The 72089-nt window shown below is 38.9% G+C and overlaps 1 pseudogene; it reads right to left on the bottom strand.

The window, feature by feature from the left end:
* Positions 1-14317: 14317 nt before the first annotated feature.
* LOC121972399 lies at positions 14318-42827 on the bottom strand (annotated as a pseudogene).
* Positions 42828-72089: the final 29262 nt, after the last annotated feature.

The raw sequence follows: 72089 nt of genomic DNA, 5'->3' as shown, positions 1-72089 counted from the left end.
CTAGTGAATACCTAGAGCATCCAAGGAGCACCAATAGGTTTTGGGTTCCTAGGAGCATCTTCTCTACCCCATAGTTGGGTTAGAGAGTGTCAACTCTAAGAAGAAGGGTAGTTAACCCAACTTAGAAGAAATTGACACTCAAGGAGCATTTTCAAAGTTATTATAAACTTTTGAAAATGAAATGGATTTATGATTTACTCCTTGAAAGATTAAAATGTGTCAAATTTGAGAAGTTTTGGTTTTATTTTAAAATGACACATATTGGAAAATCATAAGACCTACCAAGTTGGGATTTTGGTATGTTCTTAGGAAATTAAAGGTAATTTGAGCCTTATTTTAAAGTGCTACTCTTGTGGAAAAATGAAATATGCCAACATTTGTGGAATAAGCTTAATTTCAATTGGCATAAATTAATCAAGAGAATTAGAAATGCCCATTTAGGTTTTGGCACTCTCTTGAAGCACTTTAGGTAATCTAGGGTTTAAGTTTTAGGATTAGCTAAGATTAACGATACTTAGATAGGTAATCTAGGTATTTTATTTATGCTAGACTTTGCCATGATTGTTTGCTCATTATATGCCATGACATCATGTTTTATTTTTGCACTCATGCCTTATCATGAAAATACAAAAATACCATGTCATGCTATACATATATCATGTAGTTATAAGAAAATTTTCTTTTGAAAATTATTTCTTTTTGATGTATGTCATAAAATTATCATGCATTATGCTTATTTCCTTAAAATTAAGGACAAATGGCATTTATCAACAAGTCAACAAGTGACATCCTAGGTGGATGTTCAATATCCACAAAATGCCTAGATAGATATGCATGATCCCTATATTAGGGCAAAACCAAATTTTACATCTCACAAAGACCTATAAGATGACTTGTATGTGTTTTTTCCACAATAGATACAAGTGAGATGTTAGGATGATGAACAAAACTCAACATGTTGATTTAGTGCATTTCTTTGAGTTTTAAGTTCATCAAAACACATAGTTATGTGTTTTCCCATCATTGGGAAAGCTAATGTACAAGTCATGTGCATTAAGCCCAAGGAACATGGTGGGATATTGGTTTTGAAAATATTTTTAAAATAATTTTGGAAAACCTTGGTGAAGGCTATCTTTTGATAGTAATCACCATTGAATAGTTAGACACAAACTTGAAGAAAACACTAAAGTTTTTGCAAGTTCTCAAGTTTGTGTCAATCTTTGAAAATATGATGTATTTTCATAGAAAACTATTTTTACATGATAAATTTTACCCTAAATAATGTCTACACAAATTTTTACGATTTTTGGAATTTTGTAGAATTTTCTAGGGGTTTCTGAAATTGGCTGAAATTGAATTTCAACAATTTCAGGCCTTCAATCGATAAGTGGATCGATTGGAGTGCCTCAATCGATCAGCCGATCGATTGAGAAGGTATTTCTTGCGAGCAGAAGCTCGCTGGATCGATCAGCCGATCGATCCAAGAAGACTGAATTGATCAGTGGATCGATTCAGCAGGGTTCAATCGATTGGAACCCAACTCCAATCGATTGAAGATGCTGATTTTGGCCGGGAAAGCTTATTTTTAGCATTTTGAACCTATTTTAGTCTAGTTAACCATTCCTAACCCCTCAAAATACATGTGTATATATAAAAAGGGTGTTTTTCATATTGAAAACAAGGATGGATTGGTTAAGAAAGACTAAATTGAAGTTTAGGTTGAAGTTGGTTTCAATATTGAATTTTTGAACCTCAAAACTTCTAAATTTGGATTTCCTAAAGGTTTAGGGATTCCAAGTCATTGTTGGTGCAATGACAGAAGTTACCACCATGTCTTTAGGGGGAGGGACTCTTTAAAGACATGAACACTATTTTTTCATACACCTTGGAAGGTGGTTAACCTTCTTTTAGAGGAAATGCTCAAGGTTGGGCGTTGGGATTTAATGGGGAGTGGATATCCTCATTGTTTAAGTGGTTATTGCTCACGGATGAGCAAATTGATGATAATGAAGGGTATGGGACCTTCATTATTGTGTTATGAGCAACGAGTGAAGTTGTAAACAACGATGGGTAACTCTTCAGGGGGAGAGTTTGTTCTTGATGTGTGCCCAAAGATGAGGGCATGTTGTTGATGTGTGTCAATAAGGGGAGAATGCATGGTTAAGTTAGGCCTTCAGTACCTAAAGGGGGAGTTTGCCCTCTAGGAAAGGAGAAGAATGAAGGGAATCATCATTCATATATTGGCATAAAGGGAGTTGAGGCTATGGGAGTAGCCTAATTTCCTAACTTAACAAGAGGTATTGTCAAACATCAAAAAGGGGGAGATTATTGGTGCAATATTCCCTAGGTCAAGGTTGACCTGGTTAACCAAGCCTGAGTCTTGGTTTGGGTTTCGATGTTTGACAATATATTGGGTTTAGATGATATGGACAATGCAGGTGCAGTTGTTCATTTGGGGAGATTGTTGATACAATTCCCATTTGGTCAAAGTTGACCAGTTAAGATTGTGAAGGAAAGTCAAGTAGGTCAAGATTGACTGGATACTTGACTGAAAGTCCTGGTGAGTGAAGCCAGGCAGAAGGAAGTCCTGGTGAGTGAAGCCAGGCAGAAGGAAGTCCTAGTGAGTGAAGCTAGGCAGGAGGAAAATCCTAGTGAGTGAAGTCAGGTGAAAGACCTAGTGAGTGAAGCTAGGTAATTGGGAAGTCCTAGTGAGTGAAGCTAGGCAGGAGGAAAATCCTGGTGAGTGAAGCCAGGTGAAAGACCTAGTGAGTGAAGCTAGGCAATTGGGAAAGTCCTGGTGAGTGAAGCCAGGCAGGAGAAATCCAGATAGGTCAAGGTTGACCAGACATCTGGTGAGAGTCCAAGTAGGTCAAAGGGATTGACCGGATACTTGGCACGAGGAAGAAAAGTCCAAGTAGGTCAGAGGGATTGACCGGATACTTGGCAAGAAGAGAAAAGTCCAAGTGGGTCAAAGGGATTGACCAGACACTTAGTGAGAGAGTCCTAGCTGGTCAAGGGTGACCGGATGCTAGGTCTTATGTACCAACAAGTCATGGTTGACTAGATGTTGGTTTAGGGGGCTTTGGACTTGGTTTTGGGCAAAAACCAAGATCTGAATTGATCAACCGATTGATCCAGCAGATTTGGATTGATCAGCCGATTGATCCAGCAGATCTGGATCGATTAGTGGATCGATCCAGCAGATCTGGATCGATCAGTGGATCGATCCAGCAGATCTGGATCGATCAGCCGATCGATTGGATCATGTCCAATCGATCGGCCGATCGATTCGGTGAGTCCCCGCGAACAGAACCCCTCTGGATCGATCGGTGGATCGATCCAGAGGTCCCAATCGATCAGTGGATCGATTGGGAGCTGCTGTTTATGCGCGATAAGCCCTGGATCGATCCTCCGATCGATCCAGGCTATTCCAGAGAGCACAGAGGCGCTCTGGATCGATCGGTTGATTGATCCAAATCCTCCCCGATCGATTGGGAGCAATCCAATCGATCGGGATCCGACCGTTAGCGTCGATTTAAGCCGCAGGCGTTTGTTTCCTTCGGTATTGCTTCCATGACAGAGCTCAGATATTCACCAGCGACTCCATAGAGCTCTCCACGCCAGTTCTTGAAGTTCTTGGAGGTTCTTCCAAGTCAAGAGGCGGATCTATTGTAAGAGGAAGAAAGTTAGGATTGGGGTTTTCTTGTACTCATTGTAAGGTTTATGCTTGTATTTTGTATCCCTTCCCCTTCTTCTTGTAGTGTGAACTTGTAGGGCTTCTCTGATGGATCGAAAGCGCTAGAGGGGGGGTGAATAGCGCTCGTGGCTATTTCATTTTTCGAAATCCGTAAATCGTACGTGAAACTAATAGAGTAATAAGCAGCGGAATAAAGACAGTCAAACACAGAGACACAGGGAATTACTTCGTTCGGAGCATAAGGCGACTCCTACTCGAAGGCCCGCGATCCTTGATCGCTTCCGGTGGGCAACAACTATAATATCGTGAATAAGTACAAGGAAATAAGTACAACTGGAATTGAAATAATACCGACAACAAAATAATAACTGAAGCTTTAGGTCGTCGGCGACTGTAACAGCACTTTAGAGTCGTTTCTTGAGCAGCACACAGCAGAAGGAAAGCTTGTCGAATCGTTGTTGTTGGCTGCACCCTCGACCCTCTTTTTATATGAGGTTCCGGGCGCCTGGGACCTTTCCGGGCGCCTGGAGTGTGACGTGGCCAGCCAACTAGGTTGCTCCACGTGGTGAAGTCGCGCAGGGGATAAAGTTTGGTCCCGGGCGCCCGGACCACCTTTTTCCAGCAGGTTCTTCACCTGCAAAACAAGGTTAGTCCGAGCAAATACCCTGCAAGACAGCGTTAGAATCTGATAAAACATTGTAAGGAATAACTGACAGTCTTCGGACTGTCCGAGTCTGACTTCGGATTTCCTACCGGAAACCCTAGGTCGACCCGACGCCTACTGTTCCCTCTACGGGGAACGCGTCCTCACCTACTCCACTCAGGAGAATTACCTGATGCCAGTCCGGTCCTCCAGACCGACTGGACTTTCCGCCTAGGGTTACCACCCCCTAGGACCTAGGGTTACCTCCCCCTAGGATTTTTCTCCACCTAGGGTTACCACCCCCTAGGACCTAAGGTTACCGCCCCTTAGGATTTTCCTTCACCTAGGGTTACCGCCCCCTAGGACCTAAGGTTACCACCCCTTAGGTTTTTTACCTGCCTAACCGCAGCTAGGACTTTCCTGAAACACTCATTCAAACATGTTAGATCACAGACTAACTTAACTTTGAATCCTTTGCCATTATCAAAACTAAGGTTCGATCTTCGGATGCTTCCCGCACCAACAATCTCCCCCTTTTTGATAATGGCAACCGAAATTCAATGTTAAGTAAAAAATATGCAATTATGTATAAGCACAAGAAACAGGATAAGCGTGATAGCAAGATAAACATAGCTCCCCCTTAATACAAGCTCCCTTTAAACTATTTTCTTTGAATTTCTCTACTCTTTCTTTGAATTTCTCTACTCTTTCTTTGAATTTGAATTTCTATTTGAATTTCTATTTCTTTCTTTGAATCTTTCTTTGAATTTCTCTACTCTCCCCCTTTGCCATATATCAAAAATGAGCTAGTTTTGAAAAACTTAATTTTTCAAGATAAAATTTAGCAGAAACCATTTTAACTTAGGCAAGGAGCAAGTGAAAGGCAACACCTTAAAGTAGCAATATTTTTCAAAATTTTATCAATTGATTTTGTTTGAAGAGATTAGCAACAAGGAGCTCTTTTTAACTTAGTGTATTTTGAGGAGCTTTCAAAATTTGCACAGAAAAGTTTTCAAACAAAATTTTCAATTTCAAAAATTTTCAAACAAAATTTTCAACTTCAGAGATTTTCTTGAAAAATATTCAGGTTTTTAAAGAAAATTTCCAAGGAAAATTTTAAAAATTTCCAAAGCTGTAAGTAATTTTCTAAAAAACTTTTTAACTTAACGAATTTTAAAAAAAGTTTCAGCTTAAATGACTTTCTAACAAGAAAAAACAATTTTCAAAGTAGAGGACACTTGACAGTTTTAAATTTGGAGAAAGTTTTTGAGAAAGCTGCTTAAGGCATGTTTTTGAGATGAATTTCAAGAATACTTAAGGCAAAGGAGAAGCGATAACCTTATTATTATTTTTTTTTAATAGCTTGCCATTTTGTTTTAGTAAAGTATCAGAGCCCTAAGGTCCAAGCATGAGTAAAGATTTGTTTTGATCAGGTATCAGATCCCTTAAGTACTGTCATGCTTAAACCTATTATTTCCTTCATCAACTGTCTAACCGTTTAGCTACTTGCTGACTGCCTAGAGGGCAACAGTGTTCACTTGGTTAGTCAAGTCAAGTCAATTGATCCAGTTAGATTTGACTAAGGCTGGAAGACTTGATTTGATTACTTTTAATTACGTATTTAACTCCCAGACTCATATTGATGCACAGAAATAAGCATTCTCGAGTCCAGGCTGTACCCTATACATCTCACACCGTTCTATGTTTTACATACACAATCAAGGTATACCTAGGTGTTTGTGAGATGCTCTGACTGAGTCCTGGGGGAACATGATTTCTAGGGGGAAATCCTAGGCTAAATCTAACTTTTGAACGTCTAGTAAAGTATGGATTTTGAAAAATTAGTTTTGCCTAGAATTTAAAAAAAAACAAAAAGCATTAAATGGACTGAATTGAAAGTATCTATTCTACCCAACACATTCCTATTTGTCTTCTAAGTGTAGTGAACTCAAGTTCAGGTAAGGGTTTAGTAAAGATGTCAGTTAGGTTTGATTTTGACTCAACATAGTTGAGTACAATATCACCCTTAGCTACATGATCCCTTACAAAGTGGTGTTTTACTTCTATATGTTTAGTCCTTGAGTGATGAATTGAGTTTTTTGTTAGGTTTATTGAACTTATGTTATCAATTGAGATTTTTGTTTTTTGATATTCAAGTTGATAGTCTTTAAGGGTATGCATCATCCATAGTAGCTGAGATGTACATTCACCTAGTGCTATATATTCAGCTTCAGTGGTAGATAAGGTAACACAGTGTTGTTTTCTACTTGACCAACTTACTAGGCAGTGGCCTAAAAATTGACAACTACCACTTGTGCTTTTTCTATCTAGCTTGCACCCGGCATAGTCAGAGTCAGAGTAGCCGGTTAGATCAAGGGTGCACGATCTAGGGTACCAAAGTCCTACGTTTAGGGTTCCCTTAACATACCTAAGGATTCTTTTTACTAATGTTAAGTGAGACTCTCTTGTACAAGATTGGTATCTTGCACACATACCTACTACAAAGATGATGTCTGGTCGACTTGCAGTCAGGTACAGTAGACTTCCTATCGCACTTCGATAGTATTTCAAGTCTACTGGTTTTCCTTCTAAGTCTGAGTCAATTTTAACATTAGTAGCCATTGGTGTATTAATGATTTTTGAATTTTCCATTCCAAATTTACTAATTAATTCCTTAGCATATTTAGTTTGATAAATATAAATTCCATCCTTGGTTTGCTTAATTTGTAAACCTAAAAAGAAATTGAGTTCACCTACTAGACTCATTTCAAATTCATTTTCCATTAGTTTTGTAAACTCTTTTAAAAATTTTGAGTTGGTTGATCCAAAAATAATATCGTCGATGTAAATTTGTGCTATAAAGATGTCGTTTTCAAGGGTTTTTACAAAAAGGGTTGGATCTATTTGACCTTGGTTGAATTCTTTTGATATTAGATAGTTGGACAGTCGTTCATACCAAGCCCTAGGTGCTTGTTTTAGTCCGTACAGGGCCTTTTTTAATTTGAAGACATAATTTGGATGTTCTATGTCCTCAAATCCTGGGGGTTGACCTACGTATACTTCTTCTTTAATAAATCCATTTAAGAATGTGGATTTTACATCCATTTGAAATAGCTTGAATCCTTTGTGTGCTGCATAGGCCAACAACATCCTAATGGATTCAAGTCTTGCTACCGGAGCATAGGTCTCATTATAGTCTAGTCCTTCTATTTGATTGAACCCTTTGGCTACTAACCTGGCTTTATTTCTGACTATTTCACCTTGATCATTTAATTTGTTTCTAAAAACCCATTTAGTGTCAATTATGGTTTTGTTAATGGGTTTCGGCACTAATTCCCATACCTGATTTCTTTCAAATTGGGTCAATTCTTCTTGCATTGCTATAGTCCAATCTGGGTCTGGTAGGGCTTCTTCTATGGTTTGGGTTCAATTTTTGAAATTAGGGCTATTTGACTCTGGTTTCTATATGATGACCTAGTTCTTACTCCTACCGTTGGATCACCCAAGATTTGATCCGATGGGTGATTTGTGCTTGTTCTGGTTGGTCGTATGTCATTTGAATTAGTGACTTGTTCTTCAGATTCAATAGGTTCAGATTGAATTTCGTCATCTTCTCTGTTTATTGGATTAGCATTTCCTGTATTTTCAGTTTCATCTATAGTGTCTTCATCAAACTTTATATTTGTTGTTTCTTCTACTTTTAGGGTATTCTTGTTATATACTCTATATGCTCTACTAGTGGTTGAGTACCCTAAGAATATTCCTGGGGTTGTTTTTGATGTAAATTTTCCTAAGTAGTCTCTAGTGTTTAAAATAAAAGCTTTACACCCAAATACTTTTAAGTAGTTTAAGTTAGGAATTTTATTATAATAGATTTCATAGGGGGTTTTATTTTGAAATTTGTTAATTAAGATCCTATTTTGAATGTAGCATGCTGTACTAATTGCTTCAGCCCAGAATTGATTAGATAGATTATATTCGTTTAACATGGTTCTAGCAGCTTCTTGTAAGGTTCTGCTTTTACGTTCTACTAAACCATTTTGTTGGGGGGGTTCTGGGGCAGGAGTATTCATGTTTGTATCCATTTATTTTACAAAATTCAGTAAAGTTGTGATTTTCAAATTCTCCTTCATGATCACTCCTTATCCTTTTAATTTTAGTATCTTTTTCATTTTCTGTTAGTTTGCAAAAATTACTAAATATTTCAAAGGTTTCATCTTTTGTTTTTAGAAATTTTACCCAGGTGAACCTGGAGTAGTCATCAATTATAACTAAGCAATACTGGTTCTTGCTTAGTGATTTGGCTCCATGTGAATCAAATAGATCTAAGTGAAGGAGCTCAAGTAGATGGGTAGTTCTAACCGTATTGGTTGACCTGTGGGTGGACTTGGTTTGTTTTCCTTGTTGACATGCATTACAGATTGAGTTTTCAATAACTTTTAATTTGGGCAACCCTCTAACCAGTCCATTTTGACTCATTTTTGAAATGAGTCTTGTGTGCGTGTGACCGAGTCTTCTGTGCCATAACTCAGTTTCCTCTTGTTGTGTTAGAAAGCACTTTATTGAGGATGATGGTAGATAAATAGTGTAGACATTATCTTTCCTAGTGCCCTTAAGTATGAATTTTGGATTATCGACATGTTTGACTATACATTCAGACTTGGTGAAATTGACTGAATAACCAGTATCGCATAGTTGACTTATACTTAACAAATTAAAATTAAAATTTTCAACTAACAGTACTTTTCGAATAATAAAATCAGAATTAAGTTTGATATTACCTTTTCCGATTACTTTCAATTTTCCATCGTTGTCGAATGCAACTGATCCTAGGTTCTTTAGTTTTAGCTTAGTGAACTTCAACCTATCTCCAGTCATATGTCTGGAGCATCCACTGTCCAACATCCATTGATCCAATTCCTACACATAAAGTAGTTGATGGATCAAAAGACAGTTTGATTGAGTTAAGTCCCTAATTTAGCATCTTACCTAATCTGAGTTTGTTTGGTGGTTTGATGTTTAATTGAGAATTATTTTAAATTTTAATTTGCTTAGTCATCTCACCCGATGTATGTTTTCAATCAGGGGATCCTATTATTTTGTGAGATGAATTAGTTCAATTTATAGGGTTTTATTTAACTTTATGTTAGATTCGGGTTTAGCTTTGGGTTCAACAAGTAGGCGTTCTTTGGATAAACTTCTGGGCTATGGTAAGTCACGAGGAGCTCATTAAAGTAACCATGCCTTCGAGGTTTCCCAAATAGTCCTACCCATTGAGCTTAATACTAAACCTTGGTCTAACTAGTTAGGATCCATTTAAGGGTAGCTTCGGTTAGTTCCACTTGGCCAAATGCACCAGGTCGAAGCCATATCTTCCTAGACATGCGATGCCCAAGTTTTCCCAACGTACTATCATCCAAAAACTTCACCAGTACTGTGCTTCAAGTTAAAATTTAACCCTTTTTAATCTATCCTTATTTACCCATCCGGGTAATCTACTCTTGTTTACTCATTTCGGGTAGATTAAGTTTGGTTACCCTGTCGGGTAAAATAGATTTCGGAGTTGCCAGCTATTTTGGACCCTCCTTCTATTTGAATTTTAAATTTTAATTTCGAATTTTTAATTTTGAATTTATTTCAAATTTTGAATTTTAGATTTGAATTTTGAATTTTTAATTTATTTCGAATTTTGAATTTTAGATTTGAATTTTAAATTTGAATTTTTAGATTAATTTCGAATTTTTTAAATTTGAGTTTTTAGATTAATTTTGAATTTTTAAATTTGAGTTTTTAGATTAATTTCGAATTTTTAAATTTGAGTTTTAGCTTAATTTCGAATTTTTAAATTTGAGTTTTAGCTTAATTTCGAATTTTTTAATTTGAGTTTTAGCTTAATTTCGAATTTTTAAATTTGAGTTTTAGCTTAATTTCAAATTTTTTTTTTAAATTTGAGTTTTAGATTAATTTCGAATTTTTAAATTTGAGTTTTAGCTTAATTTTGAATTTTTAAATTTGAGTTTTAGCTTAATTTCGAATTTTTTAAATTTGAGTTTTTAGATTAATTTCAAATTTTTTAATTTGAGTTTTAGCTTAATTTCGAATTTTTTAAATTTGAGTTTTTAGATTAATTTCGAATTTTTTAAATTTGAGTTTTTAGATTAATTACGAATTTTTATTGTTTTGGCTCCCCCTGGATCATAGCCTCGATAAGGTTTATTGAGGTAATGTATTTGATCCTTAGGAACCCAATAGTGTCCAAGTCCAACTTGATTGATCAGGTTGGACTTGGGTACCCATGCTTAATTGGACCATTTTTCTATTTGGTTTGTTTATTAAGGATAGGTAAGATTTATATTTCTTTTTATATCCTAGTCCAGTTCGATTGTAGATTGCCCTTTGTGTTCCAAGAATCAAGTCAAGGTTCTTGGATCCCAAGGAAAATCGTTCTAGGGTAGTTTCCAAATCCTTTACCTGACTTTTCAGATTGGAATTCTCTTCCTCAAGTTTTTGAACTTGAGTTGAGGTTCCAGTCTGGACTTGATCAGTTAAGGATTCATTGTTTGGTGTTTCTTTAAGGAGTGTTACCTCCTTTAGAAGCGTTTTGATTCGAATCTTGGACTTAGCTACTTTATGCATTAAATAATTAATTAAGCTATATAAACGATTTTTACTTACAGAGAGGTTCGGTCCTTCTGAAACGGATGCGGATCCGTGGCTTCTTTCGGACTCGGTTTCTGATTCGTCCTCACTTCCGGATCCGTTGGTGTAGTCCCGGGCTGTCAAGGCGAGAAAGTTTGTCTGTTCTAGTTCTTCGTCGTCGGATTCCTCGAAAGAGGACTCGTCCCATGTTGCCTTCAATGCCTTCTTTCTTTTGGGTTTCTTTGGATCCTTCTGGTTCGGGCAATTTGCCTTGATGTGACCCTTCTGATTGCACCCGTAGCAGGTCACTTCGAATTTAACCTTCGAGCTTGGTTGGGCTTCTTTAGACTGAATGGCCTTTTTGAGATCCTTTTTGTTGAAGCCCTTCTTTTTGCAGAGCTTCTTTACTAAGTTGACGAACTCGGTGGTAAGTTCATCGTCGTCTTCTGAATCTGGTTCTTCTTCTGATTCAGGTTCGGTTCTTCGCTTGATTTTTGACTCACGTGATCTCCCTGTTCCTGCAACCAAAGCCAACCCTTTCTCGGTCGGGCGTGCATTAGTATGTTCATGAAGTTCGAGTTCTGCAAACAGTTCATCTAATTTAATGATAGATAAGTCCTTGGAGACCTTGTAGGCATCTACCATGGATGCCCACAAGGTGTTCCTTGGAAATGCGTTTAGAGAATACCTTATGATGTCCCGGTTGTCTACCTTCTGTCCAATTGCATGAAGCCCATTGAGCAGGTCTTGAATCCGGGCATGGAGTTGGGCAGCTGTTTCACCTTCCTGCAATTTGATGTTAAATAATTTATTAAAAATTAGGTCTCTTTTACTTACCTTGGTGTCGGATGTCCCTTCGTAAAGTTCAATTAGTTTCTCCCACAATTCTTTGGCACTGTTGAAGGGGCCGACGCGGTTGAGTTCTTCTTTTGATAGGCTACACTGGAGGGTGCAGGTTGCCTTGGCATTAGCTTCCACTTTCTTGATCAAAGATGCATCCCAGTCCTCGTACGGTAGTGGTTTGCCGGCGCTGTCAGATGGTAGTTCGATTCCGATTTTGACAATCATCCAGACTTCAAAGTGAGTCTGGAGATATGCCTCCATCCGACCTTTCTAGTACCCGAAGTCGTCTCCGGTGAATAGTGGAGGGCGGGCAGTACTGTCGCCTTCTTGAAGGGCCATTTCAGTTTTACCTAAAGCGAAAAACAACCAAAAAAATGTCCCAGGACTTGGTCCTGGCTTAGTAGTGTGGTAAGAAAAAAATGGACCACGAACTCGGGTGGTGTTGCACCAATTCTGAGAAAAATTGATTCGAGCGAAAAAGAATTAGAATATAGCTATGAGGCTAAATTCTAATCGACTCCGAAAAAAATAAATACCACGAAAAAAATATTTTGAATGGTGGTTGCACCGATTCAAAATGACCCCGCTCTGATACCAATTGATGGATCGAAAGCGCTAGAGGGGGGGTGAATAGTGCTCGTGGCTATTTCATTTTTCGAAATCCGTAAATCGTACGTGAAACTAATAGAGTAATAAGCAGTGGAATAAAGACAGTCAAACACAGAGACACAGGGAATTACTTCGTTCGGAGCCTAAGGCGACTCCTACTCGAAGGCCCGCGATCCTTGATCGCTTCCGGTGGGCAACAACTATAATATCGTGAATAAGTACAAGGAAATAAGTACAACTGGAATTGAAATAATACCGAAAACAAAATAATAACTGAAGCTTTAGGTCGTCGGCGACTGTAACAGCACTTTAGAGTTGTTTCTTGAGCAGCACACAGCAGAAGGAAAGCTTGTCGAATCATTGTTGTTGGCTGCACCCTCGACCCTCTTTTTATATGAGGTTCCGGGCGCCTGGGACCTTTCCGGGCGCCTGGAGTGTGACGTGGCCAGCCAACTAGGTTGCTCCACGTGGTGAAGTCGCGCAGGGGATAAAGTTTGGTCCCGGGCGCCCGGACCTGTTCCGGGCGCCCGGACCACCTTTTTCCAACAGGTTCTTCACCTGCAAAACAAGGTTAGTCCGAGCAAATACCCTGCAAGACAGCGTTAGAATCTGATAAAACATTGTAAGGAATAACTCCGAGTCTGACTTCGGATTTCCTACCGGAAACCCTAGGTCGACCCGACGCCTACTGTTCCCTCTACGGGGAACGCGTCCTCACCTACTCCACTCAGGAGAATTACCTGATGCCAGTCCGGTCCTCCAGACTGACTGGACTTTCCGCCTAGGGTTATCACCCCCTAGGACCTAGGGTTACCTCCCCCTAGGGTTTTTCTCCACCTAGGGTTACCACCCCCTAGGACCTAAGGTTACCGCCCCTTAGGATTTTCCTCCACCTAGGGTTACCGCCCCCTAGGACCTAAGGTTACCACCCCTTAGGTTTTTTACCTGCCTAACCGCAGCTAGGACTGTCCTGAAACACTCATTCAAACATGTTAGATCACAGACTAACTTAACTTTGAATCCTTTGCCATTATCAAAACTAAGGTTCGATCGTCGGATGCTTCCCGCACCAACATTCTCCTCCTTCGGTAGTTACCGAAAAGGAGGGTTTTATTAGTGGATGGTGCGTGAGTAGGTGTGGATCCTTGGACTAGTCACCTCTTGTGAGGTGGATACCAAGTAAACCAACCTTGTTAGCGTTGTGTGATTTGTTTCTTGTATTTCCGTTGCGCATCTTTGAAGAAACAAGCAACGACGAGCACCTAGCACGCGACGAGCTATTCACCCCCCCCCCCCCTCTAGCTACTTTTTGGTCCCAACAGTACGATGGTAGCACCAAACGATAGCTTGGATAATGAAGGCGTCCGGTCGGAGGATAGGGGAGTTGGTCCACTAGTTGCTCTCTCAAGGAGGGTAGAAGTTGAACATTCTCCCTACTCAGATGGTGGCCGCATAGTAGATACAACAGTAGAAGTTTGGGGAATAGAGGTCGTTGAGTAGGTAGAAGCTTCTGTTTAGAGCTTTTTACGAAGTTGGCATTGGGCCAATGGTTCGACAGAAGCGGTGGACTCTGATGAAATTGCTTTGGGGACCAATGAGGGGCACTCTAGAGGAAGCTCCTCCATGTTATCAGCGGCATCGCTCGCCACCACTCATCTCACTTCTTCCTCACTGGTCGGCTCCTCAAAGCGTTCGACCGACAAGAGTCTGTGACTCTCCAGCTCGGTGGTTCCACAAGCTTCAAGCTCTCCATCAGTTAACTTGGTGGAGTCACTAAGTAAAGCCAGCAAAAAGTCTTAAACATCACTTTAGCAGACAAAAAAATAAAAAAATAGTTAGATCCAAAAACAAGGAAAGGAGAATTGCTCACCAAAAGAGCAGGGCAGTCAGACACGAACGGGGCTCAGCTCGAACATGTACAAAACATCCTCTAATAGCAGGTTATGAATGTGATATTTCAGGTCAGCTAGCTGTGCTGATGCTTGGAGGTAGTCGGCTCCTATCGATATTTTCCCAGATTGGGGGAGTTGGCCAGCTGCATTTGCCAGCCAATCAGGAATGCAACCTGGTCGGGCAATTGGAAGTAGAAGTAATGAGACTTCCAGCCCTTGTTAGAGGAGGGCATTTTATCAAAGTAGACAGTGACCACTCGGACTTAAAAGAGGAAGACACCCAGCTTGGACTATTTAGGGGTAATAAATGTAATGAAAAATATGGGGATGAAAAGGAATCCTATACAGGCTGAACAACACAACCACTCCACTCAAAAGCCTAAACGAATTAGGGACCAACTGCTGAAGGGGAATATAAAAATATCTATAAACTTCAGATAAAAATGGATGTCTAGGAAAATGGAGGCCAACAAAGAGTTGATCTTTGAAAAAAGTTAGAAAGCCTTCAGGAGGGGTGTGGGGATGATCATAGGCAAATGGAATGGTGAGTTTATGATCATAAGGAATATGGTATGCCATTTTCATTTGATCCACTTCATCACCATTAAAGTCCAACGAAGTGGAAGCATATCATAGGTCGGGTACTATAGTAGAAGGAGAAGGGAGAGCAGACCATATGAAGAAGAAGATGGAAGATGAAAATCAAAAGTAGAATAAAGGAAGGTGGAACTTACTAGATGCGAATCGCCGGCGATAGAAAACGAGAAAGTGAGAAGAAGAAGACAAAGGTGAAAGTGAGAATGATACAGTGTCGATGAGCAAAGGCCTTAAAATCCCTATTGCCTATATTCATGGTCGTCTAATCAAGGGTTTAGAAAAGTGAGATTTGATCTAGGCCATTGAAATTTGAAAGGTAGCTATCACATTGATTCCTAACAGTCACATCTCACATTGAACATTCGACAGCACGAAAGTGTGACATGTGGTAGTTAATCATAGGGTGCATTAATAATGAATGGAAATTATCAGCAAGTGAATAATAAAAAAGCATGCTTGGCATGCTTTGCATTAATGGCGAAGGATTTGATCAATTTCCAACAAAATAAGATAACATTGTAGTAATAAAAAGCCACTATCAGGATGGGAGGCCGCTTAGGAAAAAGATGAGAAAAGAGATAATAAACAACTAAGTGTCACCGACAATTGAGCCAAACGATGTCACCTTTGGAGTCTTCCAATCGGGGAGAAAAGAGTTCCCTTAGGATTTCTAAATAAGGGTAGTAATCATTTAAATCGAGTGGCGGCCCAGACAGCAAAGTACCCGATCGGAAATGAGAACTACAAAAAATACTATGTATCCAGTCAGTTAGACTTGCAGCCTCTTTTAACTAGACTTGAGAAAGAGGCTTATGATACAGTGATAAAGATGAGCCTCCCAAGAAGTGGGTCAAAGTAGGGACGACCAGCTGACATGGAGGTCAAAGTCAAGTGGTCAAAGTCATATGGCCAGACGAACCTAGAATCGTTGACTAGACTATGTTGTCCAAGCAGACCTCACATTGTCGGTCGGACGTGGAGTGCCGATCAGACCTCTAGAATGACCATCCTTCACAACCTGTAGATGAGATGTAAAGCTAAGTACTAATTACCTGGCCCACCATCCTATTCGATGGGACCTAAGGGCTGATTAGACATATTGTTCCTCCTCAGCAAAATGAAGGGTCGAGTGAAGAATGAATTGTTGACTACATTCCATAAGGCCGAGCTGGCGATCTCTTGGCTGAGTGGTGGTCGATTGACCTACATCGAGACCTAGATACTTGTCATATCATACTCTTTTGGATGTTTGTGCTAAAAAATATAGAGAATATCCCACCATCAAATCATCCTTTAAAAGCTTCTAGCCTATCAAATCACAGAGATTTGTGCGCTCATTTAAGGAAAGGTGTCATGAGCACTTTATGGTATGTCCATTTATAGGAAAACTTTAGAAAATATGCTAATACTTTGAGATGCGTGTATAATGTAATAGTGACACTATAAAAGGGGTCTCCATCTACAGATAAAGGTATGTGATACTTCATATTTATACACACTCTTAGCTATAATTTTTGTATACTGCTCTCTTCTTTTAATCAGATCACTAACTTGAGCATCAGAGGGTCAACACCAGGGACCCCTTCCCTAGCCCGACACTAATGCTCCTTATGTTATAGGATAGCGCGGAGTCTTTATCTAGTCAATATCAGCGTCGTCCCTAGCTCACTGCCTTCATCGATTTTAGACAGGATCACCAACTGTTGGGCATGCGCATTGACTGCACACATTGATGGAAAAATGGGTATTGATTGATTGCCCATTCTTCTTCCTCTTCCATCCATTATGTGTAATTAGAGCTTACATTATGGAGGAAGGTGAAAAGCTTGGATGGCTAAAAGTTTACCTTCTTCTCCTATATAAGTCCATCCAAGGAATTCATAGAGAGAGGAGTTCATCATAAGAGTGAAGGGAAAATACAAGAGAAGGCTTGGGATTTAGTTCGTGGAATCTTGAAGAACTTTTTGATTCGTTAGTGATCATTCTTCCGATGATAAGTAAAGATCAAGATCTAGTACGGGAGATCACTATGAGTTTTAAAGATTTCATATTTCTATATTTCATGCTTTAGAATCAACAATGGTATCAGAACAAATGTTGAATGCATGATAGATCTTTTTGCTTGCTATATGATCATGTTGCCCTGAAAGTATAAGATCTCTTATTCTTATAGATTATATTACTATAAAAGGATCTGTGTAAGATATGCTAGTAGATATGTTTGAATGGTATGCACATGTTCATCACCGGAGGAATCATCGACGGAGTTTGCTCTATTGGATTCCACTGTTGTCGACCCGTCACTTAGCACAATCGAGATCTGCGCCCATCGCCGAACCTCGAGAGCAGCAGATGATAACCATGGAGTTTGTCTCCATTTCTGGCTAGTGGACGATTAAGATGTCAATCCTCCAATTATGATTGATGGCCGAAGGGGATTGGAGGTGATGGCGACGTGGGTACTGGTGATAGAGAAGAGAAAAGAGGCGTGGGTGATAGTGAAAAAAAAATTGAAACAATAGGTTTTGTACCAAGCATTAAGTTTCATGCATATGTTTTGGCTAAGTTTTTTTTAGCAACCATTAAGTTTATTATTAATGCATTAAATTGCTGCTTGCTATATGATCATATTGTCGTGAAAGCATAAGATCTCTTATTCTTGTAGATCATGTTACTATAAAAGGATCTGTGCAAGATATTCCAGTAGATCTGTTCGAATGGTATGCACATGTTTATCACCGGAGGAATCGTCGATGGAGTTTACACTATTGGATACCACCGTCGTCGGGCCCGTCATTGAGCACAATTGAGATTTGTGCCCATCACTGAACCTCAAGAGCAATAACCATGGAGTATGTCTCCGTTTCTAGCCAATGGACGATTAGGAGGTCAGCCCTCCAATTATGATTGACGGCCGAATGGGGTTGGAGGTGATGGCGGCATGGGTGTTGGTGATGGAAAAGAGAAAAGACTCATGGGTGATAGCGAACAAAAATTGAAGCATTAGGTTTCGTACCAAGCATTAAGTTTCGTGCATATGTTTCAGCTAAGTTTTTTTTTGGCAACCATTAAGTTTATTATTAATGCATTAAAATAAGGTTTATTAATGCATGAAAAAAAAACTTTTGAAACTCATGCATGTTGAAATTAATGCCAAGTCGGTAACGGTTGAGGCATTAATACCATTTTCAGTTAACAACGATGAACCTTGAACAGTTGAGGAAGCATTAAGATGCTCAGTTAGAGAAAAAATAGAAAGTTACAATGGATAAGAAAATGAAGTCAATGAGAAAGAATCAAGTTTGAGATTTAGTCGATTTTCATCTAAGGCGAAGGGCTATTGGGAATAAGTGTATTCTCAAAATCAAGAGCAAAGAAAATGGATCAATTAATTGATACAAAGCTTTACTAGTTCCAAAAGGATATACCCAAATGGAGGGTATTATTTTTGAAGAGAAGCTTAGTACATCTTAGGAGTGAAGATCATGAAAGATCGATCAAAAAGGTTTTTCGGTTTGTCTCAAGAGGCTTTATATCACTAAGATACTACAACACTTCAATATATCATATTGCAACATTATATCTCAAGACTCCTAAAGAAAATAGCTGAAATGAAGAAAAAAAATCATATGCCAGTGCTATTGGTAGTTTGATGTACACTATGTTGTGTACTCATCCTGATATAAGCTATGTTGTTGGCTTAGTTAGGTGTTTCCAGTTAAACCCAAGATCGAGACACTGGAAAGCAGTGAAGAGGATATTAAAATACCTTAAAAGGACAACAAATTAATGTATCTATTTTTGAGGATATAAGATGAGCCTGAAGGGCTATGCAGATGCAAATTGGGCAGGAGACCTTGATGACAGAAAATCCACATCTGACTTCTTGCTAAATGATGGCGACATCTCATGGAATAGAAAGAAGCATGCTTATGTAGCCTTGTCGACAATGGAAGCTATATGACTTGGATTGTGTAGCCTTGCTGACAATGGAAGATGTGTGTCTTACATAGTGGATGTGCAAGAAGTTATCTGGTTGAGAAGGTTCCTTGAAACGTACCTAGTTTTTTTTATTTACATTATCCTTTAATAATAAATCATATATATATAACTTAAAACTACACCGTCGGCATGAAGGGAAATACTAAATTCTTGTCATCGGTTCTAGAATATATATATATATATATATATATATATATATATATATATATATATATATATATATATATATATATATATATAAACTTAAAACTACACTATCGACATGAAGGGAAATACTAAATTCTTGTCATCAGTTCTAGCATTTATTTACAAACAAATAAGCTGCTAAATTATGCAAAAATATAAACTAAAAAGGGTCTTCGGGTTGTGCCTCCAATGCCCCGAGCATGCTCATTAGTCGACGCCTCTCGTCTCACGTGTCTTGCCTCCTGAAATAAATTCAACAGTGAGTCTACGGACTCATCATGTTCAAAACGATATTATGCAATAGATAGTGCCTGTAATCTAGTGTACTAAGGGAAACACATGTGACATATCTTAGGACTAGACTACTGGCATATCATGGGAATGAATGTAGGCATAGGAATCGATATAAGCATAAGTGCATAAGCATAACCATGTATGTAAGCCAAGCATATGAGTAGACTTAATCATAAGCATGCATATAAGTATAGGCATATAAGCATACTTGCATGGTCTAACACATACATATAAGAATAGACTTAATCATGAGCATGTGCATAAGCATAGATATAATCATACTTGCATGACATAAACATACACATATGAATAGACTTAATCATGAGCATGTACATAAGCATAGGCATAAACATACTTGCATGATATAAACATACACATAAGAATAGACTTAATTATGAGCATGTACATAAGCACAGGCATAAGCATACTTGCATGTCATAAATATATACATAAGAATCGACTTAATCATGAACATGTACATAAGCATAGGCATAAGCATACTCGCATGGCATAAACACACATACTAGGGATGAGCATAAATATAATCATAAATATAACTACGTAGGGTTGGTGAGTTCCCGGACTAGGGTCACCGGTCACACTTAACCATGTAGAATTTGGTGAGCTCCCGGGCTAGGGTCACCAGTCACACTTAACCACGTAGATTTGGTGAGCTGTTGGGCTAGGGTTACCAGTCATACTCAACCACATAGATTTGGTGAGCTCCTGGGCTAGGGCCATCGGTCACACCCAACTACATAGATTTGGTGAGCTCCTAGGCTAAGGCCACTGGACACACTCAGTAAGCTTCCTGAGCTTGCCTGGATCATAGTTTGATCACTACTTAAGCATGGGCACAATCGTAAATCTATAAATAAGCATGCAAATTCATAACATAAGCATAAGCATAGACTTGTGTATCAACATAGAATAAGCATGCATAACATAAATATAACCATACGAACACAAACATACATATTCCTAAAATAACCAAAATATAAAATTCATGCACATAATTAAAAGCAACATAAAAAATAACTAATCTCTAGTTGACTACATGTGTAAGAGGCTAATATGATAGAAAAGAGATAACATATTTATACTCCCTAATGTAGTGAGTAAACTACTTCCTCCTAATCACATTATACAACTGATTCAACCATTTGCAACAACAATAAAATTGCTAACTCCTAATTGAAAATAAGTAGAAGAACCTAACCATAATTATAAAGAAAGAAAACATGATTATAAACCCCTTAAAAATCTAAAACTTACAGGTTCTATCAATCCATGTGAGCATGAAAATTTCTCTAACTTCTAAGGGTAAACAAATAGTAACACATGAAGCAAATGTAGTGTGACAGTATGAATAATAAACTCTAAAATAGAATTTAAACTTCTCCCTATAGAATCTGAAGCTTGGAAGTTCTACACTACAATTTGAGCAATCAAAGTTCTCTAATTTCTATGGAAACCAAATCGAAAACATGAAGCAATTGTGGTGCAACCTCATGATGAATAAACCTCCAAAAACGGTGATATAAAATAAACCCTCTTGAAACTGAAACTTGGGAGTTTTACACTATAGTTTGAACATGCAATGTTCTCCAATTTCTAATGGAAAACAAATAGAAATTCTGAAGCAATTTTAGTGCAAAATCATGATGAATATGTTGGAGCAATCCCAATGGTCCGCGGGACCATGTGTTTTGGTGTTTGGGCAAATGGTTTAAGTTAGGTTTACCCTCGTTATTTGATATGTTTACTTGAGTTGTGCAGGACTGCAGGTGACACATGTGACTCAGGTTGACGGCTTCGGGTCCGATGAAGGATGGCATTGAGGACAAGCCGCGGGCTTGAATGCATCTGAGGGATTGTGGACAAGGCAGCAAGGACAAGGGCCGAGGGAAGCGACTTCGAGGCATACGCGAAGGATGGCATTGGAGACGAGCCGCGGGCTTGGATGCATCCGAGGGACGAGAGCCAAAGGAAGTAGGCTTGAAGGCAAGAGGTCAAGGTTGCAAAGAAGAGTCAAGTGAGTCGTGAGGGTTCGAGTGCGAGAGAAATGTACTCGGGATGGGAAACCCTAAGTGTAGGGTTGTACCAGTCGACTGGGACTGGAGCACAGAAGCTCTCTGTGCCCAAAACGGCTGGGACCAGTCGACTGATAGTTAGCCGTTGAGAGAGACGTTGGGTTGGCACCAGTCGACTGGTGCAAGGACCAGTCGACTGGTAACGGGCAAATCAGCAAGGCTGATTTCCCCAAGCTCTATAAGAGGGAGCTTGGGATGGCCGGTCAACCTGACGAAATTAGACTTGGTTAAAGCCTAATTAGTAGTCACCAAAGTGCTCAAGGTTTCCTTGTGTCCAAGTGTTGTTGGTGAGTGTTGTGGTGAGGTTTCTCCACCCACAAGGAGGTTGAGCTAGCCGGAGTTTCCGGGGACTAACCCACCGACGGATTGAGGGATCATCCACCTTACGGACACGTCGTGGAGTAGGAGCATCATCTCCGAACCACGTTACATCGAACGTGTTAGCGGTTTGGTTTGCATTTCCTTTCTTTGTCTTGTATTTAGTTTAGCTTGTTTGTTTTTATTTGTATTCCGATGCGCAAGCTAACAATAGTGTAGGAAGCTATCGATTTGGGGGTGCCGTCTATCCAACCCCCCTTCAAGCCGGCCACCTATCCTCCAACAAGTGGTATCAGAGCGAGGACGCTCTCCTTTGGACTAACCGCCAAGGAAGCACAAGATGGCCGGGTTTATTGTCCCTCCAAAATTTGAAGGAGGAAGCCTTGGGGACATCACGTATTGGATGATGAGGATGGAGGTTTTCTTCAACACGGATTGGGACACCATGATGGTGGTAAATGAACCATTCGAAGTCCCTAAAGACAAGAAAGGGAAGAAGCTACGACCACGATATTGGAAGGAGGAGCAAACCACACGGTCAAAGGCAAACGATAAGGTAATATCTATTTTGATTGATATTTTGCCTAATAACTTGATGAGTCGTGTAGGTGACTATGAGAACGCCCACGATTTGTGGAGCAAGGTGAAGATGGTTCTACGGGAAGAACCTAAACCTACACAAGAAGAAGAAGAACCCAAGGAGATGGGTTTAATTGCTCAAGTTGAGGAGGAGCAAACGGAAGTTGAGCCATGCTCAACATCCGAGGAGGAGAAGGAAGATGAGACATCATCTACATCCTCAATAATTGAAGAAAATTCCAAGGCAAGTGAAGAAGAAGAAGAGGTCTTGGAAGTGGTTAATCTAGCAAGCACCTCCACCGAAGCAAAGTTAAAGGACCATATTGTGTGCTTCGGTTGCAATGAGAAGGGACACTACAAGAGTAGGTGTCCAATGAGTAAGAAGAAGGTATCTCCTAAACTCAATTCAATTCCTTTAGAATCTAATTTGAGTTGTAGGAAGAAGAAGGAGAAGAATCACATTAGATGCTTCACGTGTGGAGAACTTGGACACTACCACACAAGATGCTCGAGGAAGGAAGAGTTCAAGAAGTTGGAGCATCTAAAGAAGTGGGAGAAGAAGAAGAGGAGCTCAAGTCAAGGGGGAGCTTCAAGGGTAAGGGAGGTATACCCTAATTTGAAATGCAATGCAAATTCTTATGTTCCCATGCATGCTAGGAAAAATAATAATTATCATTATGTAGCAATGCAAAATTTTAGATTTAAGTATCATGATAGGAATAGGGTTAATGTAGATCAAAACCCTAGGAGGCCAATTCATGAAAAACCTAGGAATGGTATACCTAAGGAGGCCCAAGGCATTAATCCTAAGAAGGGGAGACATATGCCTAGAAAGGGTAGGTCTAGGAATGTCCAAGGTGGAGATGTTGACTCTAGGGTTAGGAACCTAGAGAAGGAGAATCAAGCTTTAAGGGGAAAGCTAAGCTTGATAAGTTAGAACAATTCCTTAAGAGATTCACTATTGGATCTAAGGGATTAAGTATGGTGTTGGGTAATCAAAGACCCAACAATGATAGATCGGGCTTGGGATACCGATCTAGTCCCTCCAAGGCCAAAAGGAGACCATGTGCTAGGGTGGCACATGATAAGGGCAAGGGAGAGTCATCTAAAGCCAATGAGAAGAAATATGCTAGGGTTGCATATGATTATGGCAAGGATGATGTGTCCAAGATCAAGAAGATAAGGAGATCTTCTAAGGGACATCATTGTGGTGTAGCCACAATAGATGAGTCACCTAGGGAGGTGGTTAAGGTTAAGAGCTCTAGGGGGAGCTCAAAGAGTCAAATTGGGACTCATGGCAAATGGATCTCAGGTGGGTTCTACTTGGGGGTCTAGAGGAGCCATGGAGTGTGCCAAGTGGTTTAGAGACGGACTTGAGTCTCAAACCTAGGGAATTGGCACACATGATTTGTGTTTCATGCAAGAAATATGACAATTGGGGTCATATTACATGATAATTGATTTTGGATGTATAGATGCCATATAAATCAATGCTAGGGATGCATTGTGGGTTGGTATGGGCAAATACATCAAAAGGAAGCCAAAACTAGGACTTTAGGTCAAGGTTCAATTGAACCATTTAGTTAGTTTTGGATTTTTTGTCAATCTTGGGATTGGTGATAGATACATTTTGTAATGTATTTTTCCCAAGTAGACACTGGTACAATAGACCTCTCCACAAAATTTGGGAATTTTCGGAGGTCTAAGGAATTACTGGTGCATTTCTGAAGTTGGCCTGAAAAGGTTGATTTTTTCAGAAAAAGGGTACCAGTTGACTGGTGCAGATACCAGTCGACTGGTAATAGTGTTTTTCGACCACAGAATGTTTCTGTAAGGTTCTGTCGAAGGGGGGCAGTCGACTGGCACTTGGGGCAGTCGACTGATACCAGTCTGAAACTGTTTTCAGCATTGGTATGTGACCATGTCAACTCGGTTAGATGTATGGGATCCAAGGGGGATTAATACATGAGTTTAGGGTCAGTTAGATGATAAGTTTTCAACAATTGGGATATTGTTGGAGAACTTTTTGGATGTTAGGCAAAGGGGGAGAAGTAAGGTTTAAATTGGGAAAATCTTAAGTGCCTTTGCATAGGGGGAGCCTTGGGATAGGTTCTTAAAAAGTCCGTGGTAAAATCCTAGCTCATTGGAGAGTTTAGGTGTAGGGGGAGCCTTGGGATATGTTCTTAAAAAGCCCGTGGTAAAATCCTAGCTCATTGGGGAGCTTAGGTGTAGGGGGAGTCTTGTGATAGGTTTCAATGCATGTTTGCATTTCCATTCGGCGGTTGCCAAGTGTGTAGCCTTGGCAACGTAAGTCCATTCGACGGTTGCCAAGTGTGTACCCTTGGCAACGTAAGTCCATTCGGCGGAGTAAGTCCAAGTGTGTAGCCTTGGCATCGTAAGTCCAGTGTATTAGCATGTTTATTTGCTATTTGTTTTCCCTAACTTAAACGTATTGCCAAACACCAAAAAGGGGGAGATTATTGGAGCAATCCCAATGGTCCGCGGGACCATGTGTTTTGGTGTTTGGGCAAATGGTTTAAGTTAGGTTTACCCTCGTTATTTGATATGTGTACTTGAGTTGTGCAGGACTGCAGGTGACACATGTGACTCAGGTTGACGGCTTCGGGTCCGATGAAGGATGGCATTGAGGACAAGCCGCGGGCTTGAATGCATCTGAGGGATTGTGGACAAGGCAGCAAGGACAAGGGCCGAGGGAAGCGACTTCGAGGCATACGCGAAGGATGGCATTGGAGACGAGCCGCGGGCTTGGATGCATCCGAGGGACGAGAGCCAAAGGAAGTAGGCTTGAAGGCAAGAGGTCAAGGTTGCAAAGAAGAGTCAAGTGAGTCGTGAGGGTTCGAGTGCGAGAGAAATGTACTCGGGATGGGAAACCCTAAGTTTAGGGTTGTACCAGTCGACTGGTACTGGGACCAGTCGACTGGTGGTGAGCACAGAAGCTCTTTGTGCCCAAAACGGCTAGGACCAGTCGACTGGTCCAGGGACCAGTCGACTGATAGTTAGCCGTTGAGAGAGACGTTGGGTTGGCACCAGTCGACTGGTGCAAGGACCAGTAGACTGGTAACGGGCAAATCAGCAAGGCTGATTTCCCCAAGCTCTATAAGAGGGAGCTTGGGATGGCCGGTCAACCTAACGAAATTAGACTTGGTTAAAGCCTAATTAGTAGTCACCAAAGTGCTCAAGGTTTCCTTGTGTCCAAGTGTTGTTGGTGAGTGTTGTGGTGAGGTTTCTCCACCCACAAGGAGGTTGAGCTAGCCGGAGTTTCCGGGGACTAATCCACCGACGGATTGAGGGATCGTCCACCTTACGGACACGTCGTGGAGTAGGAGCATCATCTCCGAACCACGTTACATCGAACGTGTTAGCGGTTTGGTTTGTATTTCCTTTCTTTGTCTTGTATTTAGTTTAGCTTGTTTGTTTTTATTTGTATTCCGCTGCGCAAGCTAACAATAGTGTAGGAAGCTATCGATTTGGGGGTGCCGTCTATCCAACCCCCCTTCAAGCCGGCCACCGATCCTCCAACAGAATAAACCTCTAAAAATAGTGATATAAACTAAATCATATTGAATATGAAACTTGAAAGCCTTACACTATAATTTGAGCATGCAAAGTTCTCTAGTTTATAATGGAAAACAAATGGGAATCATGAAGCCATTGTAGAGTGTCCGTCAAGATGACTAACTTCTAAAAATAGTTGTCCAATTAAGATGTATGCATTCCATAAAAATAGAATTTGTAACTAAGATGATTGCACACAAAAACCGAATCCAGTTATGATGATGTCACACATAAAAACTGAATTAAAACCAAGATGCATGAACTAAACAAAAGATTTAAAAACCACATCCTATAATATCCAAAATCCAACATCTATACAAACAATTTAGAGCATAACAAAAGAACCTAAACCATGGTGTCCTCTTCCTAAATTAGCAAGGAAAAAACCAATTATTAGAAGGTATAGAATCCGAATTCCACAAGTTATAGAACCTAGCAAAATCATCAACTAAGGTAGAGAACATGCCTTCAATTTTTAGCTACCAACTCCCTCTTCTTGACCTTTTTTTGGAGCTCTAGAACTGGTGGAAGAAATAATGGGGAGGGAGGAGTTTTAGGGACGACAGAATTGGAAGAAGATGGAGCTTTAAATGTAGGGGTTTTATAGAAGGTGGAAGCTTAGGGCTTTGTCTTTCTTTTCTTCTTTTACAAGAAATATTGGACCTAGTCCTATTAAAATTACCACATAGTAAATCTACGGAAAACATCTAAATTTTATCAACTAAAAATTCCTTTAATAGGTATAAAAATTTTATTATACTAAGTCATATAAAAATTTATATTCATATGCTATATAAATTTTTATATACATACTAAGTCTTATAGATTTTATATATGCTAAGTCCTATAAATTTTTTTTATATACTAATTCATATAAATTTTCATATAAAAATTTATACACATGGGTTATATAAATTTTTATATATTTACTAAGTCACACATATTTAGATAATAAATTTTACACATATTTATAGCCCACCATTTTCTTAATATAATTGATTAATCCAAATTTCATAAATGTAAACTAACTTGGTTAATTAAATCTATTTAAATTAATCAATTCTTTATTAAATTTGGAAACTACAATCCTTTCCCCCTTAATTAAAATTTTGTCCTCAAAATTAACACTTATCAAATCAATCATGGGTAGCGGTTTCTTATGTCTCTCTTGGTCTCTCAAGTAGCTTTCTGCTATGAGCGATTTAACCACTTAACTTGGATCATTTTTATGCCTTTATGCATGGAGTTCCTAGGTTGCATGCAAGATATCACTCAACATCAAAAATTCTTACAATTTCGATACTGCCCCCAAAAGTTCTCCTAGACTTACTTAGGAAAGAAAATTCGAAACTTCTATGACATGTTATGATCAAGGGTTCGGCTAAGAACATTATGGTCCTAAGTTTTTTAAAAAAAAAATTTGAATTGTCCCAAATTCAGAAGTTAACTGTGATAATGTCATTCAAAACTAAGGTTAAAAGCTACCCTAACATGCTAACTTGACATCTTAAGCCCACTATTTAGTTAAAAATGCTGAATTCAAAGCTTACCCATAATAAGGGTAGTGTCTGAATCTGCCTCCTTGACCTACATCACAAATACCCTCCCTTACACGAGCAGTCTAATTTGGGGAAAATCCCTCTTCATATGGCCAGTAGTCCCACATTTGTAGCACTTGTCTGATCCCTTTAAGCAAGCTCCCGAGTGTTTGCACTAGTACATAAGGTATACCGAGAACTCATTAGGCTTTGGATCGACTTGCTTCTACGACCACTCCTCCTAGACCTTCCGTAGCCTGGTAGCTTCCTCTTGTTTCGCTACTGAAGTTGATGATAGGTCGTTGGGCATGATCGCTTGTTCTGTCTATTGGCCTCCATATCTTTCTGATCCTGCCATGCTCTTAGGGCCCTAGTCACGACCTCAGTGTAACTTTTAGGGTCAACCACGCTTACATCGCGATGTAAGACAAGTCACAAGCCGTGAGTGAAGTGCCTCAGTTTTTCTTTCGAATTTCCTGATAACTCAGCTACGGTACTGCTACCCTATCTCAACGTCTTGAACTCTTGAGTCAACCTTGATTGCACATCCTTCATGAAGTATTTAGCGTAAAGCACCTCCTTGAAGCCCTCCAATGAAAGTGTAGTTGGGTCCATATCTGCAATTGCTCCTTCCCACTATAGTAGAGCATCATTTTTGAGGAGGTAAGTAGTGCACCTCACCCTATCTGTATCGTCCAACTCCGTGAATCAAAATATAACCTTAACAAATTTGATCTAGTTTTCTGCCACCATTAAGTCCATAGTTCCAGCGAAGTCCTTCGGGTCCATCTTATGGAAACACTCATAAATTGTCTCTGGCCTCGTCCTCTTGCTTGACCCCGAACTAGGCCCACTAAACTATGTGAAGAATTGATTCACCCCCGCGAGTACTTGCTCCTGATTTACTTGAGGAGGTGGTGGGGGTGCCTCCCCTCCAGGGACCCACCATTGTGACATCTAGGAGTCATACATGCATGCAGTCTAAACTACTATGAAATTAACCTGTGTTTAGATCTAGCCCATTTATTTAGAACCCTAGCAATAATCAAGCATTGTCGTCTATTTATAAAACTCAAAGCATATCGAGTTTTACATAAATTAACCATTCATAATGATAGATAATAACTAGTCGTCCTATTTAGAACAATAAAAATAATCTAATTTCTTTTCATTTCATATGCGCGTTATCATATTAATCATTCCTTGTGAGAGCCAATATGTAGGGCAAATTCCAAGATGCGAGTAGATATATTCATTCCTAAAGCTAGTGACTTCTTGGTCTCGATCGCTATCTCTTTCCTCCATCTCATAATCAGGAATGACTATATCTGTTGGGTTTTTCGGGCCGCTAAAACTGCTTTTTCGCGTCGCGAAAACCCCAAAACTCCCTAGCCAACGGATCCGTGCGAAGAGTATAAAACAAAATTTTACATGTACGAGTTTACTAACTAGATCTACTCTTAGATCTATATGTTTAGAAAATTACCCTTGATGCGTGCCCTTTTCAAATCTCGCTCATCCAAGGAAGTGTCGGATCTCAAGATTGTCAACGTAGACAATCCTCTAGATGTATCCACACGAACAAGATGTGTTCTCTAACACACAAGGATGGAGAAGAGAACATCACAAGTGTGCTAGCACTTCTTGATGCTCTCGGATGGGATTGGAAGAAGAAGAAAGGAAAAGAAGAGAACACACTCCTCTAAAAAAACTATGTGACTTTCACTAACCTTTCTTCTTGGATTAGACTCACTCTCCTTTCTTCTCCCTTGCTTGAAACCCACGACCAAGAGAAGAGAAGGAGCAAAAAGAGAGCTTGAGGAAGAAGATGATGTGAATGTCAGTGAATGAAAAATTCATTCTCATTCAAAACCAAAAAGGTAACCCCCATTCTCATTAAATGTAGCTATTAAAGAGAATAGATTTGTAACCCCCATGAGGTGGCACACTTTCATTAGTCCTCCTAATGTCAAATCACTAATGATGTGGCAATAGTCAAGTCAAACTTGACTCTTCCTCTTCCTCTCAAGTCAAGTCAAACTTGACTTAATCTCTCTCATGGTTGATCTAATCCAACCATTTAATTCAAGCCAATTTAATATAATGAATCTAATTCATTTAATTAAATTGATTCAATGAGTCATAATCTAAATTAGACTCATTTAACACATGAATCAACTTGAGTCAAACTCAATTGGCCCAATTAGGATTACTCTTAATTCAATTTGATTCATCACATGAATCTAATCCTCTTGATTCATCATATGAACCTAATCTCCATCCACTTGTTCTTTGTGTGTGACCCAATAGGTTCTTGTAACGTTGGTAATGCCCCTAAACCCATTTAGGACCATAAGTAATGAGTGGTATCTAGCAATACATCATTACTACCCAAGTTACAAGAATGTTGAGATCCAATATCACCTTGTGACTACTAATTGTGACTCCTCACAATATATGACAAGTGTCCTTCTATCCTAGACATCTAGATTGATCAATGTGAGGCATAGACCGTGTCATCCTCTAATCAATCTAAATCTTGAACTCCAAGTAGACTCACTCAATCAAATGAGCTCAATATCTCATATTGACTCATTTGGGCATGGTCATGCGCTTCGTGGTCTCACTCTATCAAGAATATCGATGTCGCTCCCGTCATATAGGAGGGATAGATCCCATCTACATCACTCACATCCCTCTGCATAATTCGTTACATACCCAGTAATCGCCTTTAACGGGTGACGTTTGACGAAACCAAAGTACATAACTCCTTATGTAGGGATCCATGGTGACTTCAGGTCCAAGGACTAGTAGTCATACTAATAACCACATGAGAAAGTATATGACACTCATATAACTATCCATGATACTTTATCATGGCGGGTCATTCAGTATACATTCTCCAATGCATACTCATGTGTCAACTTGATTTCTCCATATCCATGACTTGTGAGATCGAGTCATCGAGTTGACCTACATGCTAGTCTTATTGCATTAACATTGTCCCTAAATGTTAATACTCGACTAGGAATGATTAAGAGTAGTGTTCCCTATATCATCTCACTATCGATTCAACCAATCGATTGATATAGGTAAGAACCTCCTACTCAAGGACGTTATTATACTTAGTTTATTTGGCACCAATACAAGTAAGTATAATAACCAAAAACCAAATGCTTTTATTTATATAGAATATGATACAACAAGTCCATAATACAATCATCAAATGATTGGCTCTAGGGCTCTAGCTAACAATCTCCCACTAGCACTAGTGCCAATCAGTGTAGGTTCTAAGCCCCAATGACCTAGTGTGACCATCATGCTTCCTCTGTGCCAAAGCCTTGGTCAAGGGATCTACAATGTTAGCCTCTGTGGGTACTCTGCAAATTTTCACATCTCCTCTCTCAATAATCTCTCGAATGAGATAGAAGCGCCGTAGTATGTGTTTGGTCCGCTGGTGTGAGCGAGGTTCCTTCGCCTGTGCTATAGCTCCATTGTTGTCACAATAGAGCTCAATAGGGTCAGCAATGCTAGGAACCACCCCAAGTTCAGTAACAAACTTGCGAATCCAAACTGCCTCCTTTGCTGCCTCTGATGCAGCAATATACTCGGCCTCTGTCGTAGAATCAGCTACTGTGTCCTGCTTCGAACTCTTCTAGCTCACAGCACCACCATTTATGCAAAACACGAACCCTAACTACGATCGATAATCATCCTGGTCGGTCTGGAAGCTAGCATCACTGTAACCCTTTACAGCTAGCTCATCATCGCCTCCATATATCAAGAAATATTCTTTAGTCCTTCTTAAGTACTTAAGAATATTCTTGACCGCTATCCAGTGACTTTCACCTGGATCTGACTGGTATCTACTCGTCATGCTCAAAGCATACGAGACATCAGGTCGAGTACATAGCATGATGTACATGATAGATCCTATGGCTGAGGCATAAGGGATCTGATCCATGCGGTCTCTCTCCTCTCTAGAAGAGGGACCTTGAGTCTTCGAAAGACTCACGCCATGTGACATCGGCAGAAATCCCTTCTTGGAGTTCTGCATGGCAAACCGAAGGAGTACCTTGTCAATGTATGTACTCTGACTCAGGCCAAGTAATCTCATAGATATATCTCTATAGATCTGTATCCCTAGAATGCGGGATGCCTCACCTAAGTCCTTCATTGAGAAGCAACTCCCTAGCCAGGTCTTAACAGACTGAAGCATAGGGATGTCCTTCCCAATGAGTAGTATGTCATCCACATACAATATGAGGAAGACAACTATATCCCCTACAACCTTCTTGTAGACACAAGGCTCATCTTAGTTCTTGATGAAACCAAACTGTTTGATTACATCATCGAATCGAAGATTCTAGCTCCGAGAAGCTTGCTTTAGTCCATAAATGGACGTATGCAGCTTGCATACTCTGCTAGTATGCTTTGGATCTACAAAACCCTCAGGTTGTGTCATGTACACATCCTCGAGTAGGTTTCCATTCAGAAACACGGTTTTGACATCCATCTGCCAGATCTTGTAATCGTGGTAAGCTGCAATAGCAAGCATGATCCGAATGGACTTAAACATCGCTACTGGAGAAAAGGTTTCATCATAGTCAATACCATGAATCTGCTTGAAACCTTTAGCTACCAAGCGATCCTTATAGATAAGTCCATCCATGTCAGTCTTTCTCTTAAAGACCCACTTACACCCTATGGGTTTTACCCCTTCAGGTGGATCAACCAAAGTCCATACTTGGTTGGTGTACATGGATTCCATTTCGGATCTCATGGCCTCTAGCCATTTCTTGGAATCTGGTCTCATCACAGCTTCCTGATAGGTGGTAGGCTCATCATCTATGAGCACAACGTCATCATGGTCAGACAAGAGAAATGAGTATCTCTCAGGCTGACGACGTACCCTATCAGACCTGCGAAGAGGTATGTCTACTTGAACTGGTTGTTGTTCCTCAACTCCTTGTGGAACAACATCATCCACAACACTTTGTGGTTCCAGTTCTACTTCCATCGAGGCTTCAGTGCTATTGTTCGCATCTTGAATTTCTTCAAGATCGAACGTACTCCCACTAGTCTTTCTAGAAACAAAGTCCCTTTCTAGAAAGACTCCAGTCTTTGCCACAACTACCTTGTGCTGACTGGGAATGTAGAAGTAATATCCCTTAGTTTTATTGGGATATCCAATGAAATAGCACTTGTCGGATTTGGGTCCTAACTTGTCTGAGACTTGATGTCGAACGTAAGCCTCACAACCCCAAATCCTCATGAAAGACACCTGGGAATCTCTCCCAATCCATATCCTATATGGTGTCTTTATCACGACCTTGGATGGAACTCGGTTGAGTATAAAAGCTGTCGTGTCTAGAGCCCTAAGGAATGTCGGAAGATCTGTGTGACTCATCATAGATCGTACCATATCTAATAGGGTACGATTCCTCCTTTTGGATACACCATTCCACTGTAGTGTTCTAGGAGGAGTGAGTTGGGATAGAATCCCACACTCAGCTAGGTAGTCACGAAACTCATGGCTAAGGTATTCTCCACCTCGATCTGATCGAAGTATCTTAATACTCTTGCCAAGATGGTTGTGTACTTCATTCTTGAATTCTTTGAACTTTTCAAAAGATTCTGACTTATGTGTCATCAAGTACACATAACCATATCTACTGAAGTCATCAGTAAATGTGATGAAGTACCTATAACCGCCTCTAGCCGCGACATTGAAAGGGCCACATACATCACTATGTATAAGTCCTAACAAATTAGTCGCTCTTTCGGTGTGCCCACTAAAGGATGTCTTGGTCATCTTGCCTAGTAGGCATGACTCGCACGTCTCATAAGATTCAAAATCAAATGAGTCCAGCAAACCATCCTTATGGAGCTGGGATAAGCGCTTGTCATTTATATGACCTAAGCGACAGTGCTAGAGATAGGTTTGGTTCAGGTCATTTGACTTGAACCTCTTGGTATTTATGTTATAAATAGGGCTTTCAAGATCTAGAATATAGAGTCCGTTTATCAGAGATGCACTACAATAGAACATATCGTTTAAATAGACGGAACAACATTTGTTCTTTATTGTAAACGAAAATCCTTTCTTGTCCAAACAAGAAACTAAAATTATGTTCTTAGTCAAGGCAGGCACATAACAACAATCATCTAATTCTAGTACAAGCCCAGAGGGTAGAGATAGATAGTAAGTTCCTACAGCAATAGCAGCAACCCGTGCTCCATTGCCTACTCGTAGGTCTACCTCACCCTTTGTCAATGCCCTGCTATTTCTCAGCGCTTGTACATTAGTACAAATGTGCAAAGCACATCCGGTATCTAATACCCACGATGAAGAAATAGAGAGGTTGACTTCTATAACATGTATACCTAAAGTAGAAATCTTATTTCTCTTCTTCTTAAGATCTTCTAAGTATTCTTTGTAGTTCCTCTTCCAGTGCCTTTCTTCCTTGATATAGGTGACAAAGATGTTCAACCATATCGTAAGCGCCCATCAACTCATGTTGCTTCTGAAGCTCAGAGTTCATGGTCGCGAGCATAAGACAGGACACATCTAATGCGTCATCTTGATGCTTCTTGTAAGCATCTCGGTCTGCTCGCGTGGCAGTGGCAGGAGGAGCCTCCGGAATGGGCTGCTCTAGAATGTACAGTTTATGTTCTTGGGTGAGAACTATTCTCAGGTTCCTGTACCAGTCCAGAAAATTTGCTCCGTTGAGCTTGTCCTTCTTAAGGACAGAACGCAGAGAGAAGTTGTTCGTGTTTGACGTCATGGAAATTCTACAACAGAAATAAATGCAAAAATAAATATCATATTCTTTTAAATCATTTAATTAGGCCTTCAACTAAATAATGCTCCCACTGAATTCTATAATTCATGTGGGACAAGATCCACATCATACTAACCCTTGAGTTAGCTTTGGCTAATACGCCCAAGATTTAGTATGATCGGTAGGTAACGATTTACCAATTACATCTCTATGCAACTCTTGTTTATAGGATCATTATCGACAGTTATATTAAAACTTGAGTTAGCTTTGGCTAATATGCCCAAGAATTAATATAAATGGGATCTATGTCCTATCTTTCCAACCGTTGGAAGAATGCCTATAGTTGTACTCGATCCAATTGAGTTAACTAGTTACTCAATCTAATTGAGTTGTACTCACCCATGCGTTGATAGGCGGGACCAAGATTGTCCCTCCGTACCCTACCAAGATAATATGTGTTGCTCTGCTTTGGCAGATTCAACAACGACATGTGATCGAGGTAGTAGTAGGTATCACAGCACGGTAGGCATTTTGAGTTGTCGTGATTTAGATCTAATCTAAATGTCGATGTTGTATCATATACTCGATATAGATCTAATCTAATCGATAGGGTGCATCTTGTACACGATGTAGATCTAATCTAATCGTAAGGGTGTATCTTGTGCACGATTTAGATCTAATCTAATCGTTAGACACTAATTAATTACTATTTTACTAGCATGCATCACATACAAACATAAGCAATTAATTAAATAATTTTGTGATTATGTCATGGCCCTATTACGATCTTCTCAAGCCAATGAGAAGATCGGATGGTCAACCTAAGGTCAACATCTTCTCAAGCGCCTTCCTTTTGACCACCTTGTGTTGCTCGCGCCTTCCTCGTAACTCCGTCTTGAGTGGACCTTCCACCGCTTCAAAATTTACATTACAATTTTGAAACTCGAGTTACATTCGAGTCCAAATCTAATTTACAATCAGAATATAAATAGGGAGGCACGACGCGCAGGTCGCGTATCAAATACAGCACACACAAACACATGACGGCACGCAGGTCGTATTATAAATTACAACACAAATCCAATCATATTAGGTCTTTTTGGGCCATGACTATCACAAAAATAATATATAATTCTAAATTATATATTTTTCATAATTTTCTGTAATTTTTCATAATTTTACAATTTTATGAGTAAATTTTTCCCGGCGGTCCGGATTAGTGATTTCGGGCGCAATCGCGGAACAAATCCCCTTGCGGGGTTAGGGTCAGTACCCCTACCCGCGATCTAACCATCGCGAGTTACTCCTAAGCGATCCTACAGCGCCTTAGCCCGCTGTCCCAAAAAGTTTTGGGTCGAAACATTGTCGTAACGGAAAAATCTTCTCGGTAGTCGAAGCCTACAAGTGTCTAAACACTTGTGCTTCGCTTCTACGAGAAAAATACCCTTTAAAACTATAAAAATCATGAAATTACAGAAATTCACAGAAACTATATTTTTCATAAAATACAAAATGAACTCGTACACGCCTTCGCACGTGGCTCTGATACCACTGTTGGGTTTTTCGGCCGCGAAAATCGCTTTTTCGCGTCGCGGAAACCCCGAAACTCCCTAGCCAACGGATCCGTGCGAAGAGTATAGAACAAAATTTTACATGTATGAGTTTACTAACTAGATCTACTCTTAGATCTATATGTTTAGAAAATTACCCTTGATGTGTGCCATTTTCGAATCCCGCTCGTCCAAGGAAGTGTCAGATCTCAAGATTGTCAACGTAGACAATCCTCTAGATGTATCCACACGAACAAGATGTGTTCTCTAACACACAAAGATGGAGAAGAGAACATCACAAGTGTGCTAGCACTTCTTGATGCTCTCGGATGGGATTGGAAGAAGAAGAAAGGAAAAGAAGAGAACACACTCCTCTAAAAAAAACTCTATGTGACTTTCACTAACCTTTCTTCTTGGATTAGACTCACTCTCCTTTCTTCTCCCTTGCTTGAAACCCACGACCAAGAGAAGAGAAGGAGCAAAAAGAGAGCTTGAGGAAGAAGATGATGTGAATGTCAGTGATTCATTCTCATTCAAAACCAAAAAGGTAACCCCCATTCTCATTAAATGTGGTCATTAAAGAGAATAGATTTGTAACCCCCATGAGGTGGCACACTTTCATTAGTCCTCCTAATGCCCAATCACTAATGATGTGGCAAATAGTCAAGTCAAACTTGACTCTTCCTCTTCCTCTCAAGTCAAGTCAAACTTGACTTAATCTCTCTCATGGTTGATCTAATCCAACCATTTAATTCAAGCCAATTTAATATAATGAATCTAATTCATTTAATTAAATTGATTCAATGAGTCATAATCTAAATTAGACTCATTTAACACATGAATCAACTTGAGTCAAATTCAATTGGCCCAATTAGGATTACTCTTAATTCAATTTGATTCATCACATGAATCTAATCCTCTTGGTTCATCATATGAACCTAATCTCCATCCACTTGTTCTTTGTGTGTGACCCAATAGGTTCTTGTAACGTTGGCAATGCCCCTAAACCCATTTAGGACCATAAGTAATGAGTGGTATCTAGCAATACATCATTACTACCCAAGTTACAAGAATGTTGAGATCCAATATCACCTTGTGACTACTAATTGTGACTCCTCACAATATATGACAAGTGTCCTTCTATCCTAGACATCTAGATTGATCAATGTGAGGCATAGACCGTGTCATCCTCTAATCAATCTAAATCTTGAACTCCAAGTAGACTCACTCAATCAAATGAGCTCAATATCTCATATTGACTCATTTGGGCATGGTCATGCGCTTCGTGGTCTCACTCTATCAAGAATATCGATGTCGCTCCCGTTATATAGGAGGGATAGATCTCATCTACATAATTCATTACATACCCAGTAATCGCCTTTATAGTCCACCCAGTTACGGGTGACGTTTGACGAAACCAAAGTACATAACTCCTTATGTAGGGATCCATGGTGACTTCATGTCCAAGGACTAGTAGTCATACTAATAGCCACATGAGAAAGTATATGACACTCATATAACGATCCATGATACTTTCTTATGGCGGGTCATTCAGTATACATTCTCCAATGCATACCCATGTGTCAACTTGATATCTCCATATCCATGACTTGTGAGATCGAGTCATCGAGTTGACCTACATGCTAGTCTTATTGCATTAACGTTGTCCCTGAATGTTAATACTCGACTAGGAATGATTAAGAGTAGTGTTCCCCATATCATCTCACTATCGGTTCAACTAACCGATTGATATAGGTGAGAACCGTCTACTCAAGGACGTTATTATACTTAGTTTATTTGACACTAATACAAGTAAGTATAATAACCAAAAACCAAATGCCTTTATTTATATAAAATATGATACAACAAGTCCATAATACAATCATCAAATGATTGGCTCTAGGGCTCTAGCTAACAATATCCTACTAAGGAAGGTCGTCGGTCTTTGGTTATGGATTTTATCGAGGTTGCTTTTCCAATGCCTTGACAGAGAATCTCTCGAGAATCAAAATAAGTCTTCTTCTTTAAAGTGGCATCCTAGATGTACCAGATGTAAGCATTTCCTTTCCTAAATTTGAAGATGTTGTGGTATGGTGTGAGTGGAATCCATTGCATACTGTTTGAACAAGTGTAACTTCGCTATTCATTCTAGAGTCCTTTGTGCTTTAGTTTCTCCTTAGAGGACACTAAGGGTGCATTTCGTTCTAGTCATATATACATAATGGGAGGCAAATAAAGGACTTATTAGATTGGACACAAAGCTAATCATACTATCTAACCCTTATGATGCACTACAACAAAAACATTAAAAGACAATGGTTAAAAAACGTTGTCGTATGCCCTTTAAAACCGTTGTAATTCGCAGTGTTGTTAAAAGTGGGGGCTACGACAATGGTTTTAAACTGTTGTCTTTTAATGAAAAGACAACCGTTTTGCAACGGTTTTAAACCGTTGTCTTTGAATGAAAAGACAACGGTTTAAAACCGTTGTTTTTTAGAGTATTTTTATTAACATTGCCAGTTTACAACCATTTTTGGGGCTACGACAACGATTTTTAACCGTTGTCTTTGAGGGTGATAGACAACAACAATGGTTTTAAATCGTTGTATTTTAAATTATTATCTTTTAATACCATTATATCATATTTCAATATAAATATATAATAAAGAATCATAATCACAAAAGAAAAAAATATTTCCCATATCAATGTTATTCAAAATGTTACTTATACAAGAATTACAATCACAAAAGAAGAAACATGTCTAATATTCAAATAAAATTTATCCCAATACAAATAAACAAATAAACTTCATTTAAAACTAATGAACAATAGTCAAAAGACTAGAAACTTGTGATGGTGGTTCATGCCATGTAGGATTACAAGTAATTATTGTCAACCCAAGCCCCATCACAATCTTCAACTTGTAGAATTTCATTGGACTCCTCGTTCTCACTTGCTAATTCTTCCATGTCAACCTTTTCCAACATTCTGGATTTTTGTGAAGCAAAGTATGTGAGCAAAACACCAAAAATAAAAGGGAAGAATAGAATACCTGTAGAAGACGTAAAATAAGGTTGATAGCTAAAATTTGGAGAAATGTAGTTGCTACAACCACAATAACAGATTTCATAAATCATATACTCTTCAAGTACCCCATTCATATCGGCAAATAAAACCACAACATAAAAGCTTACATGTAGAGGTGGTGGTGTTTTGGCATAATAACATGTTGGATTGCAGTACTCAAGCACCCCCTTGGTAGGCTCATCAGACCATGGAGAACCAAATGTTTTATAAAGACTATATATCAAGCTCAAGCTCAATTCTACTGTTGTTAAATCAATTCCCAATGCAAGAGATGTTAGATCTGGAGCATTCATATTAATAACACTCAATAATCCAAGCATGCCAAATGGACCAGGCGGTAATTGTGACTCCTGAGTGGAATTTACATTTTGATCTCTATATGACTAGCTAACATCAGACATCGACTAGCTAACATCAGACATCTGCTGTAGTCGAAGTTGAGAAAGACTTTGTGGTTGTTGATATTGCTGAATCAGTTGCTCATATATACTCATACCAAAGGCTGGTGTAGGAGAGTTCAATGGTCTCAACCCAATACTAAGGTCTCCACTATTTTGAATCTGTATAAAGTTGAGGGAAAAATCATTTAATCCATAGCATTAATAAAGATTAAACTATCTAAAGAATTGCATAAGCCAGGGCAAGGTACCTGTGAATGATAATTATCATGAGAAGGAAAGAAATCAGAGCCATGTGAACGTAGGTCTTGAGTGTTTCCAGTGGCAAAAGGCAGCTCACCACTATGGGCTGTGGTATTATGCAGTTGCTGTTGCTAGCTGAAGGCTAGATTGAAAAGTTCCTCCTAAGCTAAATCTGCCAGATTGCGTCATCTGGTTGTTATCAAACTACCAAATGAATGAAGAAACATGATCAACATAGATAAGCCAATTCCAAAAGTTCACCACAGTTCAACTCACGGGTAAATGTTGCGACTGCATGGTAGAAATATTTTCATGAAGTTGTTCCTTTTGATGCAAATCCACCGAAAAATTTGAGCTACCACCTAAAAAAGAATAAAAAATAATAATGCCATGACATTCTAATGTAACTTGGAAGGAGCAGCAGGCCATACAATTTACAGACACTATAGATACAATATGATTAACATCTCTGATGCTAATAACATTCACATGACTCTAGAATCGTACACCCAAAATTTGAAAGTTAATGTAGAACAACAATCTCTCCTAGTATTTATCCCATATGACAGAAAAATTGTAACACTAGAACAAACATAACCCAAGTTGGATGACGTCTCAGTTAGAGGCATCAGATCTTGTATAATATCATTTGCTCAAGCATGGGTAATATGAAGTGCACCTACAAATTTATGGTAAAGATCAAAGGGAACTCATATGTCATCATATATGCAATAATATAGACATAATGCCCAATAAATTCAGGTTATACAGTAAGAAATGTGTTTAGAATTGTTTAGTATAACAAAAACATATGTTACAGCTAATTGATTGAGATTCATTGAGTGGCCGGAAAAAAGAACTTATGCATTACAAAATAAATAAAAAATGTAATATGAAATGATAATAACCTACATTACTAAGAGCATAATAATATAACATAACCGTCACATAAAAAAATCAAGAAATAACTAAATTTAATTAATAAAAGAAGAATTCCTAGCATGGTAATTATACCATAGCCTTAGAAAGTAGCAGTGTAACTAAAGTTAATACCTCAATTTCATTTCTTTTAACATTTTCCAGTGAATCATCTCTATAACCTGAATGCCTTCATCAACAGATAAAAGGAGGAGATCTAATCCATAGTTGTGTTGACGATTCGACTGTGACATAACATATGCAAGAATAGTTGACTCTACATAGAAGAAATTTGTCATTTGTATGAGAGGAAATTTGAAAAAAAAAAATCTATCTTTGAACTAAGGTAATTCTAATTAACTGGAGAATGAAACTATTTACTCTTGGAACATGACAGTAAAAGTTTCCAATAAACTCCTGTAAAAGCATTATGTTAATAGAGAAGCTTCACCTTGTATATATAAACACATTTTTTGTTAAAAGGGAAAAGAATAAATATGACTTGACATTTGATACTTGTAAGAACTTGCCATTCACCTTTTCCTTCTGAATAAATGGCAATCAATGCTCTTATACATGCATCAAAAAAAAAAAAATATATATATATATATATATATATATATATATATATATATATATATATATATATATAAACACCCAATCAATCAAGCTAGAGAGTATTCTTCAACAATCTTGTGACATAATAAACTAGTACACATTTTTTCTTAGGAAATAATAGCATGCCATGATGTAACCACTAGTGCTAAAGAACAAATTCTTAATCACCTTGTTCCAGTCCAGTTGGTATGCATCATTGATATTTTGATTTGCAAGTTGAAAATCAACCACTGGTCTAGGACACACAATCATAGTAGTAGAGACATCTATATTCAACAAATAAGAAAGATAATAATATTTTAAAACAATAAAGTGATTGAATGACAATGCAAGAAAAAGCAAATAGCAGAAGTGTAGAGACATTGTAAGTTCTTACCAATAATCAAAGAAAGGCCTCCTTGTGAAGTCCTCAAATTACAAGGAAAACCTCCGCATCCTATGACTCCACCACCAATGTCAATAAAATTTTTAGGATTGTTTTCAAAAAACGATTGTCTCAAAAGAAGACATTCCCTAAAAATGTATTTTTGCAATTATCAAAATGCAACAAACAAATCCATAATTATGTAATCCATAATGTCAACAATAAATGACTAGAACGAAATTCACATACTAGAACGAATTACATTGGCAGAAGAAAAAAACACATCCAGTCTCATAAGCATCATTTACATCCAAATAGATGAAGGGAAGATGAGTTAGTAATGCACTTGCCCTTTGGGTTTGAACCCTTTCGGAACCAAAGGAGAATGGAATCTTCGGCGAGCACGTCCTGCTCATAAAGGGACCTAATAATGTCAGGGAATAACTTCATCAGTTTGGCATCCTCGTAGCACTGGATCTGGACTTTGTACATCAATTCTAGTTCCAGCTTCCCACTAGTACAAAAGGCATTCAGAAGGCCCATGAGCTATCATGGTAAATTAAAAACAAATCAAGTCATTCTTTGGTAAGTCCACATATTCATATCCGCATGCAGGAACACATAATTATTAGCATATTGTTTTAAAAACAGATTATAGAAATCCAATATTGCAAAACAAGAAAATCTGAGAAAAAAACACTAGCAGATCACCTACAATTAGGGGAATAAATATTCCACCACAAAGTGTTAATCAACCATCACCAAATAATTGGTTGAGTGAATGTCTATTTCGGTACCAATACAATTCAATGCAATCATTAGTTGATTAAATGTCTATTCTGGAACCAATACAGTTATATGTTATTTAACTTGCGTTGCTTCAGTAAAAAAGGGGGAAAATAATAACAAGATAAACAAGCAACAAGTTTTCATTGGTAAAAAAAAATATAATACAAAATCATTCTCTTTTCTATGAAATTTGAAAATGAAAGAGAAAAATAAAACTCAAATAACTATACATAACCAACCACGGACCCACCCCTTACATCGACCCAAGCGTGAGTATCAGATTGAAATTACAAGAATATGCTCGATGGTTTGGTGAAAAATCAATCAAGTCATTCCTTCACATATACCAGTCGATGTTGTCAACAAAAGATAGCAATAACAAAGGGCTTGTTCAACAAACCTGCATTAGAATCTTGACCCGCTCTAGTGATGCCACATACGTCTTCGAAAATGCTCCAGCAGCACCTCCGGCAATCAATTCCTTGACATATACAGGCATCCAATCCAGCGTGCAGACATCTACGTCTGCTGCTGCAGAGGTCATTGTCGACTTTGGGGAAGAATCCATCACTGCAGCTAGAAGCGGAGCAAAGCAATGTTCAGTTACCCCGCCTGCAAATTAGCGAATTCCTTATCCCATCGATCTTTATGGAGGCAAAAGAAGAGGTCTTTCCCAAGGGAAAGGAGCGAGCACGAGGATCGGATGTCAGGAAACTGGAAACGCTCCTTCGCACGCGAATCGACCTCGGAGAAGAGAACATCATGGTAAATTAAAACTAGTACAAAAGGCATTCTTCACCTGATGAGGTAGAAAATTGGCCCATGAGCTACAATGGTAAATTAAAACTCTCTATTGAATTGCATGAGAATATAAAATAGATCGATAACACAAAAACTAGGTAAAAGATGGAGTCAACCAATATGACCGTGCTAGGAAAGCCGGAAAATGAAAGGAAAGCTTAGAGCAAACAACAGTTTAGGGATTATTCTTCTCCTTCTCCTTGGGTGAGGGTTCACCGGTGACTCCTTCACCAGAGACGTTTTTCGGTAGGAAGGCTAAGGGAGGAAAAGATCGTATGAGGAGAGGGGTTTAGGGTTCGGGAAGGTTAAGGGGGGAAAACACGGCGCCAAAAAATTTTCAGAGAGAGGGAAGCAAAACATTGCTACAACAAAAACGACGAAGGGAAAAACAATGAAAATATAAAGTCAAAGACAACGATTTTTTAAAACTGTTGTCTTTGACCCCTAAAAAAGCGCTTAAAGACAACGGTTTTAGAAAATCGTTGTAAAAGGTATTGTTGATTTTACAAAAAGTCGCTCAACGACAACGGTTTTTGCAAAACTGTTGTCTTTTATTTTTTGGTGGAGCTCACAGACAATGGTTTTGTCAAAAACCGTTGTCTTTTACCAAACTAACAATAGTTCATTCTAAAATCGTTGTCTTTATGATGTTGTCTTTTAACATTTTTGTTGTAGTGATGTCATTCCTGTGGTTGTAACGCTTCCGAGGCATAGCTATAATGGTTAAACCACTACGTAATTAATTGAAGTTTAAAATCTCATCTACTTACTACATTAAACCTCTAACTTAACATTTTACCAAACATTTCTTTTCTTATGCACGTATGATATAAAGCATTTAAACTTAGAGACTTGAGGCTTGACTCCGTGAGTTTCACGGAACTGGCAGTAGGCACAACTCTATCAAGAACTTTTGCTCTGATACCAACTGAAATGTCCCTAGTTTTTTTTTTTTACATTTTTGTTTTATTATAATTCATATATATAACACTTAAAATTACACTGTCAACATGAAGGAAAATACTAAATTCTTGTTATCAATTCTAGAATTTATTTACAAACAAATAAACTATTAAATTATGTGAAAATATAAACTAAAAAGGTCTTCGGGTTGTGCCTCCAATGCCCCGAGCCTACTCATTGGTTGACGTCCTCATTGTTGGTTGCTACTCGGAAAACCCAATGGCTCCACTGTACAAAAATTTTGTACGTGATCTGAACCTTTCCTAGCTACCATGTGTTCTTTTAAGTTAAACTTGTATCTCCTGCAGAACTTAACACGTTTGATTCCAAGTTTAACTTATATGTTCTTTTAGGTTTAGATTTGGATCTCCTACGGAACTTAACACGTTTGATCCAAATCACCTAAGTTATAAATTCAATTAAATATTAGTTTCCAAAATTGGCTTACAGTACTGCATGGCGAGACACTTGGCCTTCTTGGATATGGGAGCAACCACCACTAGACAAAGCCTTTTAAGGAAAGTTAATATTTAATTTCCTTATATAACTCTAGGTTAACCAAAAGGAACAATCAAATCACAAGGAAAAAAGAAAAGAACACAACATCAAAATTAAATTCGAAAAACAAGAATCGAATGCCTCTTGTATTTGATATTTATACAAAGAAAAATTAACTAGTATGATGCGGAAATTAAATACTAGTTATACCTCTTCCTTGTATGCTAAAAACCTCGAGATCTTCTGTCGTATCTCTCGCCTCCTCTTGGAAGTCGTGTGGGCGACGATCCTCCAAGACGAACACCACCCGGAAAGCTTCTCCTCCTTCTCTAGAATTCGGCCACCACCACCACAAAGAAGCAAAAGAGAGCAAAAGGAAGAGAGGGAGAGGGGTCGGCCACTTGATGATCTCCAACAACACAATATCAATTGTTATGTTATTCAAGGCCTCCCCTTCCCCCCTTTTTATATTAGTTTTCCAACGGAAAATTATGGAAAGAGTTTTATAAAAAATTAGACTCATCCTATTTCCTTTTCTTTTTCTTTTTCTTTCCTTTTAATTAATCAATCCTAGATTGATTTATTAATTAAAAAATTATTTGTTGATGTTTAATTATTTGACCGGCCCCTTGCTTGGGCACCAAGCAAGGTGGCCGGCCACTTATTAAAAAGAAAAGAAAGAAAAATTTTTTATAAAATTTTAAAAGAAGAAAACTTCTAATAAAATTTTACAAACTCTTTTTTTTTCTAATGTGGATATTAAAAGGAAAGTTTTAAAATTTAAAACCATGTTTTAAAATTTAAAACATCTCTAATAATATTTCTTTTTAAAAGAAAGTTTTATAAATTTTACAACTCTCTTTTAAAACCTTGTGGCCTAATTTAAATTAGAAAAATTTTATAAATTTTTAAAATCTCTCTTTTTACAAATTATAAATATCTGAGGAAATTTAAAAATTCAAAAATAATCTTCCTAATTTAAATATCGCGGCCGGCCCCCTTGCCCAAGGCAAGGGCCGGCCATTTCTAGAGAATATGTGGTCGGCCATTGCTTGGTCACCAAGCAATGAACCGGCCCCTTCTTGGACACCAAGATAAGCTTTTCTTTGGATGGACTTGAGGCTTTATTGAGGCTACAACAGGGACCTAGAGGAGAAATTGATTTTGGCCTTCCGATGAGCTTGAGTATCCCGTGCTCGCCCCGAACACACAACTCAAGTTCATCGATAATAACTCATTCCACTAGAGAGTTATTACCGCACTACTGCACCAATCCCAAATTACATTATGGGCTCCTTCTTATCATGAGTGTGTTAGTCTCCCTGTGTTTAAGATTACGAATGTCCACTAATTAAGTGAGTTACTAACAACTCATTTAATTAATATCTAGCTCCAAGAGTAGTACCACTCAACTTTATTGTCATGTTGGACTAGGTCCACCTGCAGGGTTTAACATGACAATCCTTATGAGCTCCTCTTGGGGACATTCTCAACCTAGATAACTAGGACACAGATTCCTTCTATAATCAACAACACATACTATAAGTAATATCATTTCCCAACTTATCGGGCATATTGATTTATCGAGCTAAACCTCACCCTTTGATAAGTCAAAGAAATAAATATTAAATATACATGCTTGTTATTATATTAGGATTAAGAGCACACACTTCCATAATAACTAAGGTCTAGTTCTTTTACTAAGTCAGTACAAAAAGAACTTACCTAAATGATCCTACTCAATACACTTAAAGTGTGTCAGTGTAATTTATTAGTCAAGATAAACTAATACTTAATTACATTACGTTTATTCTGATGGTTTGTTCCTTTCCATCTTAGTCGTGAGCAACTGTTTATAATTTATAGAGAACCGACAACATGATCTTCTAAGTGTGACTCCACACTCCATGTTATCTACTTTATAAATTAATTAAACAATTACATTTAACAAATAAATGTAAACATTTGACCAATGTGATTCTTTATTTCAAAATAAATGTGTACAAAAGCTAAACTTTTAAGTATACACTACAACAATCTCCCACTTATACTAAAAGTCTAAGCTGCCATATCTGTTGCCATACATCTGATTCTCATCCCCTCCACATGCCGATCAAAAGCTTTCGCCGGAAGGGCCTTTGTAAAATACCGAACAAAATAATAATTAAATAATAATATTATTTGACAAATAATCTTATTGGATTTTTCAGAAATTTTTAGAAATTTTCTGAGATTTAATTGGAGTTCGTATGATGTAGGTTAAGGGGATAAATATGGGGCTAGGAAAAAGTCTGTTTAAACTATCTTATTTAAGCGAGGAAAAGTTTATTTTCTTTTTTTTTTTTCTTCCTTTTCCTTTATTTGTTTTTTTTCCCCGCGTGCCCTAGCACGCCGTTTCCCTTCTCTTCCTCCCTCACCCGTCGCCGACTTCCTCCTCGCGTCACCGCAGCATCACCAAGCCCTAGCCATCTCCTCATCGCCGACCCCTTCTCCACCCTCGTTCCTCTCCTCTCTGCGCCGAAGCATTTCCTCTGCCGGACTGCCGACTTCCTCCCTCGGCCATCTCCGCACGGACGCTCCCCGATGTCGACGCCTCACCGAAGCTTCATCTGCGTTGCCCACAGCCGCATCGCCGAATCTTTCCTTTCTTCTCTGTTTCTTCTTTGTCGAGCTAGCGCCGCCGACCCCTGTTGTCTCTCCATTGTCGGCACTTATGCGCCATCTTCTTCTTCCCTTGGCCACCGCTGGATGTGTGCTGTCGGGGGTCCACTGTCAGAGAGGGGGCAGCTAGGGTGTAGCTGATCAAGGGTACCTGATTTAGAGACTAGCAACTCTACCTAGTTCCGGCCACCATTTTTCGGGAGCAAGCTTCTTCGGTTATGGATGGACGACGGTGCAATTGGATTTGGGTACATATTTCCTTGATTCGTGCTTGAAGGTAAATCCAAATTGGGTGTGGAATGTTAGGGATAAGCTAATCTAATTCGGTCATGAGATGATTAGGGTTAATTAATCAATGAACCTAATCTAGTCAATAAGAAGGATTAAATGAGGTTAATCCTAATTTGATCCCTGAATTAGATTAATTGAAGTTAATCATAATTAGGATAATTAGGGATCATTTAGACTTGGGTTTTCCCTTTTGGTTGGATCTTGGGGTTTAGCTAAATATTGTAAGCCTGATTAACTAAGCTGCACATTACGGGATTGCAGGTTTGTGATTCGAGACGACATCACAATGAGGGATTTATTCTGATACAATCTACATTTAAGGCGGGTACTTCTTGCTTTGTTTCTTTTAGTGCCTTGATATTGGTGCATGAACTATTTTGGATAAGAAACTATTTTACCTTGACTCCACTCTTATTTTTCCTGCGCTTGATACTTCCACGCAATCTTTGAGAAATTCATTTCTATATCTATACAGTCTCTTTTGTTGTCCATGATCGGTAGTAGATACTAGATACCATGTTTGTATGCTTTGACTGTTATTTATTTACGATTTATATCGAGTACGCCGCTTCACGAGTATACCCGCTTCGCTTATATATATAGGATGATCATTGCATTGTTCGATCATGTCATTGCATGCACGCCGCATCCCCGCCACCGAGAAAGTGGTAGCTGAGTCGACTTGTCCGTGCACACACCACCGTGTGAGTGGTAGTCGAGTACGAGCAACAGGGACCCTTCACAGTAGCTAGTTAGCTACTCAAGACTGCTCATCCGGCCACCGCGGAGTGGCGGCCTGGGTGGTTGTTATCGATCCGCCTCTCACCATACAGGGTCGGTGCGAGAGGGGGCGGTGACCATCCGCATACTGTTATTATGCGTGCTTTATTCCCGCTTACTTATGTTGTTATTGCTTACTTACTTCACGTGATATGTTTACGCCATTGTTTCTTCGTTGTTCACTTACCGATACGTCTTATGTTGAGATACGCCATTGTAGGTGGTTAAACCTTGGTTTATTAATTGGAAATGTTTATATACCTTACCCATTACCTCTGTAGTTATGAGCAGTACTGTAGCAGATTAGTACCATTTCTGACTTTCTATATCTAGCCTAGGATATGGTTCCTGGTATGAACCTTTATCATGGTTTTATTTTTGTATCTGCTATTCTCTTATGAGACTGTATTCCTTTTGAGTATTCTTTATTGGTTGGTTATGTTCATGCACTATCCCTTCCTTACCCGCTGAGTTCCAATACTCACCACCCCACAAAATGGTTTTCTTTCACCAGGTAACCGATAGATGAGTCATGGATGCTTGGAAAGATGTCGACTGCCAGTCCTGGATCCTACGTCACACTCGAGGATAGTTTTCATTTTGGTTTTGTTATCTTTTGGAGTGGTATATTGATTTTGTGTATTTTGTTTTTCAATAAGTCGAGGTGAATTTTGGGTCAAGTCTGTGATGACAGGTATTTTTGTTAGTGTTATTGTTATTTTTATGTTCGTATCGTTTTATGTCTTCCGCTGCTGTGTGTTTACGTTCAGTCGTGTAGGCTTATTAAACTGCGTGGTTGTATTTATTTTGTTTCAGCCGAGTGGATTGATGATATAAACTGCGTGGTTGTGTATATATTCTAGCCGAATGTGGCTGATGTATATTTTTTATGTAGAAATGCTTCAGATTGTCACCCGTACAGGGGAGATGTTGCCGAAATTTCTTCAGACAGGGACTCCTTTGGGGCGTGACAGCCTTAGTGAAAGGATCTGCCAGGTTATCTGCTGACGCTATCGTGGCGACGACAACTTCTGCTCACTTGACGATGTCTCGTATCAGGTGGTACTTGCGCTCTATATGTTTACTTGCCTTATGGGCTCGTGGTTCCTTCGAGTTTGCAACTGCACCGCTATTATCACAATAAATTGTGATGATTTTGGGCAAACCAAGAATCACATCTAAGTCCATTAGAAAGTTCCTGATCCATACTGCTTCTTTAGCCGCCTCAGGGGCTGCTACATACTCAGCTTCCATGGTTGAGTCCGAAATGCATTTCTGCTTAACACTCCTCCATGCAATGGCTCCACCTCCTAAAGTAAACACATAGCCTGATATAGACTTACTGTTGTCCCTATCTGATTGGAAATCTGAATCCATGTAACCCACAGGGAGCAAATCGTCTGCTTGGTAAAGTAGCATATAATCTCTAGTCCTTCTCAGGTACTTTAATATATGCTTTACCGCAGTCCAATGTCCTTGTCCAGGGTTACTCTGATATCTGCTAACCATGCCCACAAAGAAATGATATCAAGTCTCGATATCAGATCATACATTTGGCTTCCTACAGCCGAAGCATAAGGAACTGCTTTCATGTCCTCTATCTCCTTTGATGTCTTCGGAGACATCTCTTTAGATAGAGCTACTCCATGCCTGAAAGGTAAGAAACCTTTCTTGGAATCCTGCATGCTAAAATGAGCAAGGATTGTATCTATATATGAAGCTTGGGACAGACACAACATTCTTTTCTTGCGATCTCTTATAACTTTGATCCCAAGGATGTGTGCACATTCTCCTAAGTCCTTCATATCAAAATGTTTGGACAACCAAACCCTTACGTCCGATAATACCTTGACATTGTTGCCAATTAACAAAATATCATCTACATATAGTACAAGAAATGCCACCACGTTTCCGTTACACTTCTTGTATACACAAGACTCATCCGGACACTGAATAAATCCATATGACTGGATTACTTCATTAAACCGGATGTTCTAAGACCTCAAGCTTCGCTCATAAATGGACCGATTGAGCTCAGACACTAGATGCTCTTTGTCTTTTCAATGAACCTTCCGTTGCTTCATTTGGATGTTCTCTTCAAGACTTCCATTAAGGAAAGTCGTTGACATCCATTTGCTAAATCTCATAATCCATATGAGCGAATGGATAAGAGTATCCGGATAGACTTAAGCATAACTACTGGAAAAGGTCTCCTCATAATCGATTCCTCTTTCTGAGTGTACCTTTCGCAACAAGCCTAGCTTTGAAGGTTTCTACCTTCCCGTCATCCCTCTTTTCCTTTGTAGATCCACTTGCATCCAACGGCTTTTACACCATCGGGTGGTTCTACACTCCCAGACCTTATTAGAGTACATAGACTCTATTTCGTAATTCATTGCCTTTACCAAGACGCTGCATTTATATCTTGGAGTGCTTCATTATATGTTCGGGGATCGGGTTCATGTTTACCCGGATCAAGTCCAAGACTCTCCCAAAAATATGAATCTATCAGTTGCCTTACAATCCTCCCACTATGACGAGGCATCGTCTGTGGTTGTGTATCATGTGTGACACGTGTTGCAGTCTCTTGTGGTACTTCATCTTGTCTTGGTACTCAAGTAGACGTGTCCTCTCTAAGTTCTTCTAGAACAATTTTACTCATCGGCTTGTGATCCATTATATAGTCTTCTAAAAACTAGGCATTGCTAACAATGACCTTCTCGTCTTTAGGACTATAAAATAAACCACCTTTCGCTCCTCCGATATCCCACAATACGGAACTTCAGACGAGATTCTAACTTATCAGATCCTGGTTTCAAAGACATGTGTTGACTACCCCAAATTAAAATGTCTTAGACTGGCTTTCACCCATTCCACAATTCCGGGAGTAGAAGAAACGATTTAAGGTACTAAGTTCGAATGTACCGCCGTTTCCAGAGCGTATCCCCAAAACGAATTTGGTAATTCTGAATAACTCATCATCGATCTAACCATCTCCATAAGAGTCCTATTCCTTCGTTCTGCCACACCATTCTGTTGGGGTGTACCAGATGCGGACAATTGGGATTGAATCCCGGCCTCTGATAAGTAATTCCTAAACTCTCCTAAGAGGTATTCGCCACCACGATCAGACCGTAGTGTCTTGATACTTTTACCCAGTCATTTCTCCACATCAGCCTTGTACTCTTTGAACTTATCAAAACACTCGGACTTGCGGCGCATTAGGTAAATGTATCCGTATCTTGAATAATCGTCTATAAAAGAGACAAAATATTCAAAAACACCTCTTGCCTGGATAGACATAGGACCACACAAATCAGAATGAACCAATTCTAACACTTCTTTGGCTCTATACCCCTTGGCTTTAAAAGGTCTCTTGGTCATTTTACCTTCCAAGCAAGATTCACAAGTTGGAAAATTTTTCAACTCTAATGAACCCAAGAGTCCATTGACTATAAGCCTTTGAATCCTACTTAAGTTAATATGACCAAGCCTTAGATGCCAAAGATATGCTTGGTTCATTTCCGAAGGTTCTTTTCTCTTATTTGAGTTAGAAGATGTGTTATTAATTTCCATATTATGCTTTGTGGGAGAAATTAGATTTAAAGTATACAAATTGCCAACTAATGCACCAGAACAGATAATCACTTTATTTCTCTTAATAACTACATCATTACTAAAGGAAACTGAATATCCATCCAAAAATAGTTTAGAAACTGAAATTAAATTCTTTCTAAAACTGGGTACATAAAGACAATTTCTTAAAACCAAATTTCTATTCCTATTAAAAGATAAGTAGACATCTCCCACTATAACAGCCGCCACCTTAGTAGCATTGCCCATGTGGACGGTAATCTCTCCTTCAGATGGTCGTCGGGTTTCCTGGAACCCCTGCAAGGAATTGCAGACATGATTAGTGGCTCCCATATCTACACACCAGGTGCTGGTAGATAATACCGCTAAACATGTTTCAACAACTAGAGTATGAGATATATCTTTATTGTTCTGTTTCCTATAAGGACAGTCCGCCTTCCAATGTCCAGTCTGCTTGCAAATAAAGCACTTGCCCTTCGGCTTCTTTATTCCAACTTTTTGTCCTGCACCTTGAGGTTTATTCACCTTCTTTGTTGAGCCATTTTGTTTCTTCTTCTTCTTGCCTTTCGGCTTAGAAGTAGAACCATTTTCAGCATAGTGAATTTGAGAATGTTGATGAAACAACCCTTCGGTTGCCTGAATTTCTGTCAGAAGTTCCGCCAATGAATACATCCTTTTATTCATATTATAGTTCAGGCGAAAATGCTCAAAACTTTTGGGCGGCGTTTGGAGGATGATACCGACCTGGGTTTCCCCATCAATTTCCCCTCCAAGAACTTGTATTTCGTTTAAGTAAGCCATCATCTTGAGAATATGATCCCTCACGGGAGTCCCCTCAATCATGGTGGTTGTCATCAGTTTTCTCATTGCCTCTTGCCTAGCAGCCCGATTATGATGTCCGAAGAGTTCCTTGAGATTGTTCATTATATCATAGGCTGTTGGTAAGTCCTGATGCTGATGTTGCAATACATTTGACATCGAAACCAAGATGTAACACCGCGCCATCTCATCAGCTTTTACCCATTTACTATGATACTGAATCTCCTCTGGGGTAGAATCATTGCTAGGTGTTTCTGGGCATTCCTGTGACAGTACAAACTTATAGCCCTCAGTAGTAAGAACAATATCCAGGTTCCTTTTCCAATCTATGTAGTTAGGACCAGTAAGTCTGTTCTCTTTTAGTATGATGGCCAGTGGGTTGAAAGTCATCCTAAGAATCACAAATAACTTTTGGTCAGAACTCTAAATTTAGAATAATATTGATTTCTCAAACAATACTATTTTAAATTAACCAACATCTCAAAACACCGTGAATTTTGTATGCCATGATAGTGTGGACATATACAAATTCAACATTTGTAAAAGGAGGGTTTTACCCATTAATTTTATTATCTTATCAACCTAACTTTTTGACAAATAAAATTAATAGTTGGTTTACTTTGGTCACACGAATAATAGCAGTGACTCCGATGGAGAGGATACTATTAGACGTGCCTAAGTGTGCACCATTACTTGACACTAAGTCCATTAATAAGATTGTGCCCCTTCCGATGGGGAAGATCACACGCTCTTAATTAACTTCCTATAGTCATCCTGAGAATGGAAGTTTAATCTAGTGATCCGTAAACAAGCTCATCTGATATGGAGGAAGGCACTCAGAGCCAACGCGCAAGCTTGTTGCATCACTTATAAACCAGTAATGGAGACCGTGGAATTTATTTAAAAATAAATCTCTCTCCCACTTAGTTATTTAAAGTGAGGAATTTTGACTATGCTAGCCTACTAAACATGCATACTAACAAGCACACACAGTCACAGCATAAAAAGCAATAAATAGAAAAACTAATTTTCAACTATTATGGCTTTTATCTATTGCTGTCCTCCGTGTGTCGCCAACCCTAGCTGCTGCCATCTTTGGCCACCGCCACCGGGTCTAGTTGTCGCATCCATCTTGCCCCTTGTTCCGCTGCGTCTCTGGCCCTCAAAAAGGTTCCACACCTTGCAAGATTCGATCCGCGACATAAATAGAATTTTACATTTTTCGATCCTATATTCCTCGAAGGAATGTACATGTGAACTAGATCGAACATAAAATAAAAATTTACATCCATCGATCCTATATTCCATAAACGGAATGTACATGTAACTAGATCAAAAAAAAATCCTAATAAAACTAAATACAGCTCCTACTGTATTTTGTAATACAATCATGCACACATAATAAATGCCCTTGACATGTCCAAGGGTCCAATCACACACATAATAACTATAAGCCATAGTAGTTGGATCCTGCATCCACAAAGTTAGCACATCCTACTATTAACCTGCCTAAATTATGTATGACATGTGCATAATTAAACTAATACAAAATACACAGAGGCAAAACCTCGCTCTGATACCAATTGTTGGTTGCTACTCGGAAAACCCAATAGCTCCACTGTATAAAAATTTTGTACGTGATCTGAACCTTTCCTAGCTACCATGTGTTCTTTTAAGTTAAACTTGTATCTCCTGCAGAACTTAACACGTTTGATTCCAAGTTTAACTTATATGTTCTTTTTGGTTTAGATTTGGATCTCCTGCGGAACTTAACACGTTTGATCCAAATCACCTAGGTTATAAATTCAATTAAATATTAGTTTCTAAAATTGATTTCCAGTACTGCATGGCGAGGCACTTGGCCTTCTTGGATATGGGAGCAACCACCACCGACTAGACAAATCCTTTAAAGGAAAGTTAATATTTAATTTCCTTATATAACTCTAGGTTAACCAAAAGGAACAATCATATCACAAGGAAAAAAGAAAAAAAACACAACATCGAAATTAAATTCGAAAAACAAGAATCGAATGCCTCTTGTATTTGGTATTTATACAAAGAAAAATAAACTAGTATGATGCGGAAATTAAATACTAGTTATACCTCTTCCTTGTATGCTAAAAACCTCGAGATCTTCTGCTGTATCCCTCGCCTCCTCTTGGACGTCATGTGGGCGACGATCCTCCAAGACGAACACCACCCGGAAAGCTTCTCCTCTTCTCTAGAATTCGGCCACCACCACCACAAAGGAGCAAAAGAGAGCAAAGGGAAGAGAGGGAGAGGGGCCGGCCACTTGATGATCTCCAACAACACAATATCAATTGTTATGTTATTCAAGGCCTCCCCTTCCCCCCTTTTTATATTAGTTTCCCAACGAAAAATTATGGAAAGAGTTTTATAAAAAATTAGACTCATTCCTATTTCCTTTTCTTTTTCTTTTTCTTTCCTTTTAATTAATCAATCCTAGATTGATTTATTAATTAAACAACTATTTGTTAATGTTTAATTATTTGACCGGCCCCTTGCTTGGGCACCAAGCAAGGTGGCCGGCCACTTATTAAAAGGAAAAGAAAGAAAAATTTTTATAAAATTTTAAAAGAAGAAAACTTCTAATAAAATTTTACAACAACAACAACAACAACCAAGCCTTTTCCCACTAGGTGGGGTCGGCTGTATGAATCCTTTTACGCCATTGAGCTCTATCTCCTATTATATCATCATCTATATTTAAATAAATTTTATCTTGTTTTATTGTTGCTAACCATGTCCTTTTTGGTCTTCCTCTTCCTCGTTTGATATGCATATTTATCATAGTTTCACATCGTCTAACTAGAGCATTTATTGGTCGTCTAAGTACATGTCCGTACCATCTTAAACGTGTCTCTCAGAGTTTGTCCTCAATAGATGCAACTCCGACTTTCTCTCTAATGCTCTCATTCCTTATTTTGTCCATCTTCGTATGTCCACACATCCACCTTAACATCCTCATCTCTGCAACTCTCATCTTATGCTCATGTGCTCGAGTCATAGCCCAACATTCAACTCCATATAACATAGCAGGTCTAACAGCGGTTTTATAGAACTTACCTTTAAGTTTAAGAGGTACTTTACGGTCATATAAAACACCTGACGCTCCCCTCCATTTCACCCATCCTGCTTGTATTCTATTTAAGACGTCTCTCTCAATCCCTCCATCATTTTGTAAAAAAAATCCTAAATATTTAAATCTCTCGGTTCCAGGCAACTCGTCCTCTCCTATCTTAATAATTGTTTCATTACTTCTAATATTGCTAAATTTAAATTCCATATATTCTGTCTTTAATCTACTAAGCTTAAAACCTTTCCCTTCTAGTGTTTCCCTCCAAGATTCTAGCTTAGCATTTACTCCTTCATGTGTCTCATCTACCAAAATAATATCATCTGCAAACAACATGCACCACGGTACTGTGTCTTGAGCAGTGAGTTCATCCATAATTAGTGTAAAAAGATAGGGACTTGATCCTCGATGTAACCCTATCTTTATTGGAAATGCTTCAGTTACTCCGCCTGAAGTCTTTACTCTGGTCGTTACATCCTCATACATATCCTTAATTAGTTCAATATATGTTACGCTAACACCTCTCTTTTCTAAAATTCTCCATATAATTTCTCTTGGGACTCTATCATAAGCTTTTTCTAAGTCAATGAATACCATGTGTAGATCTTGTTTTTGCTCCCGATATTTTTCAATTAATTGTCTAAGGAGATGTATAGCTTCTATTGTCGACCTTCCAAGCATGAACCCAAATTGATTTTCTGTCACTGTGGTCTCCTTTCTTAATCTTTTTTCTATTACTTTTTCCCAAAGTTTCATAGTATGACTCATTAGTTTAATACCCCTATAGTTTGCACAATTTTGTATGTCTCCTTTGTTCTTTTATAAGGGAACTAGAGTACTTATCCTCCATTGATCAGACATTCTTTTCGTTTTCAATATCATGTTAAATAATTTTATAAGTCATTCAATACCTTGTTTCCCTAAGCACTTCCATACCTCTATCAGAATATCATCTGGTCTAACCACTTTTCCATTGTGCATCTCATATAAAGCTTGTTATACTTCTAAAGTTTGAATTCTACGCTAAAAATTTAAATTTCTATACTCATTTGACCTACTTAAATTACCCAAGTTAAGTTGTTCACCTAAACTTTCATTAAAAAATTGATGAAAATACATCTTCCACTGCTTTTTTATTTCTCCATCATTTACTAGTACCCTATTACATTCATATTTAATAAATTTTATTTGAATAAGATCTCTTGTCTTCCTTTCTCTCACTTTAGCTATTTTATAAATGCCTCTTTTCCTTTTTTTATCCAATTTTTGATATAATCGTTCAAAAATTTCATTTTTTGCTTTATTCACTACTTTCTTAGCCTTTTTATGGGTTATTATATATTTTTTTTTAAGTTTTCCTCGTTCTAACAAATATATAATTCTTTATAAGTTATTCGTTTTTCCTTCACTTTTTCTTGTACATTCTCATTCCACCACCATAATTCCTTACTTAGTGATGCAAGTCCCTTTGACTCACCGAGTACACTCTTAACTACTATTTTCAACTTTGATATCATCTTATCCCATGTCATATTAGAGTCACCATATATTTCACCTGATGCTTGTACTTCTACCTTCTCCTTAAATATATTTTGTTTCCCATCCTTTAACTTCCACCACTTAATTCTAAGAATTGTATATATTTTCTTTCTATTGATACTATGTTTGAGGCGTATATCCAACACTACTACCCTATGTTGGGTAGTTAAGCTTTCTCCTGGGATAACTTTGCAATCTTTACAAATCTTTCTATCCTTCTTCCTAACCATAAGAAAGTTAATTTGCGATTTATTATTCCCACTTTTGAATGTGACTAAGTGTTCCTCTCTTTTCTTAAAAAACGTATTAGCTAATATAAGGTCATATGCTATCGCAAAATCTAATATAGTTTTCCCTTCCTCATTCCTCGTTCCAAACCCATAACTCTCATGTACTCTCTCATATTCCTCATTTTTCACTCCAACATGCCCATTTAGATCACCTCCTATTAAAATCATTTCATTTGGTGGAATATTTTGTAATATTTCATCTAGGTCCTCCCAAAACCTTAATTTGGTAGCTTCATCTAATCCTACTTGTGGTGCATATACGCTAATTATGTTTATAGTTTCTTTCGTCACTATTATCTTAAGGGCTATAATTCTATCCCCTTTTCTAACTACTCCTACAACTTCATCCTTTAACAAATTATCTACAATGATACCCACTCCATTTCTTTTTTTACTCTTTCCAATGTACCATAACTTAAAATCTGAGTTCTCTATCATCTTTGCCTTCTCGCCTATCCATTTTGTCTCTTGTACACACAAAATACTAATTTTTCTCCTAATCATCATATATACTACCTCCATTGATTTACCAGTGAGAGTTCCTATATTCCATGTTCCAAATCTTAAATTATTAGTTTTCCTATCATATTTGTTTCTATCATATTTGTTCTTATCTAGGTCCTCCCAAACTCTCTCTTTTTTTCTAATGTGGATATTAAAAGGAAAGTTTTAAAATTTAAAACCAAGTTTTAAAATTTAAAACATCTCTAATAATATTTCTTTTTAAAAGAAAGTTTTATAAATTTTACAACTCTCTTTTAAAACCTTGTGGCCTAATTTAAATTAGGAAAATTTTATGAATTTTTAAAATCTCTCTTTTTACAAATTGTAAATATCTAAGGAAATTTAAAAATTCAAAAACAACCTTCCTAATTTAAATATCGCGGCCGGCCCCCTTGCCCAAGGCAAGGGCCGGCCATTTCTAGAGAATATGTGGCCGGCCATTGCTTGGTCACCAAGCAATGAACCGGCCCCTTCTTGGACATCAACATAGGCTTTTCTTTGTATGGACTTGAGGCTTTATTGAGGTTACAACAGGGACCTAGAGGAGAAATTGGTTTTGGCCTTCCGATGAGCTTGAGTATCTCGTGCTCGCCCCGAACACACAACTCAAGTTCATCGATAATAACTCATTCCACTAGAGAGTTATTACCGCACTACCGCACCAATCCCAAATTACATTATGGGCTCCTTCTTATCATGAGTGTGTTAGTCTCCCTGTGTTTAAGATTACGAATGTCCACTAATTAAGTGAGTTACTGACAACTCATTTGATTAATATCTAGCTCCAAGAGTAGTACCACTCAACTTTATCGTCATGTTGGACTAGGTCCACCTGCAGGGTTTAACATGGCAATCCTTATGAGCTCCTCTTGGGGACATTCTCAACCTAGATAACTAGGACACAGATTCCTTCTATAATCAACAACACATACTATAAGTAATATCATTTCCCAACATATCGGGTATATTGATTTATCGAGCTAAACCTCACCCTTTGATAAGTCAAAGAAATAAATATTAAATATGCATGCTTGTTATTATATTAGGATTAAGAGCACACACTTCCATAATAACTAAGGTCTAGTTCTTTTACTAAGTCAGTACAAAAAGAACTTACCTAAATAATCCTACTCAATACACTTAAAGTGTATCAGTGTAATTTATTAGTCAAGATAAACTAATACTTAATTACACTACGTTTATTCTGATGGTTTGTTCCTTTCCATCTTAGTCGTGAGCAACTGTTTATAATTTATAGAGAACCGACAACATGATCTTCTAAGTGTGACTCCACACTCCATGTTATCTACTATATAAATTAATTGAACAATTACATTTAACAAATAAATGTAAACATTTGATCAATGTGATTCTTTATTTCAAAATAAATGTGTACAAAAGTTAAACTTTTAAGTATATACTCCAACACTCATCTCATGTGTCTCGCCTCCTGAAATAAATCCAACGGTGAGTCTATGGACTCAGCATGCTCAAAATCATGTTATGTAATAGATAGCACCTATAATCTATTGTACTAAGAGAAACACATGCTACATATCTTAGGACTGGACTGCTGCCATATCATGGGAATGAACGTAGGCATAGGCATCGACATAAGCATAAGCATTTAAGTAAGCCAAGAATAAGAGTAGACTTGATCATGAGCATGTATATAAGCATAGACATAAGCATACTTGCATGGTCTAAACATACACATAAGAATAGACTTAATCATGAGTATGTACATAAGGCTAGGCATAAGCATACTTGCATGGCATAAACATATACATAAGAATAGACTTAATCATGAGCATGTACATAAGCATATGTATAAGCACACTTGCATGGCATAAACATACACATAAGAATAAACTTAATCATGAACATGTACATAAGCACAGGCATAAGCATACTGGTATGGCATAAACATACATATAAGAATAGACTTAATCATAGATATGTGCATAAGCATAGACATAAGTATACTTGCATGACATAAACACACATACTAGGGATGAGCATAAACATAATCATAAATATAACTACGTAGGGTTGGTGAGCTCCCGATCTAGGGTCACCAATCACACTTAATCGTGTAGAATTTAGTGAGCTCCGGGGCTAGAGCCACCGATTACACTTAACCATATAGATTTGGTGAGCTCCCAGGTTAGGGCTACCGGTCACACTCAACTACATAGATTTAGTGACCTCCTGAGCTAGGGTTACCGGTCACACTCAACCACATAGATTTGGTGAGCTTCCGAGCTAGGGCCACCGATCACACCCAACCACATAGATTGGGTGAGCTCCCTGGCTAGGGCCACCGGTCACACTCAGTAAGCTTCTCGAACTTGCCTGTATCATAGCTTGATCACTACTTAAGTATCGACATAATTGTAAATCTTTAAATAAGCATACAAATTCACAACATAAGCTTAAGCATAGACTTATGCACTAACATAGCATGAGCATGCATAACATAAGCATAACCATACGAACACAAACATACATGTTCCTAAAATATCCAAAATATAAAATTCATGCACACAATTAAGAGCGACATGAAAAATAACTAACCTCTAGTTATCTACATGTGTAAGAGGTGTTGGCGCTCGAAATTCCATTCAGTGTAAAACCCCTGTACAAAAATTTATACAAGCACAGAACTTTTCCTAGAAACCTACATGCTCGATCAGACATGTGTTTGATCAATCAAGCAAGTCCTTGATTGACCAAAACACCCCTTGATCAAAGGAAAAGATCGCTTGCCTCTTGTGTTGTTGTTCAGGATCCATACAAAGAAAACATAACTAGTTGCGCTGCGGAATAAATAACTAGTTGTATCTTTCTTCGTAGACAAAGACCTCTTGATCTTCTGCTACATTCCTCTCCTCTTCTTGGATGTCATGTGGGCGACGATCTACCAAGACAAACCATCCGAACCTTCTTTAGTTTCCAAGCCGTCTGCCACCAAAAGATGTAAAGAAAAGGGGCGCCTCCTCCTTCTTCTTCTCCTCCAAACCGCCTACCACCTAGGGTGGTTCTTCTCTTCTTCTTCTTCTCCTCTAAGCTCCGACCACGAAAGGAGATATGCGTTGGTCCTAGAGGGAGGAAAGAGAGGAAGAGATGAGAAGGTGGAGCGCCGGCCCTAGGAGGAGAGAGGAGGTGGACACCGACTCTAGGGGAAAAGAAAAGATGAGGTGCCGACCACAAGCAAGGGAAAACAACTCAAGAGATATTAGGTTATGGTGGCATGGCCTCTTCCATTTTTATAACCTTTGGCACCAGATAAAAGAGGAGAAATATTAATAGAATTTTTGTTTAGTAAAAATTTTTAGGAAAGAATTAACATAATTCTTTTTAGAAAAAATTCTTAGGAAAGAATTAATATAATTCTTTTTAGAAAATTTATAAGAAAGAATTAACATAATTCTTTTTAGAAAAATCTTTAAATTAGTTGAAAAAAAATCTCCCCTTTTTTTCTTTCTTTCTTTTCTTTACTCTTCCTTTTCTTTTCTTTTTCTTTTGGTTTGGCCGACCCCTTGCTTAGGCACCAAGCAAGGCTTGGCCAACCCCTTTCTTGGGTAGGAAACAAAATCAAACGAGTGAATTCGAAGCTATGTAGAGACTACAACAGGGACCGAGATGAGGAATTAGTTTTGGCCACCTGATGGACTTGAGCTTCCTGTGTTCGATCCGAACACCCAACTCAAGTTCATCAATAATAATTCATACCACTAAAGAGTTATTATTGAACTACCTCACCAATCCCATATTATAACATGGGCTCCTTCTTAGCATGAGTGTGTTAATCTCCCTGTGTTTAAGATATCGTATGCCCGTTAATTAAATGAGTTACTGACAACTTAATTAATTAACATCTAGCTCCAAGAATAGTACTACTCAACCTTATTATCATGTCGGACTAAGTCGACCTACAGGGTTTACATGATAATCCTTATGAGCTCCTCAAGGGGACATCATCAACCTAAATAAATAGGATACAATTTTCTTTTATAATCAACAGCACACCATATAAATGGTACTATCTCCCAACTTATCGGGTCTATTGATTTAACGAATAAATCTCACTCATTGATAAGTCAAAGAAATAAATACTAAATATACGTGCTTATTATTATATCGAGATTAAGAGAACACACATCCATAATAACAGAGGATCTGTTCTTTTATGCAGTTAGTATAAATCAAACAACCTCAAATGGTCCTGCCCAATACACAAATAGTGTACTAGTATAATTTTATAGTCAAGACAGACTAATACCAAATTACACTACAACCGTTCCAATGGTTTGTCCCTATCCATCTCAGTCGTGAGCTACTATTTATAATTTATAAGGAACTGATAACATGATCTTCTATGTGACACCACACACCATGTTATCTGCAATATAAATTAAATGGAAAACTACATTAACATATAAATATAAAATGCAACATTTGACCAAAGTGATTCTCATTTCAAAATATAAATGTTCATACAAAAAGCTAGCCTTTTAATATACATCCTAATAATCTCCCACTTATACTAAAAGACTATGTTGTCATATATGTTGTCATACATCTGATTCTCATCCTCTCAACATGCCATCAAAAACTCTCACCGGAAGGGCCTTAGTGAAAGGATCTGCCAGGTTATCTGTGTAACGCCCGCCCTTCTATTAACCTTAACATGCAGGACAAACGTTACTCTTTCCTCGTATATCTAAATTGACGGCCTTCTTACCTATTACATGCTGCTTAGTCCATAAATTTATTCTAACCTGTTACGCCTGATAAGACATAACTTGCAACCAAGTAGGGTCGAAGGGAGTCTGAAGCTTCAAGTGGATCTAGGTCATGTGGCCCTGATAGGTATTGTACTCCCACTGGCGCAGGGCACGACCGTGTGAGGGTCGCACGGCCGTGACCCTTGGTAGAGGATGGGAGGGGCACGGCCGTGTGAGCCCACACAGCCGTGTCACTTCGGCTGAGAGAAAGAGAGACACAGCCGTGTGGAATCACACGACCGTGTAGCATTGGCCGAGAGGAGGAGGTGCCCGGCCATGTGATTCCACATGACCGTGTCACCTCGGCCGAGAGGAAGAAGGGCACGGCCGTGTGTTTCCACACAACTGTGTCACCTTGGCCGAGAGGAGGAAGGGCACGGCCGTGTGCTTCCACACGACCATGTCGCCTTGGCCGAAAGGAGGCAGTGGAAGGTCATTTGAACCCGCATGGTCGTGCCACGGGGCGTGCGGAAGATCCCCCGTCTCTACCGGAAGAGCTTGTTCTCCCCTTTTTCACTTTCACTTGTCATTCAAAATTCTGCCAAGCCGTCAAATTCATTTAAAACTAATTAGTACCAGTATTTTATGTAAAGTAGAGAGAAGAAAGGAATACTCAAGTTCTACAAGTTTCCCATAATAACAAATTCTCTGATTTCTTTCCATTATTCCGTCACACACACACACACACACCTAAGCACTGCTTTCCTTTTCCTTTATCTGCAATACAAGGGAATGCAAATCTATAAGAGGATGCTTAGTAAGTACCGTCTACTCACAAAATGATACATTAAAAGAGGGCATGCTTTTTAAAACTGCTTGAGGAAAATGCAACGATGTAAACATGCTTTTAAAACTGTTTAGGGAAACATAAACATACACTTGACAGTAATTCACATGAAAACCGTACTTCAGAAATATGTACATGACATGTATTTTTAAACCAATTTATCATGCAATCTATTAACTTAAAAACCATGCTAATAAAGCAAGGAACACAGTATTCTTGGCATACTATAGAGTTCATCAATGCTACACGATATAACTCAACTTCTCAACTTAGGGGACCTCCACTAGGACAAACCATAAAGTTTGAAAACATTATATTACATAATTAGTGAAAATAGTAATCACTTGCTTGGGGTCGGCATTATACCACTTTGCGCACATCCTTAATAAAATCCGAGGTAGCTAATCTCGAACCTATCAAGGTACTACTAGGCGGTCTAGGAGCCTAGGGGCGATCTAGGAGCCCACCCATGGACCTTGTGTCTAGTACATGCATTTCTAAAGTAAAATACTTTCCTTTAACTATTAATTTCTTGTACTTGCACTTGCACTTGCTTGGCATTTAACCAAACACCTTATGTGCACTTAATTTCCTCGTACTTATAGGGAAGCACTTTTGGCACTTGATTTATACTTCTTAGTCCCAAAACCTAATGGGAAGCAAATCAAGATGATCTAAACATGTTCTTAATCCTAAAACTTTAGAGGGCATCAAACACATCATAACATCTATCTCCTTTAACATGCAACACACTTAAAACATATTGTAACATGTATTAATGAAGCTATTCATACTGCAGGTGAGAGGTACTTACAACTTTTCGCTAGGTCTTACTACTATAAGATGTAGGGAAGACAATCCTCTCTCTTGCATGCCTTATTCTCTAAGCCACCCTTCACCTGTGTATTAATCCTTGCAAAAACTCTCCTCTTAGATCCTCCCCTTGAAGAACTTAGAAGCTTGGACCTAGATCTCTTGATCTTGGCCGAAACCTGAAAGGAGGAAGGAGAAGATTCGGCTAGAGGAGAAGAGGAGATGAAAATTAGATTTTTAATCTCATCCATCCCCTTTTATACTAAGTGAAAGTTGGATCATCTCTTCGTATATAATCTACATATAATGAATTGTTTCATATTGCTCATGTGATGCTTTACCACCACCCTAATGGCAACTTAAACTAATCTCAACTAAGAGGTCTCGGGTTCAAATCCTAACCCGGGCCATTTATGAATATATTTTTATTTCTTTTCTCTTCTTTTATTTCTTTTTTTTGTCCTTTTTGAATAGAGGAAATTTACGGGTGTTACAATCCCCCATACCTTATAAAAAGTTCATCCTCGAACTTAAAACAGTCGCGGATACTTCTGTCTCATATCTTCCTCACGTTCCCATGTCGCCTCTTTATGTTGTTGACTTTGCCACAACACTTTGACTAACGGTATCTCTTTGTTCCTTAGCTTCTTAACTTCTCGATCTATTATCTGAATAGGTCGACTTTCATAACTGAGGTTCTTTTGAACTTGCATCGTCTGTGGCTTAATCACTTGATTTGCATCGGGAACATGCTTCTTCAACATTGAGACATGGAATACGTTATGAATAGCTGACATTTCCTGAGGTAGTTCAAGCTCATAAGCTACCTTGCCAATTCTTTTAGTAATCAGGTATGACCCCACATAATGTGGACTCAACTTTCCTTTCTTTCCAAACCGTATCACTCCTTTCATAGGAGCTACTTTGAGGAATACTGAATCCCCGACCTCAAATTCTAGCGGTCTTCAGCGCACATCTACATAACTCTTCTGCCGGCTCTGAGCAGTTTCTATTCTCTGGCGAATGTTCTGAATGGATTTGGTGGTGTCCTCGATAAGGTCTATCTGGAGTCCCATTTCTTTCTTTTCGCCACCTTCATACCAACAGATAGGAGATCTACATCTCGTCCCATATAGAGCCTCGTAGGGTGTCATTCGGATAGTAGCTTGATAGCTGTTATTGTATACGAATTCTGCTAAGCATAGGTATCGACACCAGCTTCCTTTGAAATTTAAGGCACAAGCCCATATAGCATATCCTCCAGAATTTGATTTACTCGTTCTGTTTGCCCATCTGTTTGAGGATGAAATGTTGTCCTAAACTGCAGCTTAGTGCCAAGAGCTCTCTGAACACACTCCCAGAAGTGTGAAGTAAAGCAACCATCTCTATTAGAAATTATGGTTTTAGGAACTCCATGCAATCTGATAATCTCTTTAACATATAGTTGCGCTAGTTGTTCTATGGAGTAGGATGTTCTGATAGCTAGAAAATGAGCAGACTTGGTCAATCTGTCCACTATTACCCAGATAGCATCGAATCCATTCGTAGTTCTGGGTAGTCCTACTATGAAGTCCATAGATATATCCTCCCACTTCCATTCTGGAATCTAGATAGGCTGCAGAACTCTGCCCGGTCTTTGATGTTCTGCTTTAACCTGTTGACATGTCAGGCAGGTACTGACATATCTTGCAATATCTCTTTTCATTCCTGACCACCAGAAGCGTTCCTTTAAATCTTGGTACATCTTGGTGGAACCAGGATGCATAGCATAGGGCGTTCCATGGCCTTCCTCTAGAATTTTCTGTCGTAGTTCTTCTTGATTAGGGACGCAGAGGCGCTTACCATAATATAGTATCCCTCCATTTGATATCCAGAACTCCCCATTTTCTCCTTCCTGTATTCTTTGCTTGATCTTCTGAATATTTGGATCTTTATCTTGCCCTTTCTGTATATCGTCAAGCAGGGTTGACACTAGTGTCAAGGTAGAGAGTTGCCCGGTAATAATTTCAAGCCCAAAATTTACTATTTCTTTCTGTAGGGGATGAGACATAGCAGCTAAGGATAATGAAGCTGCGCAAGATTTCCTACTTAGTGCATCCGTCACTTTGTTCGCTTTCCCTGGATGGTAGAGGATTTCATAATCATAGTCTTTGACCAGTTCCAACCATCTCCACTGTCTCATGTTCAGGTCTTTCTGAGTGAAGAAATACCTAAGACTCTGGTGGTCTGTGTAAATCTTGCACTGAGCTCTGTATAAGTAATGCCTCTAAATTTTGAGAGCGAACACTACCGCTGCTAACTCAAGATCATGAGTAGGATTGTTCTTCTCATAATCCTTGAGTTGTCTTGAGGCATAAGCGATGACCTTGCCATTCTGTATCAGTACAACCTTGAGTCCCAAGTTAGAAGCATTACTATAAATATCGAAGCTTTCATTATTCTCTGGGAGAGTCAGGATTGGGGCACTGGTCAGTCTCTTTTCCAGTTTGGTGAAACTCTTCTCACAATCCTCTGTCCATTCAAACTTTTAGTTCTTCCTGGTAAGTGCAGTCAGTGGTGAGGCGATCCTTGAGAAGTTCTCTACAAATTTCCTGTAGTAGCCTTCTAACCCAAGGAAACTCATAATTTCACTAGCATTCTTAGGTTTATTCTAGTTACTCACAACCTCTATTTTGTCGGGTCTACCATACCCCATCCTTGGAAATAATGTGCCTTAGGAAGGACACTTGCTTGAGCCAGAACTCACACATGGAAAATTTTGCGTACAACTGGCTCTACTGAAGAATCTGTAATACTGTCTTCAGATGTTCAGCATGTTCTTCCTGAGTTCCGGAGTATATAAGGATATCATCTATGAAGACGATTACGAACTTGTCCAGATACGCCTTGAATACCCTGTTCATCAGATCCATAAAAGTGGCAGGAGAATTCGTCACTCCAAAAGACATAACCACAAACTCGTAGTGCCCATACCTCGTTCGGAATGTCGTCTTCGGTACATCAACCACTTTCACTTTCACTTGATGATAACCAGACCGCAAGTCTATCTTGGAAAAGACTGTGACTCCCTTTAACTGATCAAATAGATCATCAATTCTCGGCAGGGAATACCTGGAATGAGTTCAATCTCAAATTCAATTTCCCTATCTGGAGCTAAGCTTGGAAACTCATCCGGAAACACTTCCGGGTAGTCACATACGACTCTAACTTCCTCTAGCTTTTGCATTCTTTCCTGCTGGGTGTTACCCACCTGAGCTAGAAACCCAGAACATCCATCGGCTAACATTTTCTGAGCTTTTATGGCCGATAAGAATTTCTAGGTTCTCTTCTTGGATTCTCCGATAAACTCAAACTTAGGCTCTACCTCGGGATGGAATAGGACTCTTCTCTTACGACACTCGATGGAAGCACCTTACTTGCTCAGAAAGTCCATCCCAAAAATAACATCATAGTCAGACATGTTCAGTTTATCAGATCACTGTACAGTTCTCTGTCAAAACTTTTAACTGGCATAGCACGTAGCCAGTGCGTAGATGTCATTATCTCTCCCGAGGGTAGTGTCGTTAAGAATTGTCTGCGTAGGACCTCCGGGGGTATACCTATACGTTCAGCAAATACTATGGAGACAAACTAATGGGTTGCCCCAGTATCAAATAGCACAATCGCATATAGATTAAAAATGTGTATCTGACCTGTGACAACGATGGAGGCATTTGCTACCTCCTCTCTGGTAAGGGAGAAAACTCGAGCATTTGTAGAACTTGGTAGAGCCTCTAGTCTGCCCTGGCTAATTTGAGGACCCTTCAATGTGGCCTGCATCTGGTGTAACTACGCCTGGTTGCCTCCATACTGAACAGGTTATGCTGGAGGTAGGTTGCTCTTGGTCGGACAATACTTGGCTATATGCCCCTCTTGACCACACGTATAACAACCACTAGTGCCCTTGCGACAAATTCCAGGATGCATCTTTCCGCACGTGGAACATGTGGCATACTTAGGCTGCTTGCTTACAGATCCTCCCTTCTTATTACTCCACTGCTTTCTCTTGGAGCTCCCCTTCCAGGTTGAACCTTGGACCTGAGTTTTCTGAGTGCCAGAACTCCCTTGACTTTTATTCTCAATCGATACTGGCTTCTGCTGCTTGATGCTGTTCAGGTAATGTTCCGTGATCAGGGCACTATTAATCAGCTCTTCTACAGTCTGCGGTCTATTTATTCCACTAGCTACATTTAGAGCTATCTCTGGCCTCAACATCTTGAGCATTAGCCTCACCCTTTCTTGTTCCATGTTAACTAGCTTGGGGCATAGGCAAGCAAGTCTATTAAATTTCTTCACGGCTTCATCCACCGATAAATTTCCTTGTCGAAATTCTGTGAACTAGTCATAATGTTTATTTGTGACTCGCATATGGAAGAACTATTCGAAGAACTCAGTCTCGAAGTCAGACCAGGTCATTTGATCCACTTTTCGTTTTGCCTTGACCTGTTCCCACCACATTCTTGCATCACCAGTACAGTAGAAGGAAACACACTTAATCTTTTTTACCTCCGGCCAGTCCAGTAGCTCCATTATGCTCTCCAGGGTTTTGAACCATGCCTGAGTGTCCCATGGTTCATTGGTGCCAGAGAAATTCTCTGGTTTCAGTTTCTGCCACTGGATGAGGTACGCTTCTTGCCTCACTACCTTTGCGGGTGTTACAAGTGTAACTGATGGAACTTCAACTGTAGAAGGTGTCACCATAGTGGCTTCTGGTGGGACAACAGGAGGAGTTTGCTGATTAGCAGTCAAGGTGGCAATAACTTGCTGTTGCACCGTCAATTGTCTCTACAGTTGAGCTACTACTTCTAAAAGGTTGGGCTGGGTTACAGACTCATATTCCACTGGTTGAGGTTCATTAACTCTCGGCTATCTAGCCGGTCGTCCTCTAGCCATTCTACATATCCATAGACCAACCAGTAAGATATTTCGTCAGCCTATCAATATTCTTATTTACTATTATTAGTACTTCCATGTATAAGCATGCTCTCATTCTTACTTTCTATCATTAGCACTTGATAGCATTTTCATGTATAAGCATGCTAAATCTTAACAAGCATTCTTAATAATCATAACAAAACTAGATGCACAAAAGTTATGAAAATGGTAATTTCTTACTTGGAAGTTGCAAGATCAATGCTTGAGGTGTGTGATGGAAGGATGGAACTGGCTCTGATACCAAACTGTAACGCCTACCCTTCTATTAACCTTAACATGCAGGACAAACGTTACTCTTTCCTCGTATATCTAAATTCTCAGCCTTCTTACCTATTACATGCTGCTTAGTCTATAAATCTATTCTAACCTGTTACACCTAGTAAGACATGACTTGCAGCCAAGTAGGGCCAAAGAGAGTCTAAAGCTTCTAGTGGGTCTGGGCCATGTGGCCCAGACAGGTATTGTACTCCCACTGGCGCGGGGCATGGCTATGTGAGGGTCGCACGATCGTGACCCTTGGCAGAGGATGGGAGGGGCATGGCCGTGTGAGCCCACACGACCATGTCACTTCGGCCGAGAGAAAGAGAGACACGATCGTGTGGAATCACACGGCCGTGTAGCATTGGACGAGATGAGGAGGTGCCCGACCGTGTGATTCCACACAGCCGTGTCACCTCGGCCGAGAGGAAGAAGGGCACGGTCGTGTATTTCCACACAGCCGTGTCACCTTGGCTGAGAGGAGGAAGGGAACGACCATGTGCTTCCACACGCCGTGTTGCCTTGGCTGAGAGGAGGCAATGGAAGGCCGTACGAACCCACACGGTCGTTCCACGGGCCGTGCGGAAGATCCCCCTTCTCTACCGGAAGAGCTTGTTCTCCCCTTTTTCACTTTCACTTGTCATTCAAAATTCTGCCAAGCCGTCAAATTCATTCTAAACCAATTAGTGCCAGTATTTTATGTAAAGCGGAGAGAAGAAAGGAATACTAAAGTTCTACATGTTTCCCATAATAACAAATTCTCCGATTTCTTTCCATTGTTCCGTCACACACACACACACCCCCCCAAGCACTGCTCCTGCTGCCTCCTCCTACTCAAGCTTTCCTTTTCCTTTATCTGCAGTACAAGGGAATGCAAATCTATAAGCGGATGCTTAGCAAGTACCGTTTACTCACAAAACACATTAAAAAAGGACATGCTTTTTAAAACTGCTTGAGGAAAATGCAATGATGTAAACATGCTTTTAAAACTGTTTAAGGAAACATAAACATGCACTTGACAATAATTCACATGAAAACCGTACTTCAGAAATATGTACATGACATGTATTTTTAAACCAGTTTATCATGCAATCTATTAACTTAAAAACCATGCTAATAAAGCAAGGACCATAGTATTCTTGGCATACTAGAGTTCATCAATGCTACACGATATAACTCAACTTCTCAACTTAGGGGACCTACACTAGGATAAACCATAAAGTTTGAAAACATTATATTATATAATTAGTGAAAATAGTAATCACTTGCTTGGGCTCGGCATTGTAGCACTTTACGCACATCCTTAATAAGATCCGAGGTAGCTAATCTCGAACCTATCAATGTACTACTAGGCGGTCTAGGAGCCTAGGGGCGATCTAGGAGCCCACCCATGGACCTTGTGTCCAGTACATGCCTTTCTAAAGTAAAATACTTTCCTTTAATTATTAATTTCTTGTACTTGCACTTGCTTGACATTTAACCAAACACCTTATGTGCGCTTAATTCCCTTGTACTTATAGGGAAGCAGTTTAGGCACTTGATTTATACTTCTTAGTCCCAAAACCTAATGGGAAGCAAATCAAGATGATCTAAACATGCTCTTAATCCCAAAACTTTAGAGGGCATCAAACATATCATAGCATCTATCTCCTTTAACATGCAACACTCTTAAAACATATTGTAACATGTATTAATGAAGCTACTCATACTGCAGGTGAGAGGTACTTACAACTTTTTGCTAGATCTTACTACTATAAGATGTAGGGAAGACAATCATCTCTCTTGCACGCCTTATTCTCCAAGCCACCCTTCACCCACGTGTCAATCCTTGCAAAAACTCTCCTCTTAGATCCCCACCCTTGAAGAACTTAGAAGCTTGGACCTAGATCTCTTGATCTTGGCCGAAACATGAAAGGAGGAAGGAGATGTTTCGGCTAGAGGAGAAGAGGAGATGAAAATTAGGTTTTTAATATCATCCATCCCTTTTATACTAAGTGAAAGTTGGATCATCTCTTCGTATATAATCTACATATAATGAATTGTTTCATATTGCTCATGTGATGCTTTACCACTACCCTAATGGCAACTTAAACTAATCTCAACTAAGAGGTCTCGGGTTCAAATCCTAACTCGGGTCATTTATGAATATATTTTTATTTCTTTTCTCTTCTTTTATTTCTTTTTTTTTTTGCCCTATTTAAATATAGAAAATTTACGGGTGTTACAATCTGCTGATGCAATCTTGGTGACAACAACTTTTCCTTGCTTTACGATGTCTCGTATCAGGTGGTACTTGCACTCAATGTGTTTACTTGCCTTATGGGCTCGTGGTTCCTTCGAGTTTGCTACTACACCACTATTATCACAATAA

This window comes from Zingiber officinale, chromosome 4A (genome assembly GCF_018446385.1).
Source record: "Zingiber officinale cultivar Zhangliang chromosome 4A, Zo_v1.1, whole genome shotgun sequence".
NCBI classification, from domain to species: domain Eukaryota; kingdom Viridiplantae; phylum Streptophyta; class Magnoliopsida; order Zingiberales; family Zingiberaceae; genus Zingiber; species Zingiber officinale.
This window is presented reverse-complemented; position numbering and strand designations above follow the sequence as displayed.